Source organism: Muscardinus avellanarius (assembly GCF_963383645.1).
Source record: "Muscardinus avellanarius genome assembly, chromosome: 16".
Classification (NCBI taxonomy): domain Eukaryota; kingdom Metazoa; phylum Chordata; class Mammalia; order Rodentia; family Gliridae; genus Muscardinus; species Muscardinus avellanarius.
Genome location: NC_137802.1, coordinates 47,616,683 through 47,685,862, shown reverse-complemented (window position 1 = coordinate 47,685,862; position 69,180 = coordinate 47,616,683). Strand labels below are relative to the sequence as shown.

Here is a 69,180-nt window from a genome sequence, read left to right as displayed (position 1 = left end):
CACGGCTTGTGCACCTGGAGTGGGAGCTCAGTCTGGGGCTTGACGGGGTCGGACATTACCTAACAGTTATGCTCCATTTGGTACCTACAGCGTCCCAGGCGTTTTACATGGCTTTCTCCCCTATTCTTTTTAATCCTCTCTCAGATAAATATTACTCCCAGCTCACAGAAAACCAGTGTGAAGGTTAAGGAAATTCAGTCACTTGACCAAGAATAAATTCAGCTAGCAAGCTGGGAACAGTGGCCCACACCCATAATCCCAGGACTCGGGAGGCTGAGACAGGAGGATTGCAGGTTCACGGTCAACCTCAGCTACTCAGTGAGGCCCTCCACAACTTAGTGAGACCCTATTTCGAAATAAAATATAGGCGCCGGGTGTGGTGGCACACGCTTGTAATCCCCACGCTTGGGAGGCGGAGACAGGAGGATCATGCAGATTCGAAGCCAGCCACGCTGGCATAAGAGACCCTGTTTCCAAAAAAAAAAGGTCTGGGAGTATATCCCGGAGGTAGAAGGGCTTCCAGGAAAACCCAGTACCACCAAAAAAAAAAAAAAAAAAAAAAAAAAAATCTATCTATCTATCTAGGATTAGGGGTATAGCTCAAAAGTAGAATGTCCCTGGGTTCCATCCCCAATATTAAAAAAAAATCAGCAGAACTCCGGGTGTGGTGGTGCACGCTTGTAATCCCAGCGCTCGAGAGGCTGAGACAAGAGAATTGAGCAGGTTCGAAGCCAGCCTCAGCTTCTTAGGGAGGCTCTCAGCAACTTAGTGAGACCCTGTTTCCAAATAAAGTATAAAATAGGTCTGGGAGTATAGCCCGGAGGTAGAAAAGCCCCTGGGTTCCACCCCCAGTACCACAAAAAGAAAAAAAAAATTCAGCAGCAGATTTGGAGGCTCACTTTTTAAATTTCTCTACTTAAAAAAAATTACTTGTGGTTAGGCCTAGTGGCACATCTACAATCCCAATACCTGGGAGGCTGAGACAGGATGATTGCAGGTTTGAGTCCAGCCTCAGCAACTTAGAAAGACCTTCAGCAATTTAGCAAGACTGAAAACAAAAATGGCTGGAGGTTTTAGAGATAAAATGCCTCTGGGTTCAATCCCTAGTGCCCAGACAACAAACAAACAAACAAACAACTACCAAACAAGAAAACTTCTGCAAAGGTTATGTAATACTTTATTGATTTAAATAAAATTGCGATGAAGATGATAACTTTTCCATAATAGGAAAACAAAGGCAAATTGCTTGGGGGCCCTGGGAAAATTAGAGATTGAGAGCCCCACGGCTTGTCACCCCCGAGGTGTCAACCCCATTCCCGAGAGGAACTCTTAGTGATATTCTAATCAAAAGCCACTCCCTGGAATCTTCTGAGATGAAATGAACAAGACAACAAAAAAGAAAGAAACTCAAGAAAGTTCGTTTTGTTTGTAAAAATCCAATATATGCTTACCACAGTCTCCAGCGATCTTACTCTTGGACATTTATACCAGAGAAATGAAAACTTACGCTGTCACAAGGGCCCAGACGCAAATGTTCATAGTAGCTTTATTTATAACAGCTCCAAACTGGGAAAGCCCTAAATGTCTTCCAGTGGGTGAATGAAGAAACACTCCATACACAGCAGTAAAAAGGAACGGGCTATTGTTAGCCACAGCAAGCTGGATAGATCTCTAAGACGTTGTGCTCAGTGGAGAAAGCCAGTCCTGATCCCACCACAGTATGAGGTCCAGGGAAGGGTCCCCAAGGTGTCACACATGAGGTGGTGTCAGGACAGAGGATTATTTTGGAGGGGGGGAGTCCTGAAGGATTTTTCTCTCTCACCAAATGGCCAGCTTTGTTCTCTACCTCTGGAGAGGGGCCGACTTCTCCCAGGAAGGGGACTCCTCATGGCGCCCTCTTGTAAGACCACACAGGTGGAGCAGAAAGCTGTCTGTATTAGTCTTGCCTTCATTTTGAATCTTTCCTCAGGATGCTGTGGCCCCGTGCCTATTATTGTTTTAATGAGATATAAAGTTAGAGAAAGGTCGCCCATGCAAGAGAGACACCTTCCTTCTGTCTACATCCATCTTCATGGCACCAATTTGCATCTGTCACTGAAAATGATGACGGATGCCATTAGAAAGGGTTGCAGAGCCGGGCGTGGTGGTGCGCGAGGAGGGACTTGGGAGGCCGAGGCAGGAGGATCGCAGGTTCAAGGGTAGCCGAGGCAAGTAGTGAGACTCTCTCAGCCTAGTGAGGCCCCGTTTCAAACTAAAGTAGGGCGTGGGGCGTAGCTCAGAGGTAGAATGCCCCTGGGCTCAATCCCAAGTACCACACATGCACACGAGAACCTTTGACTAGAGTATCACTAAGATGGGGCCCTCAGGAGTGACAAGCCACGAGGCTCTCGGTTTCTATTTTCCCAGAGCTTCCGAGCAATTTGCCTTTGTTTTCCTATTAGGCATAGTTGCAGGTGGCATGGTCTCACTCTCCCATCTCACCGGCCTCAGCCTCTTTCAGAAAGTAGCTGATAGTAAATTAACCATAAGTTTCTCTCTCTTTCTTTTCTTTTTTATTGGCGCATTGTTTCTCTTTCTTTCTCTGTAGTCCAGGTGCTGGGGATCAAACTCAGAGCCTTACACAGGTGTTCTGCCTCTGCCTCCAGGCCCATAATTTCCTTTTGTTTTGTTACTGGGGATTAAATCCAGGGCATTCTACCTCAGAGCTATACACCTAGCCCAATTTTTTATTCTTTATTTTGAAACAGGGTCTCTCTGACTTGCAAAGGGCCTCACTAAGTAGCTGAGGCTGTCCTTGAACCACAATTCTCCTGTCTCAGCCTCCCAAGTACTGGGATTACAAACGTGTGTGACTTTCCTTAAGTTCCTATACCATTACGGTATGTTCTTGCTAAAGATGTATGTATGGGCCGGGCGTGGTGGCGCATGCTTGTAATCCCCGTGCTTGGGAGGCAGAGACAGGAGGATCGCGCAGGTTCGAAGCCAGCCGCGTGCGCTGGCTTAGGAGACCCTGTTTCCAAATAAAAATGTAAAAATAGGTCTGGGAGTGTAGCCCGGAGGTAGAAGGGCTTCCAGGAACCCCAGTACCACCAGAAAAAAAAAAAAAAAAAGATGTATGTATGTACCGGGCGTGGTTGTACATGTAGTAATCTCAGTACTTGGGAGGCTGAAACAGAAGGATTGCAGTCAGTGACTTAAGGAGGCCTTCAGCAATTTAGCGAAAACCTGTTTCAAAATAAAAAAGGCCGGGCGTGATGGCAGACACTTGTAATCCCAGCATTTGAGAGGCTGAGACTGGAGGATCGCGGTTCGCGGTCAGCCTCAGCTACTTAATGAGGCCCTCCGCAACTCAGTGAGACCCTGTTTCAAAATAAAGAATACAAAAGAGGGCAGGGGGTGTAGCTCAAAGGTCAAATGCCCCTGGGTTCCATCCCCAGGCCTGCAAAATAAATAAATAAATAATTAAAAACTAAAAAATAAAAAGGCTGGGAATTATAGCTCAGAGGAAGAATGCCCCTGGGTTCAATCTCAAGAACTACACAAAAAATAAATAAATAAAGAAAGAAAGAACAAAAGAAAGAAAGAAAGAAAGAAAGAAAGAAAGAAAGAAGAAAGAAGAAAGAATACTCCTGGGTCTATCTCCAGTATCACAAAATAAATAAATAAAAATGGTGTGTGTAAAGCCAGGCTTGTTGGCGCACACTTGTAATCCCAGCTGAGACGGGAGGATTGTGGTTCATGGACAGCCTCGGCTACTTAGCAAGGCCCTTCATAACTAAGTGAGACCCTGTTTCAAAGATAAAATGACTAAAAAGTAGGGTTTGGTGTATAGCTCAGAGGTACAATGCCCCTGGGTTCCATCCCCAGTACTGAAAAAAGATGTGCATATGTGTGTGCGCCTGTGTGTCTGAAGGAGGGAGATTGCTTTTCCTAGTCACTACGGCCTCCTGTGGACACTCTTCATCAGGAATTCCTCTCATGTATGGTTTGCGGGTGTCTCTCCCTCATTTCAGTACTGAGACATGTTTTCATTTGTTTAGACACCCATTCTATGCCAGAAGCTCTCCTAGAATTTCCACCTTTCAGCCATAGATGATTAGTCAAAGCAGGCTAGAAGTATGTCGTAAGTGGGGCTAAGTCTACACGGCCCTTATAAGGCAGAGTCCACATCCCATGAGGTGAGTCGTGACGGGTGCAGAGACCATGTGACCTGACCATCTGTCACATGGAGGAGTGGGTAGAGGAAAGATAGAGGCTTCCGTCATCTCTGCCAGAAGACCAGGCCCAGCACAGAGAAGTAGGACATAAACACCTGTCCTAAACATTGTGTGTGTGTGTGTGTGTGTGTGTGTGTGTGTGTGTGTGTGAAAGAAACCCATAGGCATTTTACCTCCAAGCTACATCCCCAGCCCTATTTTATTCTCTGTTTTGAAATAGCATCTGACTAAGCTGGGAGGGTCTCACTAAATTGCCGAGGCTGGCATTGAACCTGCAATCTTCCTGTCTCAGCTTCCCAAGTACTGAGATTACAAGCGTGCGCCACCATGCCCGGCTTGTCCCAAACATTTAACAATATTGAATCCTTTCCACAGGTCATGGAGGGTCCGTGGGACTGAGAAGAACCTTTTCTGGAGAAGAAACACTGTCAGGACCTCTTGGAAGACAGCACCAGGATGGTCCTGATCATCACTGATACTTTTACTTAAGCCTTTCTCTGGAAGCCCCAAGTCACCAGCAAAGATTATGGGACAGGGCCGGGTTCAATGGTGCCCGCCTGTAATCCCAGTTACTTGAGAGGCTGAGACAGGAGGATTCAAAGTTGGAGGTCATCTTGGGTAAATTAGCAAGACCTATCTCAAAACAAAATTAAGAACCAAGTGTGGTGGCACACGCTTATAATCCCAGTATTTGGGAGGTTGAGACAGGAGGATCACAGGTTCAAAGACAGCCTTGGGAATGCAGGGAGGCTCTCAGAAACCTAATGAAACCTCGTTTCCAAATAAAGAAAGAAAATCAGGCTGGGGACATAACTCGAAGGTAGAATGCCTCTAGGTTCATTTCCCAGTATCAGAAATAAATAAATAAAAATAAATAGAAAAGGGTTGGAGGTTTAGCTCAGAGGTAGAACACTTGCCTAGCATGTGTAAAGCCCTGGGTTCCATTGCCAGCACAGGGAAAAGAAATTAAAAAAAAAGAATCTTAGAAAAATAAAGGTATTAGCAAATATTTCCTGCTTTTGTTTTGTTAAGGTTTTTTTTGTTTTTTGGAACTGGGAATTAAAGTCAGGGGCATTCTACCTCCGAGCTACACCCTCAACCTTTTTAAAATTCCCTTTTTTCTTAGCCTCCCAAATGCTGAGATTACAAGCATGCCCCACCACGCCCCGATAGCAAGACACTTTCTTTTTTTCTTTTTCTTTTTCTTTCTTTTTTCAGGTCTGGGGATGGAAGCCAGGGGCATTTGACCTTCAAACTACACCCCCTGCCCTATTTTTTATTCTTTATTTTGAAACAGGGTCTCACTAAGTTGCGGAGGGCCTCACTAAGTAGCTGAGGTTGTCCGTGAACTGTGATCCTCCGGTCTCAGCCTCCCAAATGCTGAGATTACAAGCGTGCATCACCATGCCCAAATAGCGAGACACTTTCTAAATAAAAAATTAAATAGAGCCAGGTGTGGTGGCGCACGCTTGTAATCCCCACGCTTGGGAGGCTGAGACAGGAGGATTGCATGGGTTCGAAGCCAGCCTCAGCTACTTAGTGAGGCTCTCAGCAACTTAGTGAGACCCTGTTTCCAAGCAAAATATAAAATAGGTCTGGGAGTGTAGCCGGGAGGTTAGAAAGCCTCTGGGTTCCACTCCCAGTACCAAATAAATAAATAAATAAATAAATAGTTAAATAGGGCTGTGGATGTAGAAGACCTCTGGGTTCTATCCCCAGTATCACCAAAAATAAATAAATAAGTTAATAGTAAAAAGGAGCCGGGCGTGGTGGCATACACTTGTAATTCTAGTACTTAGGAGGCTGAGACAGGAGTACTGCAGGTTTATGGACAGCCTCAGAAACTTAGTGAGGCCCTCTGGAACTTAATTTCAAAGTAAAATGAATAAAATAGGGCTGCAGGAATAGTTCAGAGGTAGAATGGCCCGGGGTTCTATCCCCAGTACCCCCCCCACACACACGGCTGGAAGTGTAGTTCAGAGGTAGAATGCCCCTGGGTTGAATCCTCAGTACCAAAAACAAACAAACAAAAAACTACAAAATATGTCTGAGGAAAACTAAAAAACAAACAAACAAACAAACAAAAACTAAATAAGTAAGATATGAGCCGGGCATGGTGGGGCACATGTGTAACCCCAGCATTTGGGAGGCTGAGACAGGAGGATGCAGGTTTGCAGACAGCCTGCCTCAGCTACTTAGTGAGGCTCTTTGCAACTCAGTGAGATCCTGCTTCAAAAATAAAGATAAAGCTGGGCGTGGTGGCGCACGCTTGTAATCCCAGCATTTGGGAGGCCGAGACTGGAGGATCGCGGTTTGTGGACAGCCTCAGCTACTTAGAAAGGCCCTCCACAACTCAGTGAGACCCAGTTTAAAAATAAAGAAAAAATAGGGCAGGGTGTGTAGCTCAGAGGCCAAATGCCCCTAGGTTCCATCCCCAAACCCACAAAAATAAATAAATAAATAAATAAATAAATAAATAAATAAATAATAAAGATTAAAAAGTAGGGCTAGGGGTGTAGCTTGGAGGTTAGAAGGCCCTAGGTTCCATCCCCAATATGGCAAAAAAAAAAAAATTGTGTGATAGGTCATGTTCATGGATCAGACGAGTCAATACTGTTAGTTGATATTGATATCCTAATTATCTTTGAACTATAAATTAAATGTAACCCCAGTCAAAATCCTAGCGGGCTTTATTTTTTTCTTGTAAACCACAAACCATTTCTAAAATTCTTATGTAAGCCAGGAGTGGTAGTGCACACTTATAATCCCAGGACTTGGGAGGCTGAGACAGGAAGATTGTAGGTTCAAGGCCAGTCTCAGCAACTTAGTGAGGCCACCTGCACCTTAGCGAGACCCGTTTTTCGAAATAAAAGAATAAAATAGGGCTCAGAAGTAAAATGACCCAGGGTTCCATCCCCAGTACCACACACAAATAAATAAATGAACAAACAAACAAACAAAATTCTTATGTAAATTAAAAGTACTCTAACATGGCCAAAACAATTTTGAAAAAAAAATTTTGAAAAAAAAATTTTGAAAAAAAAAAAACCCCACAAAGTTTAAGGATTTAGTTTCTGATCAAATGGTATACATAAAGTTACAATTATAAAAATTGTGTGATATTGGCATAATACAGATAAATAGATCAATAGAACAGAACGGAGAATTAGAAATAGGTCTACTCCTCAGAGATGTAAAGGCAGTTGGGGGAGGGGAGGAATAGTTTTGTCAACAAATGGTAGAAAATTTGGGTATCCACGCTGTGTGTGGTGGCACCGCTGGGAGACTGTCAGCAAAACAGGGAGACTCTTATTAACCTAGTGCGACCCGGTTTCAAAATAAAAATAAAAAGTAGGGCTGAGAGTGTAGCTCAGAGGTAGAATGCTCCTGGTTCAGTCCCCAGTACCACCAAAATAAATAAATAAATAAATAAAAATAAACGAAAAGAAAAAATGGGGCATATATGCTGCCCCCCCCCCCGAGCTACACCCCCTGCCGTATTTCTTATTTTTTATTTTGCAGGTCTGGGGATGGAACCCAGAGGCATTTCTTTTCTTTTTTTATTTTTTTTTGCGGGTCTGGGGGTGGAACCCAGGGGCATTCGACCTCAGAGCTACACCCCCCTGCCCTATTTTTTATTCTTTATTTTGAAACCGGGTCTCACTGAGTTGCCAAGGGCCTCACTAGGTAGCCGAGGCTGTCCGCGATCCTCCGGTCTCAGCCTCCCGAATGCTGGGATTACAAGCGCGCGCCACTACGCCCGGCTAAGATCGTATTTTAAAATATATTCAGAAAAGAAAGAAATGTGAGGAGAAATCTCCCTCCTGTGTGCTAGCCTCTCTCGCGCATCAGCCCGGAGGGAGCGGCTGCCGCTGCGCCTCCGCGAGCTGTCTGTCTGTCCAGCCACCCTCCCGGCGCCAAAGTGCGAGCAGGCGTCTCGCTCCCCTCTCCTCGTCCGTCCTCGGTCTAGGCATCTTCATACAAAGCCACGGAGACAGTACAGGCTGGCTGGGTGGGACTGGGGTCCCCGGGCTCGCCGCCTCTCCGGAGGTCAGGTGCAGGCTGAGGTCACCATCTCGGGTCCTGCAGAGCGCAGCGCGGTGTCGGGGAGCCGCAGAGGCTGCACCTGCCTGCGGACCCGGCTCGCGTGCCCTGCCTCCCCTGGTGACCAGGTGTCCCCGCCGAGCAAGGGACGGAGGATGCCCAGCGCGGCCGCGGGCTCCGCGCCTGCCCCGCGCGCCTCCATCCCCTCGGCCCGGAGGAGCCAGGTCCCTCGGCTCCGGCGTCACTGGTCCTCGGGCTCCGCCCCGCGGCCGCCGGGCCCTCTGCACCCCAGCGCGCTGGATGCTCCCAAAAGTCAGCGTCTGCCCCTGGCCGCCCGCAGGCATCTCGAGCGCCACCCCACCCCGCAGCCAGCCCGTGTCGGCCTCAGAGCTGTGCTGAGGGTGATGTCTGGGGACAGGTGCCCAGTTCTGCTCCCTGACCCCCGCCTTTGCCAGCCTGGGCCTTCCTGCCACGAGGAGCTACCCACCGATGGCCGCAGCCCACAGCCGAGCTTGGAGGGAAGAGGCTGCCTGGGCCTGCAGTGCATTGTTAAGAGGAGACAAGGGAGGAAGGCGAATATGACCTGCCCTCCCCTCCTCCTGCTTCTCTAGCCCTCTCAGAGCTACCAGGCGAGATCACATCAGCCAAGACTTCTGCTAACCCAGCAGCGGAAACCATCCTTCCCATCCCTCCCAGGAGGGAACAGTGGGTGTCCCCTCCCCTAAACCACCTGCATGCAGAGCGTACAGACATGCTTCACCCTGCAGAGGCACACAGGAATCCTCTCCCACCCCAGATGAGTTCAGATGCAAGCCCATATATTATCCAATATGCTAGAGATTTAAAAGGAATCAAACTAGCAGGGCGTGGTGGCGCACGCTTGTAATCTCTGCGCTTGGGAGGCTGAGACAGGTGGATCGCACAGGTTCGAAGCCAGCCTCAGCTACTTAGTGAGGCCATCTGCAACTTAGTGAAACCCTGTTTCCAAATAAAAGTATAAAATAGGTCTGGGAGTATAGCCTGGAGGTAGAAAGCGTCTGGGTTCCACCCCCAGTACCACCAAAAACAAACAAAAGTAATCAAACTAACAACTTAAAATATGTTGTATGTCCAACTTTGACAAATAGAACTTCGTGATGACCTGAAACAAGGTTTAGGGTTTTGTTTTTTTTTTTTAGTTTTGGGGATGGAACCCAGGGTTTTGTGTGTGCTAGTCAAGTACTCTACCACGCTCTGTCACCAACTCAAAGAGTATTCTGTTGTTGTTTACAGTTTTTATTGGTGCATAATGATTACAAATAATAGTGGGATTTGTTGTTACATGTTTGTACATGCAGGCACATAATTTGGTCAATTTCATTCTAAGGTTTCCGTGTGTGTGTGTGTGTGTGTGTGTGTGTGCGTGTTACTGGGGATTGAATCCAGGGACATTCTACCTCTGAGCTACACCCCCAGCCTTAATTTTTATTCTTTTTTTATTTTTTATTTTTGGTACTGGGGATTGAGCTCATGGGTATTCTTTCTCTGAACTACACCTTCAGCCCTATTTTTTATTCTTTATTTTGAAACAGGATCTCACTAAGTTGCAGAGGGCCTCACCAAGTAGCGGAGGCTGGCCGCAAACCTGCGATCCTCTTGTCTCAGTCTCCCAAGTACTGGGATTACAAGTGTGCACCACCAAACCTGGCTCAAGATTTGCTGTGTGTGTGTGTGTGTGTGTGTGTGTGTGTGTGTGTGTGTTACTAGGGATGGAACCCAGGGCATTCTACCTCCTAGCTACACCCCTAGCCCTATTTTTTTATTCTTTATTTTGAAACAGAGTCTCACTGAGTTGCAAAGGGCCTCCTTAAGTAGCTGAGGCTGTCTGTGAATGGCGATCCTCCTGTCTCAGCCTCCCACATACTGGGATTACAAGCGTGCGCCACCACGCCTGGCTAAGATTTGCATTTTGAATGCTTAGACTTCCCAGAGTTTCTTGCCAATGCAGATCTGTCCCACCCACCACCAATTTCTTAGCCCCTTTCACCCATGTGATCATTGTGAAGGGGCTGCTCACATTAGGCCCCAAGGTGTGGCCGGGGGTGGGCTCCTCAGCACTAAAATAAAAGGTGGAGGTAGGAAGAAGGTGTGCCTGGGAAAGACACCTGCATAGTGGACCAGAAGCCAATTGGTCAGGAATTTCTGGGTCTTAGGGACCTAGAGTGTCATCTATGAGGACCCAGGTAAACATATTTACAGGAGACAGGTTACTCATCCCACAGGGAGACAAGGTAGAGGAAAGCCAGACAGAACCCTAAAGCAGAGGGCCGCGTTCGCAGGTTCCTCTTGTCTGGATCTGAGGGTAGCGCTCTCTACTCCTCCCGCTGCCTGCCTTTCTCTTTGGAAGCCCACAGTTAGGGCATAAGACTAGATTGAGGAGTCCCCACCCCAGCGTGTGATGGGCCTGCCTGCCCACCATCTAGGCAGTTTCAGAAGTTTCCTGACTCCTGAGTGCTGAGCCATGAAGGGGCACAGTCCTGGAGCGACCGGCAGGAATATGGGCTGCTTTGGGCTGCAGGTACTGTCTGTCCCTGCTGTGTACCGCTGCTGAGCTCAGCCCTGCCGCAGCCACGTGCTTGGGAGCCTGAAGCTCTGAGCAGATGGTGGATGCAGCCACCTGCCAGGTGGGGCTCAGGATGCGACTGAATTGGTTCTTGCTAGGGCCTCTGGCGCCCTCTTGGGGAATCTTGGAGAACTGCACCTTCTCTTTCTGGCTTCTGCTCTGACCCTTCCAATCCCTCTTTCTAACTCACACCCTTCCCACAGCCCAGCCTACCCACCTCCCATCCTTGGGACAGATCCTTCACTTTAAAGGGCCTCTCGTTTTAAAAATCCAGAAGTCCCAGCATGCCCAGGGTTCTGGCACTATGGGGCAGAGTCTGGACCTGCTCCTGTCAACCCACCCTTTCACTAGGGTCTGAGAGTATCTTAGCAACACTAGACTTTGCACTATGTGATGAGCTATGTTAATGACATGAAGCACCCTGGAGCCCCCACCCAGGGCCCCCCACCTCAGAGCCCCGCGCTGAGCTGACTCTGGTCTGTTGGGGATCTTGAGAGCTCTCAGAATCCCCCTCTGATGGTACTGGCTCTTACGGAGCAGATGAGATGAGGGTGTGGTGTGGCCATCAGGGGAGATGAGTCCTGAGGCCACCTGGTTAAACATCTGTCCCAGGAGCTGGGCATGGTGGCGCATGCTTGTAATCCCAGCATTCGGGAGGCTGAGACCGGAGGATCGTGGTTCAAGGACAGCCTCAGCTACTTAGTGAGGCCCTCAGCAACTCAGTGAGACCCGGTTTCAAAATAAAGAATAAAAAATAGGACAGGAGGTATAGCTTGGAGGTAGAATGCCCCTGGGTTCCATCCCCAGACCCACACACACACAAAAATCTGTCCCAGGAATAGATTGTTTTGTGAACAAAACTCATTCCAGGCCAGACTGGGGGAGGGAGGGTGTCTCCTTGAAGTCTGTGCTGCCCTTTCTGACCATCCTAAGGGACAGAGATAGGTCCAGGGGTGGGGGAGTACTAAAGCCCCACCTCCTTTTCTGTCTACAGGGTCTCTGAAAGGGAACGTCACTTATAAAATGGGTCCTTTCCAGTACTGAGGCGTCATTATGCCTATAGCACAGCCACCTTGGGTATTGTCTAAAGAGGATGGGCAGGGCCGGACAGTGTCATCCGGGTGTTGCAGGTGCAAGAACTGGGCCTCGAACAGCACGGCCCAGAGCAGGGGAGCCACGTGCCCTTCCAGGGAGAGACTAGTGGAATTGAGGTCAGATGTGCAGAACTTTCAGACCTTAGCAGGTAGCTTTCCTTTTCCCCAAAACAGAGAGGGCGGGAGCGCCCTGTACACTTCCACCTTGGCCCTGTGCCATGTGGTGAGACAGGCACCAAGTGCCAGCCTGGTGGCCTCCTTCCATCCAGATCACGTCCTCCCATCACCCAGCCTCGGCGGTGGCTCCTCCCCAGCCTCTCAGAGCAAAAGCGAATGGCTGCCTCTACAGCTCAGTGCCCTTCTTCACAATGCGGAGAATTTGAAAGTAAAAAGCATTTTTGAGCCAGGTGTGCTGATGTATGTCTGTAGAGCCAGTACATGGGAGGCTGAGACAGGAGGATTGCAGGTTGCTGGCTGGAGGCCAACCTCAGCAATTTAGTGAGACTCTGTTTCAAATTTAAAAAATAAGCTGGGGATGGTGGCATACACTTGTAATCCCAGTACTTGGGAGGCTGAGACAGGAGGACTTCAGATTTAGAGGCAGCCACAGCAACTTAGAAAGGGTCTCAGCAACCTAGTGAGACCTGTTTTCAAATAAGAAATAAAATAGAGCTGGGGTGTAGCTTGGAGGCAGAATGCCTGTGGGTTCAATCCTTAATACCAAAAAAAAAAAAAAAAAACCAAAAACCAAAATGAAACAAACAAACAAAAAAAAACTAAACTAAAATAGAGCTGGGGGTATAACTCAGAGGTATAATTCCCCTGGCTCAATCTGGACGTGGTGGCGCACGCTTGTAATCCCAGTACTTGGGAGGCTGACACAGGAGGATTGTGGTTCAAGGACAGCCTCGGCTACTTAGTGAGGCCCTTTGCAACTCAGTGAGAGCCTGTTTCTTTTTTTCTTTTTCTTTCCTTTCTTTCTTTCTTTCTTTCTTTCTTTCTTTCTTTCTTTCTTTCTTTCTTTGGTGGTACTGGGGTTCCTGGAAGTCCTTCTACCTCCGGGCTACACTCCCACGGGCTACACTCCCAGACCTATTTTTTAACTTTATGTGGAAACAGGGTCTCTTAACCAGCGCGATCCTCCTGTCTCCACCTCCCAAGCGTGGGAATTACAAGCGTGTGCCACCACACCCGGCTGGGCCTTTTTCAAAATAAAGAATTTATTTATTTATTTAGGTGGTACTGGGGTTCCTGGAAGCCCTTCTACCTCCGGGCTACACTCCCAGACCTATTTTATTTGGAAACAGCGTCTCTTAAGCCAGCGCGGCTGGCTTCGAACCTGTGCTATCCTCCTGCTTCCACCTCCCAAGCGCGGGGATTACAAGCCTGAGTCACCAAGCCCGGCTGAAAATAAAGAATTTAAAAATAGGGCTGGAGGTGTAGCTTGGAGGTAGAATGCCCCTGGGTTTGATCCCCAGTACGGGGCGGGGGGGAGAGAGAGCGAGAGAGAGCGAGAGAGAGAGAGAGGAGGAGGAGGAGGAGGAGGAGGAGGAGGAGGAGGAGGAGGAGGAGGAGGAGGAGGAGGAGGAGGGAGAGGAGAGGGTCAAATGAGCGCAGACAGACAGACAGACAAGGCTGTATTGAGACTTCCGCTCGAGCCAAAAGGGAGCCGCAGCTCTGACTGAGCGTGTCAGGCTGGCTCTCACAAGGACCAAAAGTGCACAGCTTTAGGATATCCGAAGGTTAGGCAGGACTGAGTCTCCTGACATTATTATGTGTAGGGCTGGGATTGGGTCACACCTGGCTCTTCCTTCACGCCTCTTCACGTGAAGGGAATCTCATCATCTCCAGTCTCCACCTCGGGGCGTGCACGCAAAGTAAAGGCAGGCGTAGTGACTACTGTGCGCATGCGTTTGCCCCTGCTATGCGGAGTTTGCCTCCTATCTTCTGGGAGAATCCCTCATATACCTTTTTATGGGGAGAGGGTACGGGAGATTGAAGCCAGGGCCGTTCAACCTCCAAGCTATACCCCCACCCCTTTCCCTTTTAATTTTTTTTTAAACTGGGGATGGAACCCAGGGGCATTCTACCTCCGAGCTATACCCCCAGCCCGATTTTTTATTCTTTAGTTTGAAACAGGGTCTCACTGAGTTGCAGAGGGCCTCACTAAGCAGCTGAGGCTGTCTGTGAACCACGATCCTTCTGTCTTAGCCTCCCAAATGCTGGAATTACAAGTGTGCGCCACCACGCCCAGCTCCTTTTAATTTTTTGAAAGTAGGTTACTGAGAGTCTCACTAAATTGCTGAGGCTGGTTTCAAACCTGGGATCCTCCCATCTCAGCCTCTTAAGTACTGAGATTACAGGCGAAAGCCACCATCTCCTCTTCTAATATACTTTTTTTTTTTTTTCATGTACTAGGGATGGAACCCAGGGGCATTCTACCCCTGAGCTACACCCCCCCTGCCCTATTTTTTATTCTTTAGTTTGAAACAGGGTCTCCCTGAGTAGCAGAGGGCCTCACTAAGTAGCTGAGGCTGTACGCGAACTGCGATCCTCCTGTCTCAGCCTCCCAAATGCTGAGATTACAAGTGTGTACCACCACGCCCAGCTAACCCTAGGTTTTAAAATGTGTGGAAGTTGACTGCAGGCCACTCAGTCAGATGCTGCGTTGCTGGGCAGGGGTTGGGGGGATGCTCACTTTTTAAAAGAATTTCTGAATACACACAGGTGTTGCCTGGTCTAGAGATGCACTGAGGTTATTTCTGGTACATGGTGTCAGAACAAGTTTTAATGTTAACACTCTCCATAAATAATGTGAAAATGTGGACTCCCCACCCTCACCCCTGCGCTCCTCCCTGGGACTGGGGAGGAGGAGGGGGAGAAGAAAAGAAAGATTGATGGGGCTTCCTGAGTTCAGGGGTCTCCTGTAGTTACTACCCCAAAGAAAGCATAGCTTCCTCTTGGGAGACCCTCAAACCAGAGCAGGAACCGGGGGCTCATTTTGCAGTGGGGTATGGTGAGAACTAATGAGATACAGAGCCCGGGTTACCTTGTGATCTCCTTTAAGACATAAAAGAAGCTGGGCTCAGGAGGACACCTGCAATCCTGTGACTCAGGAGGCAAGTTTGAGACTAGACTGGGCAACTTAGCAAGACTTACCTCAATATAAAAAAAATTAAGCTGAACATGGTGCCACACGCTTGTAATCCCAGCATTTGGAAGGCTGAGGCAGGAGGATCTCAGTTTGAGAACAGCTTCAGCTACTTAGTGAGGCCCTTTGCAACTCAGTGAGACCCTGTTTCAAAATAAAGAATTAAAAAAATAGGGCTAGGGGTGTAGCTCGGAGGAGGTCTACCTCTGCCCCTGGGGTCTATCTCCAGTACTGAAAAAAAAAAAAATTAAAAGGTCTGGGGATGTAGTTCAGTAGCAGAGCATCTTTGAATTCAACCCCCCACCCCCACAAAAAAGCCAGATGAGAAATCAAAGTGTGTAAATAGAAAAGCAAAGCAATTTGGGGGGGAGTACTGGGGACTGAACTCAGTTATTCTACCTCTGAGCTACACCTTCAGCTCTTTTTGTATTTTGAAAAAACAGGGTCTAAGTTGCTGAGGGCCTTACTAAGTTATTGAGGTTGGCCTTGAACCTGCAATTCTCTTGTCTCAATCTCCCAAGTACTGGGATTACATGCAGGCACCATGGTGCCGGGTAGGTAAAGCAATTTGACACTGCTTCAGATTAACAGCTAAACACGGATTGATTTATCTTTGAGGTGAGAATGAACCAGACCCAACACAAAGATGTCCCATCCAGGGGGTCAGGGACCATCCAGTTTTCCACCTGGGTAAAAATTTGGATTCCACCCTCCCCCATAGAGAAGTTTTGAGCAAGGATGAGGAGGAGACTGGTTTTCTCCTTGAAATACCACCAGGAAAGCAAAAGCCAGCTTTAGGCTGAAAGTGACCGTAATCGTTCAGACAAGGGTTGGTAGGGGCTGGCCTAAGCCAGACGCAGTGAGACAAGGCCAGAGGGAGGGATACTGGAGGCAGGAGGGAGTGGGCAGGGCCTTCTGGGCTTTTAGCTGGGGAAGCAGGTGACTACATTAGCTCCCAAGAGCCATGGGAACAATTTGCATGTGGTGGGCGGCTTAAAACCCTGAAACTTGTTCTCACAGCTGAGCCAGAGGTCTGATAGCCAGGTGCCAGCAGCGGTATGGGTTGACTTTTTTTTTTTCCCTTAGAGTGGGTCTCTCCCCAAGCTTCTGTCCACACCGCCTCCTGCGCCTGTCAGCTGCGGCATCTTGGCTTTCTGGCTCAGTCCAGGCTCTGCCTACCTGTCTACCTGGCCCACTCCGTGTCCTGAATGTTCCACATCATCGTGTGTGTGTGTGTGTGTGTGTGTGTGTGTGTGTGTGTGTGTATGTGTGTGTGTTAGTGGGAGTTGAACCCAGAGGCATCCTACCTCTAAGTTATACCCTCAACCCAATTTTCTTATTTAGAAACAAGCTTCACCTGCGATCCTCCTGTCCAGCCTCTTAAGTACTGGAATGACACGTGTATGCTACTATGCCTGGCTTCTTTTCTCCCTCCTTCTCCTTCTTTATGTGTGTGTGGTACTAGGGATTGAACCCAGGGGCATTCTACCTCCAAAATACACCCCCAGTCCTATTTTATTCTTATTTTGACACAGGGTCTTGGTAGATTAATGAGGATCTCACTACTTGCTGAGGCTGTCCTCAAACCTGCAGTCCTCCTATCTCAGCCTCCCAAGTACTGAGATTACAAGCACGTGCTACCATGCCTGGCTTTTATTTTTTACTTTAAAACAGGGTCTCTTGCTGGGCGTGGTGGCGCACACTTGTAATCCCTGCTCTTGGGAGGCTGAGACAGGAGGATCGCACAGGTTCAAAGCCAGCCTCAGCTACTTAGTGAGGCTCTCAGCAACTTAGTGAGACCCTGTTTCAAAATAAAATATAAAATAGGTCTGGGAGTACAGCCCGGAGGTAGAAAGCCTCTGAGTTCCACCCCCAGTACCACCAAAATAAATAAATAAATAAATAAATTAATTTTAAAAAAAGGGTCTCACTAAGTTGCTGAGGCTGCTCTTGAACCTGTTATCCTCCTATCTTAGCCTCCCAAGTACTATGAGACTACAGGCACATGCCACCATGACTAGCCTTTTTATTTACTTTGAGACAGGGTCTTGCTAAATTGCTTGAGGCTGGCCTCCAACCTGCAATACTTCTGTCTCAGCCTCCCAACTACTGAAATTACAAATGTGTGCCACCATGCTCAGCTCTCCCCCTTCTTATAAAGATAACAGTCATTGTATGAGGGACTACCCCAATCCCATATGACCTCCTTTTTATTTTTTTGGTACCGTGGATTGAACCTCTTGACATTCTACCGCCGAGCTATACCCCATAGCCCTATTTTTTATTCTTTATTTTGAAACAGGGTCTCGCTAACTTGCAAAGGGCCTTGCTAAGTAGCTGAGGCTGGGATCCTCCTGTCTCTGCCTCCCAAGTACTGGGTCATATGACTTCATTTTAACTTTGTATCTGCAAAGGCCATTATTGTTCCCAAAAAAGGCTGTATTCCCAGAGCCTCCGGGGTAGGAACATCTCTGGAAAGAACACATTCTGGCTCATGGTGGTGGCATGAACTTCCCACCTAGTGAGCCCGAGCAAACCTGCTTCTCAATGAATGGCCAAAGTCTGGAGCCGTCTTTATTGGAGCTTGGAATGTCATAGCAATTCACCTGACTCAGAGGCAAACCGAGAAAATGAGCAGCAACGGTGGCGGACACCCAGCACGGGGGCGTCCGGGCTACATTAAGGAATCCTGCTTGCCTGCAAGCAGGGCACAGGCACGCACGCACACACACGCACGCACTCACACGCTCTCCTACGAGACTGTGCATTCCTCCCTCCCGGTGGGTCTGAGGCCAGGCGCCTCGGGCTGCCCCTCGCCCCTTGGAGAGGCCTCGTCCACGTTGGGGCATCTGCTGAGCTGAGAGGATCAGGGACGAAGGAGCTGGAAGCCGCAGGCATTTTGCAGTTCAGAAGAAGGGGATGCAGGAGGACGGGGGATGACCAGGGACCAGCCAAAGAAAGCTGGAGAAATCCCTGCAGGGCTAGGGCAAGGAGAGGAGATGCTAGAGTGGGGGCAGGTAGGAGAAAAAGCCATCTCCCCTCCCTCCCTTACTGGAACTTTGCAGCCGGGGCTGGCGCCCCGGGCACGGAAAGCCTGGGGAGCATCAAGGAGTCCCCTGTGTCCTCAGAAGGCACTGAGATGGGGAGCAGATCCTGGGGGCCTGGAGTCTCCCCTAAGCACCCCCAGGGGGACAAGAGGAATGACAGAGCAAGAGGGGCCATACATGCCAGGTGTTGGGGCAACGAGACCGGGGAAGCAGATCCTGCTTCTCGCCCCAACCGCGGGCGGGGTGTGCTAAGCAAAGCCCCTCTGGCTGGCAGAGGGGAGAGGGCCAGAGCCGGGCCGCCCCTTTGGTCTCGAGGCAGTGCGGGGAGCCTGGCCTCACCCGTGTGTCCGCGGCAGAGGGTGGGGGCAGGAGTGAGGGCCCAGAGCCTCCTGCCCCGGGGCCTGGGCTACCACAGCACCGCGCCGTCCAGGTTCCCATAGCCGGGCTCTGCCCGCAGCCTCCAGTACGTGTTGTTGGTCACCCACCACTCCTTGCCGCTGCTGTCCGTTTGCCTCCTGCGGGGGAAGAGGAAGAGGAAGAGGGCCAGGGCGTGAGCCCTGAGGCACTGCCTCCCAGGGTCACCCCTCTCAGCAGGGAGTGGGCTGGGACTCTGGGTGGAGGGCTGGGCCGGCCGAGGCACCTGAAGAAGCGGGCCTGGTGGACGATGTTGTTCTCCTCCATCACCCTCCGCCGGTCTCGCTGGAGCTGCTCGATCCTCCTCTTCTGCGCCTCTGCGGCCTGGATGTTCCCCTCCTCCAGGTACCTGGGATCCAGATCGGTCTGTACAGCTGCTTCCCTGAGGGGACCCCAAACCCCAGGCCTCTGCCTCCCGCCTGGCCCTGTCCCCCAAACAGGCCCCATTTTCCGGTGGCAACTCGGTGACATGCCGGTCTGAGCCCCGCGGGGCCCTCGTGGAGGGAGCGGGCCCACGTGGCACTGACCTCTGGTCCGGCCGCAGCCGCGTGTCCGTGGAAGGCAGCGTCCGTTTCAGCTCCGCCGTCAGCTCGTTCAGCTCCAGAGCAAACTGAGTGAAGCCGAAGTTTCGCTCATGGTCTGGGGGCATTGAGTCTGGGGGAGGCAAGGGGCTGGGCAGGTGGACTGTGCCACAGCCGCCCTCTGCCCTGCCCAGCCCTCCCTGCCGCTGCACTTACTGGGTTTCCAGATGCACTGGCCGCCGGGCGGGGGGCCCCGGTACAACCCCTCGTGCCACTTCCCAAACAGTCGGTGGAGGACGCGGCCGCTCCGGCTGAGCACGGCGCCCTGCACCTCGTGGATGTTGGAGCTCCAGTACTTGGCCTGCGGGGAAGGTGGGGGCTTGCCACGTGACCTCCAGGAGTGGAGGCTGCAGGGGGGGGGGCTGGCGGGTCGGGCAGCGTGCCCACCTTGCAGAAGGTGATCTTGCAGTGGCAGGAGCTGTCCTGTGTGTTTCGGATAAGCACCTCCCCGTAGTGCTCGATCCAGCGCTGGCCACTCAAGATGTTGTGAATGCAGGACGTTACCTTGTTCCACTCGAAGTGGTCCCCAAACCTGAAAGGGGTATGGGAAGGGAGTAGCCAGGCTGGTGGCAAAAGTGGCTGGGGAGGGGACATGCCTGTCTTACTGCAGTGGGTCACCTGGGTCTGGGGAGGAAACCCCAGGGTCCCAGTGCCAGCTCTGCAGTGAGAGAGAATGTGTATTTATAAAGCAGAGCTGCTGCTGGGCGTGGTGGCGCACGCTTGTAATCCCCGCACTTGGGAGGCGGAGATAGGAGGATTGCGCAGGTTCGAAGCCAGCGGTGCTGGCTTAAGAGACCCTGTTTCAAAAACATAAAAATAGGTCTAGGAGTGTAGCCCAGAGGTAGAAGGGCTTCCAGGAACCCCAGTACCACCAAAAATTAAAAAGAAAGAAAGAAAGAAAGAAAGAAAGAAAGAGAGAAAGAAAGAAAGAGAGAAAGAAAGAAAGAAGAGCTGCCTTCAGAGAATGCATTCAATAAACACATCTTTTTTTTTCTTCTTTTCTTTTGTGGTCCTGGGGGTTGAACCTAAGGACATTCTACCTCCAAGCTATCCCCCCAGCCCTACTTTTATTCTTTATTTTGAAACAGGGCCACACTAAGTAGCTGAGGCTGGCTGTGAACCCACAATCCTCCTGTCTCAGCCTCCCAAATGCTGGGATTATAAGCGTGTGCCACCATGCCCGGCTTTATTTTTATTTTGAAACAGGGTCTCCCTACTTGCTGAGGCCGTCCTCAAACCTGTGATCTTCCTGTCTCATCCTCCCGAGGACTGAGATTAAAGGCCTGTGCCATCACACCCGGGAGTGAACACATCTTTCCAAAGTTCCTGAGTGTCTAGGTAATCCAAAATACGAACAGAGTCCCTGCCACCCTGAATAAGCTCCCTTTCTTCTTTGGCTTCAGCCTTCCTCCTGGACAATGAGCTAGCTGAGGGTTTTTCAAATATGGCTTGTGGGCCATCAGGCCTGCCATCAATTTAGGCGTGCGCGCGCATTTGTGTGTGTGTGTGTGTGTGTGTGTGTGTGTGCGCGTGCACGCACATATGCGCGCATGTGCTTACTGGTTTGAAGTTTCAGTGTATTTACTGTGAGTCATGTACAAAACATTGTGAAAAAGCACTGAGTTAGTGACCCCTGAGCCCTTCCAGCCCAACTCCTCCAAGGCTTCTCTCCTTTCTTTACTGCAGCTGCTGCAAATCAGGTGTAAAATGTGCAAACACTGGCGCCACCAGCAGCGGCTTTGGGCCAGTGCACAGTCCAGCCACAGCCACGCCCTGGCCTGGCAGGCTGGGCCTGGCTGCGGAGCTACACACACACACCTGGGCAGGCTGACGTTGACTGTCCCCACCGGCACGATCTCCAGAGATTTGCCCCAGAACTTGTTCTTCCATTTCATATCTGAGTCGGGTCAGGGGAGGGAAAGATAAAGAGCAGAAACAAGACCAGAAAGTCTCCAGCCCTCCCCGCCTGCCCTTCATTCCCGGAGCCATGGCCCTGCCCCTCACCTTGCCAGAAGACGAAGTTCTCCGACTCCGCATGGCACGCCGAGATGGGGGGGTGGTGTGAGACCTTGACGAGCAAACAGGTCCCCTTGAGCCTCCCCTGGGAAGCCTGGGGTCTGCTCCCGACATCAGGGCCCCCCAAAGACCCTCCCTCCCTCCCTCTCCAGTTCTCTGCAAATCAGAAGAGCAGTTGAGGACTCTTGTCCTGACACTTTCGGCCAGCACCCAAGCCCAAGTCCTCTCTTCCCCCCATGAGGCCCGTCTGTCCCCCTCTCGCTCCTCTTGTGTGTGCCCCTGCCAGCCCTCTTCATGGCGCCCTTGAGAAGCCCTAGGAGACTCCAGCCAGAGCATTACCCACAACCCTGCCAGGCGGGGCCTCCACCTGTGCCCTGTGGGCCCTCCCCCCATGGTCCCCTCCCCTGAATGCATTGTGCCCTGCCCCCTCCACCCCACACCCTTGCAAACCAGGGCCTCACCCCACACCCTTGGAAAACAGGGCCTTGTCCTCACTTGGACTGGCTCCACCTCTGGGACCTTAAACAACTGGCCCTCCTCACTTCTCTCCCCATTCCCTGTCACCCATGACCCCAGCGGAGACTTCCAGGGCCCCAAGCACTCTGCTTTCTCCTGGCATCCCTTGCTCCTGCTCATCGCGCCCACCCTCTCACCCAGGACCTTCAACTAACCTGCTCCCACCAGGAATGCCAGCCCGGCCTCCTCCGTGCACCCCTGCTCCAGCCCCGCGCCGACGGCCGACCCTCAGTGAGAAGCCTGAATCCCTGTGGTTCTGCACCTGACCCTTGGCACCAGCAGTCCCGCCAGGGCCTGCCCTATGCCAGCGCCAACCTCCCCCACCCAGTCAGGGAGGGGGCAGGGCAAGGAGAAGGTAACCCCATCCCGAGTCACTGCCGCCCACCTGACCTTCATCTGGCCCTCACAGGTGACTCTTTTGGCCCCACACCATGCACCCCCTTCCTCTACAGGCCCCTCACCCTCCCTCATCTGCACCTTGCTTTCTACCCTCTATGTTTCTTCTCTCTGAATAGAAAGAATTTCCTGTTTCTCCCTTCTAAAAAAACAGGAAGCCTCCCCTTTCTATACCTGCATCTCTGCCCTACACACCTGGTGGAACATTCCAGGCACACCTGGTGGAGGGGACCTCTCCTTGGGTCAGCAAGGGAGGCTTATTTTCTATTGTTCAGACTATTTTATTATGTCAAACTTCACCATCTTTTCAAAACCAGTGAAGTCTAAACAGGCAAATTGCCTCAGCCCTTTATCTCGAATGGCCACCCTTTCTCTCCTTTTGCCTCTTGGCAAGAAGTTTTGGGGATGGTCCGCATTTTACTCTGCTTTTTTTTTTTTTTTTTTTTTGGTGGTACTGGGGTTCCTGGAAGCCCTTCTTCCTCTGGGCTACACTCCCAGACCTATTTTATATTTTTGAAACAGGGTCTCTTACGCCAGCACGGCTGGCTTCGAACCTGCGCGATCCTCCTGTCTCCGCCTCCCAAGCGCGGGGATTACAAGCGTGCGCCACCACGCCCGGCTACTCTGCTTTTTTTTTTTTAACCTCTGTACATCGTCTATTATTCAGTCTGCCCCTGTCCTTTCTCAAAAACCCCCTTCACTCAGAAAGCCGCTGAAAACCCCCAGGCCCCACCCTCCTGCCGACACGCCCCGCGGGAAGTCTGTGACGTCTCCCATCTGCTAGGTCCACACAGTGCTCTGAGGCCAGGCCCACGGAGCCCAGAGCCCACGGGATCTCCCTGAGGGAGCCCAGGTCGCTGTAACTCAGTTTCCACACACATACACTCTCCATCTCGCTCCCTGAACCTCCAGGAGCTCGCTGAATCCCCTAAGCGACTGCAGACTCCTCCCTCTCGTCGACCACCTCCCCATCCCCTACATGAAAAAACAGCTTGCTTTAGGAGACTGAGACAGGAGGATCGCACAGGTTCAAAGCCAGCCTCAGCCACTTAGGCTCTCAGCAACTTAGTGAGACCCTGTTTCCAAATAAAGTATAAAATAGATCTGGGAGTATAGAAAAGCCCCTGAGTTCCACCCCTAGTACCACACACACACACACAAAAATAATAATAATCTTGCTGGCCACCGAATCCTGTCAAGGGCAGAACATAAGTAGCTGTGTGTGTGTGTGTGTGTGTGTGTGTGTGTGTGTGTGTTTCTGGGAATTGACACCTTGGGGCATTCTACTTCTAAGCTACACCCCCAACCCTATTTTATTATTATTATTTTTTTGAAGCAGGGTCTCACCAAGGGTGAGGGTCTCACTAGGTTGCTGAGTCTGGCCTTGAACCTGTGATCCTTCTGTCTCAGCCTCCCAGTACTGGGATCACAGGTGTGTACCACCACACTCAGCTCATAAATAGCTCTTGAATGTATTATGCCACTATCAGGTCATCTATGAAGTCATCTGCTCTTAGGGGGAGACTTTAATGGCTCCCTAATGGCCTCTGCCGATCAGCACACACCACACCACGGCCCAGCAGCTCTGAGCACGCAGCTTTACTGCTTCAAATCCTGAGTCCCACTGCCTTCAGAATTTAAAAACAATGAAAAGCCTGCTCTGCTCATCTTCACCTCCAGGGCTCCTCAGAGTCTAGCCCGCCCATCTCTAACCTGGAAGATGCTGCACCTGTTCCTCAGGAGGTCCGCAGGATCCCAATCTGTGGCCCTACACCGCTGGCCCAGCCCAAGATCGCCCCCTAGAGCACGCCTTTGCAAGTGCCGCTTCCCAGATCCGCTAGGCCTGTTTCAGATCTGCCTCCCAGGGTTGCTGGGAGCGCCTCAGGGCAGGGCCCTGCGCCCAAGGTGTGTCTTGGAGCCTGGCCCAGGGCCACTGTCGCACGCTTCTCTCTGGCTTTAGCTCCAGGACTCAAGCCCAGGTCCTCCCCTGCCCCAGCTCCGGGGCCAGCCCTGCACCTGCTCACTGATGAAGCGGAAGCCGCGGTCAGGTCGCTCACACTCGTAGGTCTCCCCCAGGACGGGGTTGAAGGGCTTGCAGCCGGCTCGATGATACGTAGAGGAGTAGGCAGAGACCGCGAAAGCTGCGATGTACACCTGCAGGAAGGGCAGGGCGGGGCTGAGAGCGAGGGCCCAGGCAGGGGGCCCTCAGCAGCCAGGGCTGGGGGAGAGGGGCCGCGGGGCGGGTACCATGCGCTCGCAGGGGTCGGCCACGCGGCTGGCCTGGTCCAGGAGGCTGCTGTACTCCAGCTCCTCGCAGAGCCGCTGCAGCGTGTTGAGCGGCTCGTTCAGCTGCACCGGCATCGACACCTTGGACAGATCTTTGCCGATGTTGTTGCGCAGGATGTTCCACAGGCTCACGTCGGCCCCGGGCCCGCTGGCGGCAGGGAGGCAGCGGCGACGGGGAGGCCCTGCCGCTCTCCCCGGAACGTGTGCCCCTGGACCCCGCCCCAGCACGTCAGCCTCCCTCTGGACGCCCGCAGACCCCTCCTCCCGCTCCCAGGTGCTCCAGTGTGGTCCGCCTGCCTCTCCACCACTAGGGGCAGGTGACTGGACATCTGACCAACCCCGGTAGGCAGCAGGGCTGCAGACCTCCCAGAGGGGAAAGTTCCACCACGGGACACTCCAAACCAGAAGCCCTGCCACAGCCCCTGACTCGCCAGTCTTCTCATACCACAGAAGCAGATGCCAGGATGTCAGTTATTCCAGCCCCCTCCCCGTTTTGTTCTGCAGTACTGCGGACTGAAACCAGAGGCATTCTACCTCTGAGCTACACCCACCCCCAGCCCTTTAAAAATGTTTGTTTTGGAATACAGCCTGGCTAGGTTGCTGAGCAGCTTGATAAGAGGCTGAGGCTGACTTTGAACCTGTGATCCAGAAGGATTAGGGTGTGCGCCCCCTCGCCGGGCTTGCAAGCCCTTTTATAATAGAACAAATAGGCTTCAAAGAGTTAAATGACAGGCCCAAAGCCACTCTGTTAGAAAACGACCAAGTGGGACCTCTGCCTCTCTCCCGGCCTTATGCAAGCCTTCCTAGCCTACTGGAGCAGGCCAGCACCAGGCCTGGGCCTGGCCTGCTGCCCAGGGCTGCTCCTGGAACATTCCACAGCTCAGGGTTTAGCTTTCCTCAGCTCCAGGGTCACCTAGGGGTCAGCACCCAAAACCATTAGCCACCAGTAACCTCAAGGGACTGGCTCTGCGTGGGGCTTGGGCCATGCGCAGACAGTTTCTCTATCCTGTCCCAGCTCACCCCGCTGCCCCACCACCCACACTCTCAGCTGGCACCTTTCTGACAACGCTCAGCTCCCCTGAGGTCCAACACCTCCTCGGACAGGCTGGTAGTGATTTCGCTGGTGCACGACTCCTCCTCCTCCTCCTCTTCGGAGCCCTGGGCCAGGACAGATACAGGCTGGGCAGACTGAGCCTCCCCCAGATAGTCGGGCAGTGCCCAGGGTCTGGAAAGAATCTGCCCAGCCTGCCCTTTGGTGGGAAGGGAAGGGGATGAGAGGTGGTGGTGGTGGTGGGGGTCAGCTCTGAGCCCTAAGACACGGCCCTGGGAGCCTGGCGTCATGCACTGTGCCAGAGCCTTGGGGAGGCCCTGGCCCTCTCACTGGTGGGAGAGAGAGCTCAGGGACTTGGTGCTCAAAGGCAAGGGAAGCTGGGACTTCTGAGCTTCAGAGTTTAGGGAGAGGAGATCAAGGGGCATCCTTGAAATGGGGTCACAGCAAGATGACTAAGGTTGGAACTGAAGCAGCAGTTTCAGAAAACCCAATGGGGATAAAACATGTCCAAGTGGGAGACAGTCCCCAGCTGAGATTTCTTGTCTTGTCTTTTGTTTTTGGAACTAGAGATTGAACTCAGGGGCATTCAATCTTTTAGCTACACCCCAACCCTATTTATTATTATATTAATATATTTTTTGCAGTACTGGGAATGGAACCCAGGAGCATTCTACCTCTGAGTGACACCCCCAGCCCTAATTTTTTATTCTTTATCTTTGAATCAGGGTCTCACTGAGTTGCAAGGGGCCTCACTAAGTAGCTGAGGCTGTCCATGAACCGCAATCCTCTGGTCTCCACCTCTCAAATGCTGGGATTAAAAAGCACGTGCTAACACCGGGCGTGGTGGCGCACGCTTGTAATCCCTGTGCTTGGGAGGCGGAGACAAGAGGATCGCACAGGTTCGAAGCCAGTCATGCTGGCTTAAGAGACCCTGTTTCCAAATAAAAAAATATAAAATAGGTCTGGGAGTGTAACCCGGAGGTAGAAGGGCTTCCAGAAACCCCAGTACCACAAAAAAAAAAAAAAAAAAAAAAAAAAAAAAAAGCGCATGCCACCACGCCTGGCTATTATTATTTTTTATACTGGAGATTGAGCCTAGAGGCATTCTACTTCCAAGCTATGTCCCCAGCCCAATTTTATTTCTTTATTTGGGAACAGGGTCTCACTAGTTTGCTGAGAGCCTCACTATGTTGTCGAGGCTGGCTTTGAACCTGTGATCCTCTTGTCTCAGCCTCCCAAATTCTGGGATTACAAGCATGCACCACCACACCTGGCTCCCAGTGGATTTCTGAGCAGAGCCACACAAACCCAACAGATGTGGATGTGTTCCTAGAGACAGCAGCCAAGGTGCTGAGCAAGTACTCAGGAATCTTACAGATTCTCGTCTCTGGACCCACCCATATCTTCCCAAGGTCCCTCCCATCTCGCTGCCGGCTCCCCTCTTCCCTTACCTCATTCTCTGAAGAGCTGGCGGAAAGGAGAACCTCACAGGCATCGAAGAACTCTGTGTGGGAGTCAGCAAGGGACAGGACGCTGCTCTGGGACAGCTGGGGGGTCAGCTCTCGGCCCTTCATGTACAGAGCTTCCTGCTGTGGGAACCAGGTGGGCGTCAGGCCCTCGGGGCCACGCTGGAGAGCCAGGCATAGCTCCCCCTGGCCTGACAGCTCCCTTGGGAGGGAGCACTACCACCGGGTCTACGCCTGTCTCACGAGCAGGCGGAGGAAGCAAGAAGGGTACCAAGGTGTAGGTGTCAAGGAGCGACCCTGGCCCAGAAGGAGGAGACACAGGTTCCAGAACTACCTGCATCTCTCAGGCACTGACTCTGAGCCCTGCTCCAAGCTCTTTTTCTGTATTAACCCATTCAGCGTTGACACCCACCTATGGAGAAGTACAATTATCAACCCCACTTTGCAGATTAGGACACTGAGTGTCAGGTCACAAGGCTGTTATGCACTGTAGCTGGAGCCAGACCCACAGAGTCCAGTTTGTCCTGGACACAATCACGGGAGCCTGGGCACACAAATTAGACTCTTTGGGTCTTAGTTTTGTCATTTGGAAGGTAAGAATCAATCTTATGGGCTCTGAATTAAAAGTAAAGCACAAGAGCCGGGCGTGGGGGCGCAAGCTTGTAATCCCCGCTCTTGGGAGGCTGAGACAGGAGGATCGCACAGGTTCAAAGCCAGCCTCAGCTACTTAGTGAGGCTCTCAGCAACTTAGTGATACCCTGTTTCCAAATAAAGTATAAAATACATCTGGGAGTATAGCCAGGAGGTAAGAAAGCCCCTGGGTTCCACCCTCAGTACCACAAAAAAATAAAAATAAAAAAATAAAAATGAAGCACAAAAGCTGGGTGTGATGGTACATGCTTGTAATCCCAGTAATTGAAAACCCCAGCACCACCACTCCCCAAAAAAGTAAAGCACAGCACAGCTGTTAAGGATTAGTCAAAAGGTGGCTGCAGCCAGGCCTGGGGGAGCACACCTGGAATCCTGGCACTTGGGAGGCTGAGATAGGAGGAGACAGGTTCAAGGCCAGCCTCAGCAACTTAGCAAGGTCCTCTGAAACTTACTGAGACCCTGTTTCAAAAAAAAAAAAAAAAAAAAAAAACAAAACCAAAATAAACTGGACGTGGTGGCGCACGCTTGTAATCCTAGTACTTGGGAGGCTGAGACAGAAGGATCACGCAGGTTCGCCAGCCTCAGCTACTTAGTGAGGCTCTCAGCAGCTTAGTGAGACCCTGTTTCCAAATAAAATATAAAAATAGGTCTGGGAGTATAGTTTGGAGGTAGAAGGCCCCTGGGTTCCATCCCCAGTACCACAAAAATAAATAAATAAATAAATAAATAAATAAATAAATAAATAGCCAGGCATGGTGGCACAGGCCTGTAGTCCTAGCACTTGAAAGGTTAAGGCAGCAGAACACAGGTTTGAAGACAGCCTCAGCAAGTAGTGAGACTCTCATCAACCTAGTAAGACGCTGTTTCCAAATAAGAAATAAAATCAGGCTGGGGGTGTAGCTTGAAGGTAGAATGCCTCTGGTTTGGTTTCAATCCCCAGTACCACAAAAAAAAAAAAAAGAGGTGCCATGCCCATGATATGTGAGAGATGCTGGAGCCAGGATTCAGGGGCTGTTTCCAGATTAAACACCAACCTTGTCCCAACCCTGGGCCTTTGTGCCCACTAGGAAAGGGGTCTGGGGAGATGCCCCCACAGCCCGCCTGGTCCTCACCTCCTCGGGGTTGAGGGAACTGAAGGAATCCGCAGTGGTGTCAGAGGAGATGGACAGTGAGTGGAGGCGCCTCTGCCCAGGTGGGATCTCGGAGACCTGAGGGAGAGGAGGGGGACCGGCCACCATCCTCAGCAGGGATGGCCTCTGCTAACCCCTCCCCCTGGCCAGCGCCCAGTCCCCACGGCTCACCCCCATCCTCGGCACCTCGGAGCCCTGGTGCAGCTCCCGCAGTCGGTCCCGTTCAACAGTGAGAGCGGCCAGGACGCTGCTGAGGGAGCTGTGGACTGTGGGGAGCAGGGCGTCATCAGACTCCTTGTCCTTCCCCTCCTGCTCCCCACCCCCCCTTAGAAGCACTTACCCTTCTGTGCCAGGGCCCAGAAACTGCGCTGCAGGTGGGCGTAGTCTGGGGGTGGCAGCCCACGGGAACCCGAGGAGTCCCGAGACTCCAGGTAGCGGGACAGGTTGGGAACAGAGCCATGGAGACGACCAACCTGGGAGGGGCCAAGGGAGGGTGAGCTGCGGCTGTGCTCTGGGGCACCCCACCCCTGCCATGCCCCCGCCGCCTCACCCCTCACCCGTCCAATGGTGTCGTCCTTGGCAAAGCTTTGTGTGCACCACATGCGGCTGGTCCGTTTCCCCTTCTTGGGTCTCTCTGTTGTCACTGAGGCCTGCCAAGTCATGGCGGAAGCAATTTTGTTCACAGAGTGGGGAAAGAGGGCAACAGCCATCCACACCAGAGAGAGAATGGCAGGGATGCCCTGCGTGCAGTGGAGCAGCACCTGGGCTACTGATATCCCAGAGGAAGAAGCGCGGGCAGGGAAAGGGCAGAGCCGGCCAGCTTGGAGCAGGCTGGACGTGGGGGAGGAAAGCGCAGCACTGAGGCGCTGGGCTGCAACAGGGAGGTGATGGAGATGAAGGATCCAGAGCAGGCCCTGCCTCCTCCCCTGGCCCTTACCTGGTGTGTGGGGATCACAGGGGCCGATGGGATTCGATGCAAGGACTCCAGGCTCTGGAGGAGTCTGTGTAGCTCCTGCAGCTTCCCCTGACACTCAGAGAGTGCTGGGGGAGAATGAAAGAGGAGGATGCTCTCCAGGGCCAGCCAGGCTCCCGGCTGTCCCTCCAAAGACGTTACCAGCAGCCATTGAGACCCTGATGCTCATGAGCCACTGGCCTCCTGGTGTGGCCTCCCCTAGTCTCCACCTGTTGTAGACCACCACTCCACTTCCCTGGCTGTACAGGACAGTGCTCCCCACACTTGGTGTATGCCTCCTTCTCCAGGCGGGCATCACCGCCCCCACCGCAGGCACCCATTATAACACAATCCCGGGGACCCTTCCCTATGTGACATTCTGTGTGGAGAGGAGCCTAGCGTCGGTCTAGGAGCCGATGGCACAAGCCTCTCTTTAAGATTGGGGTTCCCCTGGGCAGGGTCCAAGGAGACTTGATCCTCCTGCAGGCAGGGGCTTGCTGTGCTCCTCAGGGCAGGTTGGAGGTAACATTTCCCGCCATGCCAGGGTCCCCTCACCATGAGAGCAGCGGTCTAGCCCATCACTGTCCCTCAGCCAAGAAGACACCTTCTCCCGAGGTCCAACTCCAGGTAGGGCTGAGGTGCTGCCTGCTGTTAGAAGCTGGGTACCAGGAACCTGTGAGGAAAGCCAGGGGTCAGGAGGGATGGTGCCCACCTCTGTGGGTCTCACCGTTCCCCACAGCCACCATCCCTGAATCATCGCATCACCTGCCCCCATTCTGGGGCCCACTTTACCTTCCGATGAGCGCTGCTGGGCATGTCCAGGCGCTGGGCCAGGCGGTGGGCCCGCAGCTGAGCCACCCAGCTTTGGAACAGGTCCTGGGATTTGATCTGCAGAAATAATGGAGAGAGTGAGGGTATCTGAAGGGAGAGGCTGATATCCAGGAGCCAGAAGTCAGAGTTCCCGTCCCAGGCAAGCCTATAGCGCCCCATTGGTGCAAAATTCCCCTGCTAGCAGCCTAGCACAACATCCATGTGAGCGCTTAGCTCTGTGCCTGCTCACACAACAGCCAGCAGGGGCAGGTCTGCCCCCGGCCACCTTTGCAATGACAACTTTCTTCTTGTCAGACTCTGGGAAAGACCCTGAGCCCCACAGACCCTCAGACCCTGAGCCTTTGTGGCCAGCGCCTCTTCCAGGCAGAGGGCTGGAAGACTCCCTGCCTCCCAGGGATATCACCTTGAGGTGGTAGATGTTGTCTTCCGTGTCAAGGTCAATGCGCTGGGCCTTTTTGTTGATGGACATGACTGACAGCCGGACATCAATGGAGCCATGGAGCTTCCCCTTGGTGATCTGGGGTGGGCAGTTGGTGGGGGACAGAGGACTGGTTTTAGGCTCTCAGGTTACAGGGCCGCTATCTCCCTGTTGCTACTCCAGGCTCCAGGGCCAGGCAGCAATTCACCCGCAAGTCTAAGCTGGACTGTCAGAGGGGACTTGTCAGTCACCTCCTGTGTTCAGCCTTGTTCTGAGTTCTGGAAAACCACAGAGCAAGGAAAGAAACTCCTGCCCCCAGGAACCTGCCTGGCTGAAGAAGGAATACTCCCCCCCCCCCCCGAGAACCTGGGGTCCAGCCTTCAGCTCCTTGTTCCCGGCCTGAGAGGGGAACAAGGATGAGGGCGATAAAGCTCCCATTTCTTGGGCACTCAGTTTGTGCCAAGCATCACCCCAAGTAGTCTCGCGTGCACTGCCCCCCCCAGGACCGCAGCTCAATGCATGGGCAAGTATGCTCCCCATCTTAGTGAGGGGAGGCCTGGGGACCAGGGAGGCACAGTCGTCCCTTGGTATCTTCAGGAGAATATTCCAGGACCCCCAGGGATACTGAAATCCATGGATGCTCAATCCCTGTATATAAAATGGCCTAATTGTAAATGGCCTAATATGTAAATGGTGCGTAATTGTAATCCCAATACTTGGGAGGCCGAGACAGGAAGTTTGCAAGTTCGCGGCCAGCCTCAGCTACTTAGTGAGGCCCTCTGCAACTCAGTGAGACCCTGTTTCAAAATAAAGAATAAAAAATAGGGCTGGGGGTGTAGCTTAGAGGTAGAATACCCCTGGGTTCCATCCCCAGTCCTGAAGAAAAAAAAGAAAAGAAAGAAAATACTAGGGAAGTACACTACCACTGAGCTACACCAGCACTTTTACTTACTTATTTATTTATTTTGCAGTACTGGGGATGGAACCCAGGGGCATTCTACCCCCAAGCTACACCCCAAGCCCTATTTTTCTTTCTTTCTTTCTTTCTTTCTTCCTTCCCTTTCTTTCTTTCTTTCTTTCTTTCTTTCTTTCTTTCTTTCTTTCTTTCTTCTGTGGTACTGGGGATGAAAGCCAGAGGCATTCTACCTCTGAGCTATACCCCCAGCCCTATTTTTATTTATGCCTTCCTTCCTTCCTTCCTTCCTTCCTTCCTTCCTTCCTTCCTTCCTTCCTTCTCTCTCTCTCTCTCTCTCTCTCTCTCTCTCTCTCTCTCTCTCTCTTCTTTCTTTCTTTTTTTCTTTCTTCTTTTTGTGGTACTGGGGATGGAAGCCAGGGGCATTCTACTTCTGAGCTACACCCCCAGCCCTATTTTTTACTCTTCACTTTGAAACAGGTTCTCACTGAGTTGCAAAGGGACTCAGTAAGTATCTGAGGCTGTCCTTGTACTGTGATCCTCCTATCTCAGTCTCCCAAATGCTGGGATTACAAGCGTGTACCACCACACCAAATTGTGAGACCCTGTTTCAAAACAAAAATTAAAAAGGGGGGAGATAGCTTGGAGATAGAATGCCTCGAGTTCCATCCCCAATATTAAAAGATAAATAAATAAATAATAAAATTAAATGACTTACTATTTGCATACATCCTATGCACATCTTCCTATATATTATTATTATTATTATTATTATTATTATTATTATTATTAATGTGTTTGGGTGTGGTGCTGGGGATCAAACCCAGGACCTTTCACATTCTGGGAAGTTCTCTACCACTGAGCTACACCCCTAACCCTGCTCTCACATACTTTGAACCATCTCTAGATTACTTATAATAACCAATATAGAGTCGGGCGTGTGGTGCACATTCATAATCCCAGCATTCGGGAGGCTGAGACAGGAGGATTGTGGTTCGTGGACAGCCTTAGCTACTTAGTGAAGCAACTCAGTGAGACCCTGTTTCAAAATAAAGAATAAAAAATAGGGCTAGGGGTGTAGCTTGGAGATAGAATGCCCCTGAGTTCTATCCCCAGTACAGCAAAAACAAAAAACAAAACCAATATATTATCAGTGCTATGTAAATAGTTGTATTGTAGTATTGAGGGAATGCTGACAAGAAAATAATCCTGTATAGTAGCTGGGCGTGGTGGCACATGCTTGTAATCCCAGTACTTGGGAGGCTGAGACTGGAGGATCACAGGTTTGTGGCCAGGCTCAGCTACTTAATGAGGCCCTTAACAACTTAGTGAGACCCTGTTTCAAAGTAAAAAAATAAAATAGAGCTGGGGGTGTAGCTTGGAGGTAGAATGTCCCTGGGTTCAAACCCCAGTACCACAAAAAAATAATAATAATAATAATAAAATACAGCTGGAGGTATAGCTTGGAGGTAGAATGCCCCTGGGTTCAATCCCTAGTCACACACACACACACACACACACACACACACACACACACACACACACTTAATTACTTTAACTTAATTAAAAGAAATTTGTATACTTTCAGTACAAATGCTTTGTGTGTGTGTGTGTGTGTGTGTGTGTGTGTGGTACTTGGGGTGGAACCCAGGGGCTTTTCTACCTCTGGGCTATACTCCCAGACCTACTTTATATTTTATTTGGAAACAGGGTCTCACTAAGTTTCTGAGAGCCTCACTAAGTAGCTGAGGCTGGCTTCGAACCTGTGCAAACCTCCTGTCTCAGCCTCCCAAGCGCTGGAATTACAAGTGTGCACCTCCGAGCCCGGCCAGATGCAGTTTTTTAAATGCACATATTTTGATCCACAGTCAGGTTGAATTTGAGAATGAGGAAGGGGAGGACATGGAGGGCCAGAGGATACAGCTGACTGTAGCTTGCCTGAAGCAACACACCCAGCAAATGTACCTGGATTCAGGCCCTTCCTGATACCCCAGCCTGCTCAGGGCATGCGGGGCCAGACTGTTCCCACCACCCGAGCCAGGGCCCTGACTCACATCTTGCCGGGTCGTTGCGTAGTGGAGAATTCCATCCTCAAGAACAAAGTACCTCTGTGGTGTGGCCCAGAGGAACAAGACGCGTGGTGGTCCAGAGGGCAGGAGTGGGAGAGAGCAAACACACAAACACACACTTTTCCCCCTTTCCAAGCACCAGCTCCCGGGCCAGCCCCAGCCCCCCTGCCCCCCCAGGCCTCCCTGCACTGCCCACCCTACCTTGTGCCAGCCCTTCAGAGGCCACTTCCTCTTCTTGAGCAGGTGGCCTTCCTGCCTCTCAGGCATGACACCCTCTGCTCCCAGCCTGCCCCGGGGCTCCTCCACCACTTCCCACAGCTCCAAGGCCTGCAGCCCAGGACAGAGGGAGGGAGCACTCTGAGTCCACCGCGGCCCCCCTTGGGATGGATTCGGGCCCAGCCAGTGCTGTCCCCCTCAGACCTGCTGGGTGCTGCTGGGCTTCGAGGACTGAGTGCTCTCAGCCAGGGAGGGGGTGTCCCTCTCTTGAAAGTCCATGGAGGAGGAAGAGGACACTCCCCACTGAGGATGTAGAACAGGGTAGAAGGGGAAGATGTCACCCGGTCCTCAGGGGGCCCTTGAAACCAGAGAAGACCCCATTAGCACAGGCTCTCACTTTCCCCACCTTTGATCACTCCAATGCCTCCCCCCTCCCCCCGTTCACCTGACATGCCTCCTCTGTCCCAATACCACCCTGGGGGGTTCCCTGCCTACACCCTCCTGCTATGACCACTGCTCAGAGGTGGACTAATGCCTGCCCCAGGCTCCAGGGAACACTCCTGTATTCTTGGGAGGACTTCCTGTGGATGGGGGTCAGAGGTGAAGTGAGGGGTGCAGGAAGAGGCTCCAGGAATAGACAGAAACTGGAAGGCAAGAGCTCCTCTGTCCACTGCCGCTTCCTACAGGACCCCCCCCAAAGGCCGGGAGGCTCCTCTGCCTCTCTGCGGTGCGCCCCTCAGGCCCCACCGATTGGAACCCCTGTCCTCTAGTCCAGTTGGTCCGCCTATCCTCTAGTTTGGGGCTCCCATTTTCTGCATAGGGAGACTGAGGCCTGAAACAGCTCCTATTCTTCCTTGTACCTCCTCCCACAAAACATGCCCATAGGATTCCCACTCTGGACCCTGAGTGCCCCCTCCAAGGCCTTCCTGTCCCTTTCGGCCACTCCAGTCCTCTCCACTCCGGAGAAGTACCACCCACCCGGACAGAGTGGGGTCCTGGGGGTATGGAGACACTGTGGTGGAGAGAAGCGGCGTCCAAGAGCAGGCCGAGAGCCGCCCAGGTCCCGCAGCAGTGCCCATGGGCGCCCTTGGCATGGGCCCTGGCCATCCTGGCTCTGCCGGGAGCTCAATAATACATGAGGCTCTGTGTGTGTAAGATGGGGGAGGGGACAGGAGGGGCGAGGCTGGCCCGCCGCTGGGGAAGCTGCTCAGATCTTATGCAGCTTGCAAGCACCTGAGGAGCTGAGGCCGGGAAGGGACAGGGACGTGGCTGGGTAATGGTGGCCAAGAGTTCAGGCAGAGGGGCCCAGGCTGCAAGAGGCTGACCGGAGGGGAAACTCCTGCATGCAGCCATTGAAAGTTCCCAAACTCTCCAGTGCTTGGGTCTCTGTGTCCTTGTCCTGGCCCCTGACCACTAGAGGACAGAGGAGGGGCTCTGTCCTTAAGAAGGAAGGGGTCGAGGTGAGCCCGGCGGGCTCCCTTCGCCACCTGCATTCCCAGCCGCGTCTCCCGAGGAGCAGACCCACCAGCTCCAGGTGGGAGGAAGCCGCCCCAGGAGTGTCAGCTGGTGCGAGCGCGGCCCCCTTACCCCAGGGTCCATGGACGACAGTGCTCCTTGGCCCGCGCACGCACGGCTCAGCCTGAGTCACCAGCTCCGAATCACCGGTTCCCTCCTCACGGAGCTGAGCGGTGGCAGCAGCTGCCGCAGGAACCAGGAAGGAAAGCAACGTCGGAGCCTCCCCTCTAGCCGGATCTCCCCACTTTCCCCTCCCCCGTCGCCTCCTCCCGCCAAGCTCTGGGCGGCCGCTCAGCGCTGCCCCCCTGCTCCCGGGAGGACTCAGGGCGGAGTGGACAAATGTGGCTTGGGGACCGGGGTGCAGTCCCCGCCAGGTACAGTTCCAGATAGGTCAGAAGACTGGGGACCTGCTGGCCTCAAGCCAGTGGTGGTAAAGATTTATTCTGACTAGCACGTCCTTGACCCCAGTGAATGCCCAAGGCCGTTTCCTTATTAACCCTGGCTCTCATTTTACATCTGAAAATAGATTGCAAAATTTGGAGCTAGCAAAGGTATCAGGTTGACAGGGAAGAGACAGATACCCCCCACCACCAACAACACCCACACCAGAGTGCCAGGAGCAGTCAGCAGGGCAACAGAGGCCAGGGAGGAAGAGAGGCTGCCCGTGGCCCACACTGGGCTGCTGGGGAGCCATGGCCCACCAGGCCAGTCCCACAGGGATCCGGAGGCGCCATGTGGCAAGAATAAACCTCAGAGCGGAGTCTCTGGGGTCAAGAGCAGGTCTGGGGTAATCGCCTGCTTCTCTGAGTACCCTTTTGCTGAAGTACTGTGTTCAGTTGCTCAAATCTAATTGGAAATTGACTCTTGAGAAAGATCCAAAATTCATTCAAACAGATGTGGCACAGATTGACAGCTTTAAATGCATGAAGCAGTTTTCTAGGAAGAGGTGGGTTGTTAAGTGTGTATGTGTTACTAGGGGTGGGACCCAGCAGCCTTCTACCTCTGAACCTCTCAGCTATACCCCCAGCCCTATTTTTTTTCTTCTCTTTAATTTGGAAACAGGGTCTCCCTAAATTGCTGAGAGCCTAAATTACCATGGCTGACTTTGAACCTGTGATTCTCCTGTCTCAGCCTCCCAAATACTGGGATTACACCTGGCTCAGAGTAGGTTTTTTTTGTTTGTTTGTTTTTTGTTTTTGTGTGTGTGTGTGGTACTGGGGTTCCTGGAAGCCCTTCTACCTCTGGGCTACACTCCCAGCCCTATTTTATACTTTTTTTTTTTTGAAACAGGGTCTCTGAAGCCAGTATGGCTGGCTTTGAAGCTGCGCAATCCTCCTGTCTCTGCCTCCCAAGTGCAGGGATTACAAGCGTGCGCCACCACGCCCGGCAAAGAGTAGGTTTTTAATGGTGGGCTTTCTGCTGGCAGGCAGATTATGATGTGAGATTCTTCTAAAACCACAGAATTTATGTGGGCCACTTGTCTGCTCCACCTGATCCTCACATGAATTTGATCACACTTAAGAATTATATGTATCTCTTAGCTGGGTGTGGTGGCACATGCTTGTAATCCCAGCATTTGGGAGGCTGAGACAGGAGGATTTCAGTTCCCAGCCAGCCTCAGCCACTTAGGCCCTTTGCAACTCAGTGAGACCCTGTTTCAAAATAAAGAATAAAAAATAGAGCTAAGGTGGTATGTAGCTTGGAGGTAGAATGCCCCTGGATTCTATCCCCAGTACCTAAAAACAAAACAGAAATATGTATCTCTTAAGGATGCCTGCTGCCCCACTCAGGGTCTTGGGTATTTCCTAGGAATGTGTGCTATCCTGGCTCCATACAGAATCTCAGCACTGCCCTGGCAGGGCTCTAGAGGGAGGGAGAGGCACTAAGCAGTGCTGGCCAGACCAGCTCTGGCATCCGGGAGCCTCAAGGGCCTTTTAATTCATTTCAGTCATTGAGTATCCCTGGGCATCCGGAAGACTTGGGCACTGTGGGAAGTTGGTCCTGACCCAGGCCACAGAGAAACTGCTGCAGATTGTCACTGCCAGACAGTGCCTGTCCAGGACCAAGTATGCTGTGGCACTGCTCCAAGTCTGGGGGGGAATGCTGAAGAGCCGTCCTCCTGATGCACCCAGGATGTGCTCCAACCAAGGTCAATGGCAGGTCCTTAAACACCTTAGCGCCTTTGCTAGGAACTGCTGGTTCAAGGTGTGGAGAAGTCTTCTGCCAGAGCCCCAGAACCCCTCATTAACAGAGAGCCTAGTGGCCTCAGCCTGATTGTGCAGAACCACCTGAGACACACATGCTACTGGGCCCAGATCAGCTGCATTCAAATGAACAGGCACGTAAGAAACGCCATTTGTTTTTTGTTTGTTGGTATTGAGGATGAAAGTCAGAGGCATTCCACCTCCAAACTACATCCCCAGCCTACTCTCCTTTATTTTTGGAAACAAGATCTTAACCTGCTGCAATCCTCCTGTTTCAGCCTCCCAATACTAGGTTACAGGCATGTGCCACTTACCTGGCTCAAAGATGCCATTGATAAGGACTGGCACAAAAGAAAGAATCTTTTTTTTTTTTTTTTTTTTTGCGGTCCTGGGGATGGAACCCAGGGGCATTCTACCTCCAAGCTACAATCCCAGCCCTATTTCTTTCTTTCTTTCTTTTTTTTTTTTTTTTTTTTTTTGGTGGTACTGGGGATGGAACCCTTCTCTGGGCTACACACCCAGAACTATTTTATATTTTTATTTGGGAACAGGGTCTCTTAAGCCAGCGAAGCGAGGCTGGCTTCGAACCTGCACGATTTTCCTGTCTCCACCTCACAAGCGCAGGGATTGCAAGTGAGCACCATCACGCCCGGCTTAAAACGATTTTCTAGGAAGGAAAATGAGGAATCAGAGACGACACAGACCACCCTGAAAATAACTTTATAAATAGCAAAACAGAGTCCATAAAATAAGTTTCACTTTATAAACAGTGTTTCCAACCTCTCTACAAGACACACCCCAGGGAGGAACACGAACACCAGAGCCCACGGGACCTACCTCTGGGCCACCTAATGAGGAAGTACTTGTGTAGAAACAGGGTGAGGTCTTGAGTCAGACAGCCTGGTCGGGTCCCTGTTCTGCCACTTACTAACCGCTCGCCCTTGTGTCTCTGACACTTCATCTTTTCTGCAAAATTGGCCCATGGGCTAAATGAACTAGTGCTTACAGAGTTGAGCACAAAGTCTGGCAGAGAAGGCCTCAACTCAACTGAGCCATCATGGCAGTTGTAGCCCTACGGGGGTGGTCCATGGAGAGCCATGCAGCAAAGGACAGTGGACAAGGAGCCGGGTGATATCCTCATCCTTCCAGGCTCTCTGCCTTATGCCTGGAGAACTGAGGGAGACCTTGCGGCTCTCAGGTCCCAACTGGGGAAAACCAGGACAAAGACAGTTGTTAGCAGCCTCCATTCTGAAATGAAATTCCTCTGGTCTCCGGAAGGCCCTGTGCCTGAGGCGGTCGCACATGTCACTCCCCCACCCCAGCTTCTTCCACATCTCTGACAGAGGACAGCAGAGCCAACGGGCAGAGTGTATTTATGGGCTGGGCTGGGCAAAACAGGCTGGCTAGGAGTCCGAAACAGGGTCAGAATCTGGCTTTCCACTGGCTGCCACAACAGAGTCTCCCTCGCGTTGCTGTCTGACGTACTGATCCAACAGGGCAGTCAGCTGGATGGGCTGGTGCTGAAGCAGGGAGTGGGTCTGGGCCATGAGGAGGGTGAGCCCTCCTACCAGCTCCCCCTGCAGCAGGGCCAGGCTGGGCAGCTTGGCATAGTTGATGAAGCCCTGCCTGCTGAGGATGGTGTCGTCGATGCAGCCACCTGGAAGAACACACAGTCAGCTGGGCTCCGCCCGTAAATGTTGTTCTCCGGAAACAATGTCCCAACCCTAGAAATCTGCTCTCCAGGTTCCCTCTCCCCACATACCTGCCCCAGAATCCAGGTTTCATGTGTACACCACCTACTCCCACTGCCAGAGGCCGAGCCCCCTTTTTATTTTTTTCTCCCTTTTCCCTCAGAAAACTCACACAATACATCTACTGGCCCCCAACCCCTAAGCCAGCTTTCCTGAAAAAAAAATTTTTTTTTTTTTTTTTTTTTTGCAGGTCTGGGGATGGAACCCAGGGGCATTTGACCTCCGCGCTACACCCCCTGCCCTACTTTTTATTCTTTATTTTGAAACCAGGTCTCACTGAGTTGCAGAGGGCCTCACTAAGTAGCTGAGGCTGTCCGCGAACCGCGATCCTCCAGGTCTCAGCCTCCCGAATGCTGGGATTACAAGCGTGCGCCACCACGCCCGGCCTGAAATTTCTTGAAGACACGATCATGGAGTGAAGGGAAGAAACTGGCAACTATTGTTTGTTTGTTTGTTTGTTTTTGTGGTACTGGGGGTGGAACCCAGAGACTTTCTACCTCTGAGCTATACTCCCAGACATATTTTTTAAGTATTTTTATTTGGAAACAGGGTCTCACTAAGTTGCCCAGAGCCTCACTAAGTAGCTGAGGCTGGCTTCGAACCTGTGCGATCCTCCTGTCTCAGTCTCCCAAGCGCGGGGATTACAAGCGTGCGCCACCACGCCCGGTTGGGAACTATTGTTTAATGGGTACAGAGTTGTAGTTTTATAAGACAAAGAGTTATGGAGATGGATGGAAGCTGGGTATGGTGGCGCACGCTTGTAATCCCAGTACCTGGGAGGCTGAGACAGGACGATGTGGATTTGAGGACAGCCTTGGCTACTTAGTGAGGCCCTCCACAAGTTAGTGAGACCCTGTTTCAAAATAAAGAATAAAAAAATTAGGGCTGGAAGTATAACTTGGAAGAACACCCTTAGGTTCAATCCCCAGGATCACCAAAAAAAAAAAAAAAAAAAAAAAAGAGAGAGAGAGATAGAGGTGGTAGTTGCACAACATTATGGATGTATTTAATATCACTGTATGTTTAAAAATGAAGCAGCGGATGTGGTAGCGCATGCTTGTAATCCCAGCATTTGGGAGGCTGAGACAGGAGGATAGCAACTCACAGACAGCCTCAGCTACTTAGTGAGGTCCTTTGCAACTCAGTGAAACTATTTCAAAATAAAGAATAAAAAATAGGACTGGGAGCTGGCCATAGTGGCGCACGCTTGTAATCCCAGCATTGGGAAGGCTGAGACAGGAGGATCGCGGTTCGCAGACAGCCTCAGCTACTTAGTGAGGCCCTCCGCAACTTAGTGAGACCCTGTTTCAAAATAAAGAATAAAAACCAGGGCAGGGGGTGTAGCTCAGAGGTCAGATAACCCTGGGTTTCATCCCCAGACCCTCCAAAAAAAAAAAAAAAGACTGGGGGTGTAGCTTGGAGGTAGAATACCCCTGGGTTCCATCCCCAGTACTGAGGGAGGAAACAAAAACAAAAACTGGAGGGGAAAAAAGCAATCATGGAGGGTATCATGGATTCCTATGAAACCTGAATCTCCTGGGGACATGAGCAATACTCTATGGAATACACTCGCCCTGCCCCAGTGAGTCTCGGTATCAGAGGTGTCTAGAAAACACTGGTTATTGGACCAGCACCCTTTACTTGAGAAACTTATTTTTTATTATTATTATTACTTATTTATTTTTTATTTTTTTGGTGTACTGGGGTTCCTGGAAACCCATCTACCTCCGGGTTACACTCCCAGACCTATTTTTTAATTTTTGGAAACAGGGTCTCTTAAACCAGTATGGCTGACTTCGAACCTGCGCGATCCTCCTGTCTCCGCCTCCCAAGCGCGGGGATTACAAGTGTGCATGCGCCAACACACCCGGCGAGAAACTTATTTTATTTTCCTATGTTTTGTGGCAGTAATGGAGATCACACCAGGGTCTTACACATTCTAAGCAAACACTCCACCACTAAACCACATCCCTGGCCCCACTGGATACTTGACTGGCTGATTTTGCGGTCCTGGGTATTGAATCCCAGAGCATTCTACCTCCAAGCTATGCTCCCAGGCCTATTTTATTTTTATTTTGAAAGAGGGTCTCCCTAGGTTGATGAGCATTTCAATAATTGCCGAGGCTGTCCTTGAACCTGCAATCCTCCTGTCTCAGCCTCTTAAGTACTGAATTATAGGCATGTGCTACTACACCCAGCTTGAATGCTTGTTTTATTTTTGTGCAATTTATTTATTTGTATGTCACTGGTAATTGAACCCAGAGGCCTTCTACCTCTGAGCTATATATCCCAGCCCTATTTTTATTTTTATTTTGAAAGAGGGTTTCACTAAGTTGCAGAGGGCCTCACTGAGTAGCTGAGGCTGCCAACCTGCGATCCTCCTGTCTCAGCCTCACAAGTACCACCAAGTCCGGCTTGGATATGTGTTTTAAGCACCGGTGTCTGAGTTTCTCCTTCCCTTTCCCAAAACCCGCTTCTGCATTCCCTCATTCTTCCCTCCAGAACAGAAGTGGCCTGGGGCAGTGAGGCAATACAAATGTCAGAAGACAGACGCCTCAATAGATGAGCTGCTGACTCAGCCCCAGGAGCGTGTTTCCTGCACATGGCACCAGGCTCCACTTGACCCTCAGCCCCAGCTGGCAGGAGTGCTCACTCACCCAGCAGCGGCAGGAAAGGCACAGTCTTTAGGATCCGCACCATCTCCTTGACCTTGGGCTCCTCACTCACCAACAGCATGTTGTGGCCCACGAAAAGGGGCAGCAGGTTTTGGTACTTGGAATCCTCCAGAAAGGGCTTCAGGACCTGGGATGGCAGGAAAGTGTGGCTGATGGGGTCGAAGGGGGATGAACAGCACTCACCTTGGCCCCGGGCTGCATCAGGCTGAGGGTGTGACCTCCCAGCCCATAACCATAAAGTGGGCACCAGACTAGAGCGCAGCTTGTCTAGCCAGCCGGGGAGGAGTCAGAGCAGCCCATGGAGGGAGCAGAGCCGAGGTCTGTCTGGAGGGCGTGGGGGCAGACGGGTCATGTCGGGGCTGCCCTACCTGGTTAGGGAAGACCTTCATCAAGATCTTGTGCTTCCGCAGCTGGTGCCGCATGACAAGCTTGTCCTCTGCACTCAGCGCCACATTCTGGCAGACAGCTATCATTCGGTTGTCTCGGAAAACTGCTGCTATCTCCTGACGGAGGAGCCGGATGAGTCCTGTCTCCTAAATGGAGGAAGGGATGGCCGAGGGAACATCACCTATCTCTCCTAGACGCCCCAGCTCCCTCCTGGACAGGCACAGGGGCTTCCGGTGGTGCCCAAATATGTGACAGATTGAGGACCCGGTAGGGCATCTGGGCACCTGGCTCTCAGATGCGTACCGCCTTCCCCTGTTACCTTTCCATCTCTGTTAGCTAATCACTGTCTTCAGAGCAGCGTTTCCTCCCTCTTTCCTTTCTTTCTAAAACTGGAGAATGAACCCAGGGTTATTCTACCTCTGAGAAATACCCTCAGCCCTTTTTTTTACTTTTTAATTTTGAAATAGGGGCTCTCTGAGTAGCTGAGGGTGACCTTGAACCTGCGATCCTCCTATCTCAGCCTCCAAAGTACTGGGATTTACAGTGCACACCACCATGCCTAGCTAAAAACTATAATTTATGAGGTGTTACAATAACGTGAACCACTATAAAGTTATAGAATCTTCACTAGTCTTCCTTTCTTACGGCTGGAACAGTTCTACCATTCCTCCAGGAAAATATGGCAGCCACAGCTCCTTTTAAGACAGAAGAGGACTGTGGTGTGACCTCACATGTGCGAGGCCCCGGGTTTGATCCTCAGAACTCCCAAAACATTATGCTCTCCCCTCTCTTCCCACCTGCTTGGGTAGCTTTCACACATACTTCTGGAGACAAGTACAGAAGGAAGGAAATCCAGGAGGCCCATGTAATTCACAGAGCCCAGAGGCCAATGCAGGAGCAAGTGTAGATTTAGCTTTGAAGTACCTAAACCTCAGAATCAAGTGGGGCCATTAAATAACAGCGAGAGTGCTGTGGCCCAGAATCCATCTTCACTAGAGCTCACTTTAACCCCACCTCACTACCACCAAGGGATGTGCCCGCCGTCTCCGCCTTACCTCGGTGGGAGGGCTGGGAGGACGTGGCAGGCACCTGGGGTTGATGGCAGGTTTGGGGGGAATGTACTCAGTCAAAGCCATCAGCTTCTGCCGCTCAAAGTGCATGACACGACGGTGGCGGGTCACGGCCTTGGAGCCATAGCGCACAGTCTGGAGGGTGGGCAGCCGACCTGGAAGGGGAGACGGCAACACAAAAGAGACGCAGCCGATTGGAGGACCCAGAGAAAAAACGGAGACAACCATGCTCACAGACCGAGGCTGGGCCCAAGAATGAGAGAAGGACATGCCCGCCAGGAATCCTGAGTTCCCAAATCTTCTCTTTTCAGTGGGCTACCTTAGGTCGGCTGCTCAATCCCTGGAGGCTCCCATTTCTCCAGCTAATCTTAATATGCAGGGATGAGATAAAAAGTGAGAACAAGGGCCTGGCATGGTGGTGCATGCCTGTGATCCTACGACTTGGGAAGCTGAGACAGGAGGATCGCAGGTTTGAGAGCAGCCTCAGCAAGTTGTGAGACTCTCCTCAACCTAGTGAGACCCTGTTTCAAAATAAAAAGCAAAGCCAGGAGTGGTGGTGCACACTGCAATCCCAGCATTCGGGAGGCTAAGACCGGAGGATCTACTTAGTGAGGCCCTTTGGAACTCAGTGAGATCCGGTTTCAAAATAAAGAATAAAAAATAGGGCTGGGAGTGTAGCTCAGAGGTAGAATGCCCCTGGGTTCCATTCCCAGTACCACAAAAAATAGATAGATAAATAAATAAATATTAAAAATAAATAAAAATTTAAAAAAATATGAGAACATAAGGAGAAAGTATTTTGAACACATTAATCAAAGGAGGATAGGGTTGAGCAAGTCTTTTCTTAAATGGCCAAGTAGTAAATATTTTAATTTGGGGGGTTATACTGTCTGTCATATACATTCATTTCTGTTAAAAGCAGCTGTGGACATTATGTAAATACGTAGATGAGTTCATGTTATAATAAAACTTATAAAACACAGTGAGCAGCCAGGCATGGTGGGCACACTTGTAATCTCAGTACTTGGGAGGCTAAAACAGGAGACTCACAGGGTCAAAGCCAGCCTTGGCAACTTAGTGAGCTTTCAGCAACCTAGTAAGACTCTGTTTCCAAATAAATAAAATGGGGCCAGGGGTGTAGCATAGAGATAGGATACCTCTGGGTTCAATCCTCAGTACCAAAAAAACAAGCTGGGCATGGTGGCGCATTCTTTTAATCCCACCATTTGGGAGGCTGAGACTGGAGGATTGCGGTTGGCAGAGGCCTCAGCTACTTAGGCCCTCCACAACTCAGTGAGACCCTGTTTCAAAATAAAGAATAAGCCGGGCGTGGTGGTGCACACTTGTAATCCCCACGCTTGGGAGGCGGAGACAGGAGGATCGCGCTGGTTCGGAGCCAGCCGCACTGGCTTAAGAGACCCTGTTTCCACATAAAAAAGTTAAAAAGTAGGTCTGGGAGTATAGCCTGTGGGAGTGTATCCCAGAGTTAGAAGGGTTTCCAGGAACCCTAGTACCACCAAAAAAATAATAAATAAAAATAAATAAAGAATAAAAAATTGGGCAGGAGGTGTAGCTCAGAGGTCAAATACCTCTGGGTTCCATCCCCAGATCTGCAAAACATAAAACAAAAAACAATCCAGGTGTTACGGCACACACTTGTAATCCCAGCATTTGGGAGGCTGAGGCAAGAGGATCACGGTTTGAGAACAGCCTCAGCTACTTAGTGAGGCCCTTTGCAACTCAGACCCTGTTTCAAAATAAAAGAATAAAATTAGGGATGGGGGTGTAGCTCAGAGGTAGAATGCCCCTGCGTTCCATGCCTAGTACTGGAAAAAAAAAAAAAAGAAGAGAAAAAGAAAAGAAAAAACAAACAGTGACCAGGGGCTGGAGGTACAGCTTGACGGTAGAGCATTTGCCTAACATGCATGAAGTCTCGGTTTAGATACCTAACACCACAAAGCAAAATGAAAACAAAATCCACAAATAGTAATCTGCTCTGCCATATATACCAACCTCCGGTCTAAACCAGTGGTTCCTGAAGTATACTCAACCCTACCCAGCCGTTAATACCAGCATCATTCGGGTACTTGTTAGAAATACAAATTCTCACCGGGCGTGGTGGCGCACGCTTGTAATCCCCGCGCTTGGGAGGCGGAGACAGGAGGATCGCGCAGGTTCGAAGCCAGCCTCAGCTACTTAGTGAGGCTCTCGGCAACTTAGTGAGACCCTGTTTCAAAATAAAAATAAGACCAGGCATAGTGGTGTACGCTTGTAATCCCAGCATTCGAGAGGCTGGTACTGGAGGATCCCGGATCCCGGTTTGCGGACAGCCTCAGATACTTAGGCCCTCTGCAACTTAGTGAGACCGTTTCAAAATCAGGAATAAAAATTAGGGTTGGGAGGCTGAGACAGGAAGATTGAACAGGTTTGAAGCCAGCCTCAGCTAATTAGTGAGGCACTCAGCAACTTAGTGAGACCCTGTTTCCAAATAAAAGTATAAAATAGGTCTGGGAGTATAACCTGGAGGTAGAAAAGCCCCTGGGTTCCACCCCCAGTACCACACACACAAAAAAAGGGCAGGGTGTGTAGCTCAGAGGTCGAATGCCCTTGGCTTCCATTCCCAGACCTGCAAAAATGAATTAATCAATTAAAAATAAAAAATAGGGCTAGAAATCCAGGTGTGGTGGCATACACTTGTAATTCTAGTACTTAAGAGGCTGAGACAGGAGGACCACAGGTTTGCAGCCAGCTTCATCTACTTAGACCCTCCACAACTTAGTGAGACCCTGTTTCAAAATAAAGAATTAAAAAATAGAGCTGGGGGCCGGAAGTGCTGGCGCACGCTTTGTAATCCCAGCATTCGGGAGACAGACCAGAGGATGGCGGTTCGCCGACAGCCTCAGCTACTTGGTGAGGCTCTCAGCAACTTAGTGAGACCCTGTTTCCAAATAAAATATAAAGTAGGTCTGGGAGTATAGCCCGGAGGTAGAAAGCCTCTGGGTTCCACCCCCAGTACCACCAAAAAAAAAAAAAAAAAAAAAATCCAATGGAGAGCCGAGCATGATGGTGCACGATTTTAATCCTAATAATTAGGAGGCTCTAACAGGAAGATCGCAGTTGCAGCCTACCTCAGCAACTCACTGAGGCCCTGTTCCAAAATAAAAGAATAAAATAGGGCTGGGGGGGGGTGTGGTTCAGAGGCACAATGTCCTTGGGTTTTATCCTCCGTGCAATAAATAAAATCCAATGGAGAAAAGCAAATACACGAATGAAAAATGATAGGATGGGGTCAACAAAAAGGGCACAAGATACAGATGTGACTGAGGACATCTGCTTCCCAAAGAGGGAAGAAGATCATTTAGGCTAAGACCTTAAGAAGAAGGTAAAACGCAAAAGCCCGAACAAAACTGGTCCAAGCAAATGAGAGTCGAAATAGGAGCGAGAACTTGAGTGGTGGGTTAGAGAAACTCAAGGCAGGGGGACTGGGACGTAAGAAGTAAATACTGTCGCTGGTGACGCCGTTGCTGTGAGTATCGCAGTCTGGAGTTAAAGGGAATTGGATGGGGTAAGGCCAACGACCTAGCGGTGTCAGGGATCACCGGGAGCGCTCTAGGACCAGAGATTACGGAAAGGGTCAGAAGTAGGGGAGAAGAGACGAGAACGAACGAGGGAGCGCTGGCCAGATGCTCAGTGAAGTCTTGGGCCGCTCCTTACCCGATTGGGGCAGGAGACCCCCTCGCAGCACCCCAGCCGCAGCCGCAGCCATCGCCGCCGGAAGAACAGACATGAGCGGAACGGAAACGGAATAAGCTAAGGATTGTGGGACAGCGAATGCCGGGGCCGGAAGCCGTGGGCGGACCCGCCGGAAAGAGCCGTAATCCGCATGCGCAGAGCCAGACTTGACGATCCCGCCCCCACTCTTCCAACCCTCCCAACCTGGCGTCTGGTCTCCTAGCAACGACGCCGGACCGCTTCTTCTTCATCCCTCCTGCCAACAAAGCCGCTCCACATCCCTCCAGTTTCGGAACCCTCCACCCCGAGTTACTTTTGTCGTCGATTACACCCCAACAGCTTGCTCGAAATCAACCCCTTTTTCCTGTCTCCCAAGTCTGAGCTTCCTTCTCCGCCCTCCAGGGTTTGGCATCAATTAGGGGCGGTCCCGAGTCTTTTGGCTCCTTTACTTTGCTCTCTTGCCTCAGGCCAACAGCTGTTTATTTTAGATCATGCCTGGAGGTAAGTAGGGAGGTGAGTTGGTGGGCAGAAGAGTTGGTCAACAAGAGCCAGCCTCAAAGAATGAAAAAAAGTGACAGTTGGACCCATCTTTTCACAGCTAAGCTTGCCCAGAGTCCAGATGAAGTGGGTATCTACATTACGGAAGACCTTATCACCAGGCGGAACTTGACCTTCCCAGAGGATGAGGATCTGTCAGAGAAGATGTGAGTGCGGGGGAAGCAAGGGGTGCTAGAAGACTGAGGCACGCGGGCTGACCAGAACTCATCTTTGCCTCTCTTATTGTACAAAACAAGCAGTGGTCACATCCAATTGATTTTTCCCTCCTTAAAAACTTGTTCAGCCGGGCGTGGTGGCGCACGCTTGTAATCCCCGCGCTTGGGAGGCTGAAACAGGAGGATTGCACGGGTTCGAAGCCAGCTTCAGCTACTTAGTGAGGCTTTCAGCAACTTAGTGAGATCCTGTTTCCAAATAAAATATTAAAAAGGTCTGGGAGTATAGCCCGGAGGTAGAAAGCCTCTGGGTTCCACCCCAGTACCACCAAAAAAAAAAAAACAAAAAAAAAAAACTTGTTCTTTCTTCATCATCCTCAAATTGTCTTAGATAAGACTGTCATCACCTCCTCAGTATTCTCCTAATTAGTCTTCCTTTACCCAGTTTGGCTTCCCCAAAGTCAGTGGCCATGAAACCTATATATTAAGAACGGTCTTGGAGCCTGGCATGGTGGCCCAAGCTTACAATCCCAGTATTTGGGAGGCTGAGACAAGAGGATTGCAGGTTTCCAGGCAGCCTCAGCAACTTAGTGAGGCTCTTGGTAACTTAGTGAGACTCTGTTTCAAACTAAAAAATAACATAGGGCTGAGGATGTAGGTTGGAGGTAGAATGTCCCTGAGTTCAATTCACAGTACCACAAAAAAATGGCTTTGGAATCAGATGAAACTGGATGTGTGTGTGTGTGTGTGTGTGTGTGTGTGTGTGGTGTGGCACCGGGTATTGAACCCAGGAAAATTCTACCTCCGAGCTATACTCCCAGATTAATTAATTAATTAATTATTTCGCGGTGCTGTGGTTGGAACCTTGAGTCATTCTTCCTCTGAGCTACACCTATTTTTATTCTTTATTTTGAAACAGGGTCTCACTGAGTTGCAAGGGGCCTCAGTAAGTAGCTGAGGCTGGCTGCGAACCTGGATCCTCCTATCCCAGCCTCCCAAAAGTTGGGATTACAAGCGTGCGCCACCACACCCAGCTTATTTTATTTTTTAGTTTCCCTCTTGCTCCCATTTTCCTGAAATGGAACCAGGGGCATTCTATCTTTGAGCTATACCTCAGCCCTATTTTTCCCCCTGGTACTGGGGATGGAACCCAGTACCTGAAAAACTGTCACACCACTTTTCCAACTCTTCTCCCAGGTTCCACACCCTTGCTGAACTGCAGACTGTCCGCCTGGACCGGGAGGGGATTACCACCATCAGCAACTTAGAAGGCCTCCAGAATCTTCACAGCCTCTACTTGCAAAGGGTAACTGCACCCCAGTCCCCACCCTTCCTTTCCCCTGGTCCCCTGTCTGATCTAAACAGCCAGTCAGGTCATCTTGTGCATTCTCTGGTGTTCAGGCAGATAGACCTTTGTTTAAACCATTCCCAGAGCCGGGCGTGGTGGCGCACGCTTGTAATGCCAGCATTCGGGAGGCTGAGACCGGAGGATCGCGGTTCGTGGACAGCCTCAGCCACTACTTAGTGAGGCCCTCTGCAACTTAGTGAGACCCTGTTTCAAGATAAATAATAAAAAATAGGGCAGGGGGTGTAGCTCGGAGGTCGAATGCCCCTGGGTACCAGAAAAAAAAAATGACTGAGAGGGTGTATCCCCATTGTACCTTAGAGGTACAATGCCCCTGGGTTCCATCTTAACCCAGTACCACGCAAAAGAAAGAAAGAGAAGAAAAGAAAGACTGATCCCTTCAAAAGAGGACCTGAACATGCTCTTGAATTGCAGTTCTTTAGTCAGAACAGATAATTCTCCTGGTTTAGTTCTTCTTTGTGTCTGCCCTAAACTTTTCATGTTATACAGCGCAAGCCCATCTCCTGTTTGGAAGAGGGGGCGGGAACTATGGAGATTCCTCTACACTTTTCAGATCCTTGGAGGCTGTTTGGTACTGATGGTCGGGTGCTCCTCAGACTTCCCCAAGCTAAATCCAGCCAGTCCCTTAAACTGTCCCTTAAACAGCATCTTCACCAATCAATAGGTGCGCATTGTTCCCTCTGGGTATTCCAGCCACTCTCAAGGCTTCCTCCCCTTCCATAGTGGCCCCTTAGTTCCCTTGGTTTCCTTCTCTGATTCCCATGTCCCTCTTTGGTTGTGAGGTCAGGGAAATGCCCTTTAGTCCATTTTAGTCAGCCTCAAGTCTACGCCTTTTTTTTTTTTTTTTTCAGTATTGGGGATGGAATCCAGGGGCATTCTACCTCTGAGCGACACCCCCAGCCTGAATTTTTATTCTTCATTTTGAAACAGGGTTTCATTGAGTTGCAAAGGGCCTCACTAAGTAGCTGAGGCTGTCCACGAATCTCAATCCTCTTGTCTCAGCCTCTCAAATGCTAGGATTACAAGCCTGCGCCACCACACCCGGCTCAAGTTTATGCCTTTTGTGTGTGTGTGTGTGTGTGTGTGTGTGTGTGTGTGTGTAGTAGGGATTGAACCCAAGGACATTCTTCCTCTGAGCCATACACTCCCCCACAGCATCCCTTTTTTTATTTTGAAACAGGGTCATGCCAGGTTGTTTGTCTCGCTAAATTGCTGAGGCTGGTCTTGAACATGTGATTCTCCTATTTCAACCTCCAAAGTACTGAACTTTTAGGTGTGTACCATCATACCTGGCTCCTTTATATTTTTTACCTTGAACCAGGGTCTCACTAAGTGGCTGAGGCTGACCTCAAACCTGCGACCTCCTCTCAGCCTTCCAAGTACTAGGATTATACTGTGCCAAACCCAAGTTTACACCTTTAACCATCTACCAGAGACAGTGAACCATCTTACCCAGGGTAGAGACAACCAGTTACTTTAGATGGGAGGGACGATTGCTCCCAAAGTACTTCAACTCCAACTTCAAAAGCAGCCATGGACTTAAGCTGACCTCAGCTTGCCCCCCTCGGTTTCTTTCCACAGAATAAGATCCAGCAAATTGAGAACCTGGCTTGTGTCCCCTCCTTGCGGTGCGTGTGCCGGGGCTCAGGCGGGGCGAGGGGTGGGTGGGCGCCCATCAACAACCCAGGGACTGGCTCAGGGCTCCCCTGGCCTGTCTGTCTTCCTTCCTCACCCCAAAAGGCCATGTGTCCCCACCAGTCATCCAGGCATCCACCTGGTGCCCTCCTCCCAGCCTCAGCTGTCCTGAGCCTTCGCTCTCTGCCCCTCTTCCTTCTTCACAGCTTCCTGTCTCTGGCAGGAAACCAAATCCGGCAGGTGGAAAACCTCCTCGAGCTCCCACACCTTCAGTTCCTGGACCTTTCTGAGAACCTGATAGAAACACTGAAGCTGGGTAGGAACCCCTTGCCCTGGCTCACAGAACACGCCGGGGTGGTATTCTCCTCTCCACCTCCATCTGCCGGGGTGGTATTCACCAGCCCCTGCACACCCACACTTCAATCTCAGGGCCCAGGGATGGCGGGCGACCCTCATTCCCTCTCTCCCTGCTGTGTGCAGACGAGCTCCCCCAGACCCTTCTCATCCTCAACCTGACTGGGAATAGCTGCACCAAGCAGAAGGGCTACAGGTGAGGAGGGGCGGGGGCTGGGAGGAGGAAGGGGCGGGGTCCACCCCACCCCCACCCCCGGCTCAGCCAGGCTCCCTCTCAGCCTGGAAACCTGACACAGTCCATGACCCCTTCTCCTCTGTCCCCTGAAGTTCAAGCCTGCCCTTCCCCATTCTCTTCCCAGCACTCCACAGGAGCCAGCCCTTAGCCTTTGGGGCCCCTCAGCCCTGGGGTGTGGGTGCTGGGGAACGTGCTGTTGCTCCCTCCCAGGTCCACAGCAGGGTGCCCTCATCCAAAACCTCTGCTCTTTCTGCCCTTCAGGGAGATGCTGACAGGAGCCCTGCCACTGCTCCTGGACCTGGACGGGCAGCCTGTGATGGAGCGCTGGATCTCTGACGAGGAGGATAAAGCCTCGGGCGATGAGGACGAGTTCCCAGAGCTGAGTGGCCCATTTTGTTCAGAGCGAGGTGAGCCTACTTATCAAGGCTCGCAGTCTGCCCGGAAACCAAGATGGCTGTGGTGTCTGGGGGTGGCCTCAAGCCCAGCGGGCAGTTGGGCCAGAGGTGGTACAGAGTGGAGCCAGGGCCAGCCCCAATCCCTGCCTAGACCAGACTCGGGCTCCTCCCCATGAGGGTAGGGCCAGGGGCCAGGGGGCAGCTAGAGACCTCCTGAGCCCATGGGCCCTCCTCTGAGCCCCAGCCACCACCCGGCCCTCCCAGGCTTCTTCAAGGAGCTGGAGCAGGAGATGAGCAGGCACCAGGAGCGCAGGCAGCGCGCGGCCCTGACGGAGCACGTCCTGCGGATGGAGACCCAGCCCGCCCTCACGGAGCTGCCCCTGCAGCCGGGACTGCCCATGGCTGGGGACAGCAGCCCCTCCGCTGTCTCTCCAGAGAAAGGAAAGCAGTCACCCCCTGAGGCCTCCTCATCCCAGGCCTCCTCTCCCACCAAGAAACCATGCACTCTGGTTCCCAGAGGCCAGCAGATCTCCGTGCAGGCAAGGAAAGGGGTCCCGGCAGCTGCAGCTCCCAAGACCTCTTTGGCTGGGGCCCCCAGCACAACCAAAATGACAACCAAAAGAATGAAGAAGTGAATAGTGGCCAAGCTCTGTGGGCTTCCCCTCCTTCTCAGGCCCCTGGCAAGAGCCCCTCCCCAATAAAGAGTCTGTTGGCCTGAGATGCCTTCCATGTCACGTGGGGCCTCTCAGGAAAGGAACCAGGGATAGTGCTGGGAAGCCGGGCATGGTGGCACATGCTTTACCCAGTACTTGGGAGGCTGAGGCAGGAGGATCTCAGGTCCACAGCTGGCCTCAGCTACTTAGTGAGGCCCTCTGCAACTTAGTGGGACCCTGTTTCAAAATAAAGAATAAAAAATAGGGCAGGGGGTATAGCTTGGAGGTAGAATGCCCCTGGGTTCAATCCCCAGTACTGAAAAAAAAAAAAAAGTGCTGGGAAGCAGAGAATACAGACCCCAAACAAGATGCTGATTCTAAAGAGAAAGTCTCTAACTTTCCAAAAGGCTGGCTGACATCCCTCGGGGGGCCTGGCTGGCTTCCTGGCTCCTGAGTGGGCAGGAAGCGGGCACCTCACAGAGGAGGCATCTCACTGCCACTCTAAGGGAGGGTCCTTCTAGGTCTAAGCCCAGGACCAAATCCCTATAATCCTAATGTCCCAACCATCAGCCGCTCCTGCTGGGGCCTTTGTGCATACCACACACCCCACTTGGGACCTCCCTCCAGACCCAGTCTCCATCACCTCTGTCGTTAGAATTTGCTGGCCAGGGGCCTGGCATGGCGACACACACTTGTAATCCCAGCGCTTGGGAGGCTGAGACAGGAGGATCCCACAGGTTTGAAGCCAGCCTCAGCTACTTAGTGAGACCCTGTTTCCAAATAAAGTATAAAATAGGTCTGGGAGTATAGCCCGGAGGTAGAAAAGCCCCTGGGTTCCACCCCCAGTACCACAAAAAAAAAAAAAAAAAAAAGAATTTGCTTGTCAGCATCACAGGCCGCAGCCAGACTGGGGCTGTTCTTTGCCCTCCCTGGGTTCTCCCACCTGCATCATATCCAGGATCCAGTTCACTGAACAAGAAAACAGAGAACATTTATTAGGGCAAAAGCCACACTAGCCAATCAGAACAGGCCGAGGGGAGCATGAAGGGATTGCTCCAAACACACCACCCAGCTCAGGGGAGCTGGTGCCAGGCACCCTGCACCCACGCCAGGCCGGGAGGAACCACGCGCTCAGGTGTAGACCTGGCTCTCCCTCTCCACGAAGGTCTGGAAGAGGCCACCCAGCGGTTGGGGCTGTGCGCCCGGCCCACCGGCAAGCAGCCCCCGTGTGGCCTCCAGGCCCTCTCGCTCCAGGTCCTGCTGCTTCTGCCGGAGCTGCTGCCCCTGCTCCTGCAGGGAAAGGAGGGAGAGTGTGAGCCCTCACACAGGCAGGAGAAAGCTGAGACCATGGACACTGGACAGCTGGCTCAGAAGAGGGAGCCCCCGCTGAGCCAGGCGTGGTGGCGCACGCTTATAATCCCAGCTTTCGGGATGCTGAGATCGGAGGATCGCGGTTCGCAGACAGCCTCAGCTACTTAGTGAGGCCCTTTGCAACTCAGTGAGACCTGGTTTCAAAAATAAAGAATAGCCAGGCGTGGTAGCGCACCCTTGTAATCCCAGCATTCGGGAGGCTGAGACCAGAGGATTACGGTTCGCGGCCAGCCTCAGCTACTTAGGCCCTCTGCAACTTAGTGAAACCCTGTTTCAAAATAAAGAATAAAAAATAGGGCAGGGGGTGTAGTTAGGAGGACAAATGCTCCTGGGTTCCATCCCAAAACTTGCAAAATAAATAAATAAATAAATAGAATAAAAAATAGGGCTCAGGGGCCGGGCGTGGTGGTGCACGCTTGTAATCCTAGCATTTGGAAAGTGGAGACTGAAGGGTCACAGTTGGTGGACAGCCTCAGCTACTTAGTGAGGCCCTCCACAACTTAGTGAGACTCTGTTTCAAAATAAAAAGAATAAAAAAAAAAAATACTCCAGGGGGCCCTCTCCCCAGCTCTGCAGTCTCCTCTACCCGCAGGCCCCTTACGTTTCCAGAGTGCCAGCCCAGATGGGGCTGGTGTATGGAATGGCAGCCCCACTCCCTGGGGGTTACCTGCTCGCTCTCCATCAGCCCCAAGGCCACCTGGTGTCCACGGTAGAGCGTGTGTCTTCGATCCACCTGAGTCTGGAATCGGGGCAGGGTCCGGACAGGGTCCTGTGCTCCAAAAGTGGGGGACAGCACCTGGGGTGCCTGAGCCGTTCCCACCCCAAAGATGAAAGGCTTGAACACCGACCTAGTGGGGCACAGGCGGCAGGATGGAGGTAGAGCGCATCCTGGCGTGCCCGCAGCGGGGGCGCCCTGCCCGGCTGCCCTGCCCTGTCATCCTCACCGGGACGGGTCAGGTGTGGCGGTGAGGAAGTGGACACAGGGCTGAGTGGGGTCCTGGGGCAGGATGGACACCATGCTGGCTGTGGTGCGGAAGCCTCCAGAGTCCATACAAATACCGCTCTCCTTGTTCCTGAGAATGTCCATCATCACCTCTGCTGTGATGCCCCCTGCAAAAGAGGAGGGTCAGCTCCCAGCAGAGGGGACAGCGGCCCTCCGGGCCCCACCCCGGCCACACCCACGGACCTTGCCTCTGCTGCAGCAGCTCGCGCCCGGCCCGGAAGCGGGCCTTGGCAGCCTCCATGCGCACAGGCTGCTGGGTCAGGGAGAAGACCTGAGCAAAGTCAAAGGCACCCTGCCCGCCCCACCAGCCCCGGGCCTGGGCATGGCTGCGGAGCTCCGGGTGTTCGGCTGAGATGTCTGTGCCAATGCTCAGCTGGTTGGAGAGGTTTCGGGTGCCCCCTGCGAAGGAGATGGGGTATCGTTCATTTGTCACTGGCGCCCATTTGTGCCAGGCCCGGGGCTGGGTGCTGAGAACCCGATGGTGATAACACACTACCCTCACAGGACCTGCAGTGCGGGGGGGGGTGGACAGATAACCAGAGATAAATGTGAGGACCCAGAGGGGCGTACTTGTATATAAGGGGAGCCTGAGCGCTCAGGGGCGTCCAGCAGGCCTCCCAGAGGAAGGAGGATTGAACCAGGTAGAAGGGGAGCACGGCCCTAGTGGGCCCCTTTCCCATCTCTCTGGATGTCCTGAGAGGTCAGCACCTGCACGAGACCCCTCCCTGCCAGCTCTCCCTTCTCCCTGGGCTGGCAAAGGGGAGGCAGACGCCAGCACTGGGCCCCTCACCCTGGATCCTCTGAGCGGCCCACAGCTTCCCTGCTGTCTCCAGCACCCACGCCTCTGTCCGGTCAGCCAGCATGAAGGTGTTGTGGTAGCAGAACGGCGCAGGGTCCTCCCGGCAGCTGCCCCCTTGCCCATAGCGTTCCAGCAAGCCTGTGATCACGTGCAGGGCCTCTTGGGCAGTGCTGCCCCGTTCTAAAGCCAGCCTGACAGAGAGGTCAGGGGACAGAAGTGACCCAGAGAGTTTTGGTAACAAGCCTAAGTCACACAGCAAAAACACAATTATGAGGCCGGGCGTGGTGGTGGTGCACACTTGTAATCCCCGCGCTTGGGAGGTGGAGACAGGAGGATCGCTCAGGTTCAAAGCCAGCCGCACCGGCTTAAGAAACCCTGTTTCCAAATTTAAAAAAATATAAAAATAGGTCTAGGAGTATAGCCCGGGGTAGAAGGGCTTTCAGGACCCCAGTACCACCAAACACACACACACACACACACACACACACACACACACACACACACACACTTATGCCAGTAGTTTCCAAACTGTGCACTGAGGTTCTCTGGAACAGCCCGAAACAGCCTCAGAAAGGTGTTCTGAGCCCCCAACTTCTCAGTCAGAGCTGCCCTGCCTTTATCAGTCCAATAAGCAAGGGCTCTACATGAGATTTCAATTGAAAAAATTTATATCTTTGTTGTTTTTCTTGTTGTTGTTATTTTTAGAGCAACTGCTGTTTTATTATTTATGTATTTATGTATTTATTTATTTTGTGGTACTGGGGATGGAACCCAGGGACATTCTACCTTTGAGCTACACCCCAAGCCCTACATTTTTATTCTTTATTTTGAAACAGGGTCTCACTGAGTTGCAAAGGGCCTTACTAAGTAGCTGAGGCCTTCCTCAAACTGTGATCCTCCTGTCTCAGCCTCCCAAATGCTAGTATTACAAGCGTGTGCCAACACACCAGGCTTATTGATGTTATTTTGCAGTACTGGGGATGGAACCCAGAGGCATCTGACCTCCGAGCTACACCCCCAAACCTATTTTTCACTAATTACTTTGAAACATGGTCTCAGCCGGGTGTGGTGGTGCACGCTTTTAATCTCTGCGCTTAGGAGGCTGAGACAGGAGGATCAAAGCCAGCCTCAGCTACTTAGTGAGGCTCTCAGCAACGTAGTGAGACCCTGTCTCCAAATAAAATATAAAATAGGTCTGGGAGTATAGCCCGGAGGTAGAAAGCCTCTGGGTTCAACCCCAAGTACCACCAAAAAAAAAAAAAAAAAAGAAAGAAAGAAACATGGTCTCACTGAGTTGCGGAGGGTCTCCCTAAGTAGCTGAGACTGTCCAGTAACTGTGATCTTCCTATCTTAGCCTGAGGACAAGGTCTGCAGAGGGGAGGCCCTGCGCCCCAGGCTGGGGGGGCTCCGCACCTGAGTAGGTCCATGCCCAGCAGGGCTTCTCCCTCCCCGACTGGCTCCTTGGTCCACACTGCTTCGTTGCCAATGCAGACGCCAAGCTCATTGGCGCCCATCTCAGCCCCCCACAGCCAAGAGGGGCGGCTCAGAACCACAGCGTGTGTCTTGGGCACCTGTTCCACCTCGATGTAGGTGCACTGGAGGCAGGGGAGAGAAAGGAAGGCGCCACTCAGGAGGGTGGAACTTGCCCTGTGCTGGTGCTCGGCCAACTGCCTTGGGCACAGTCTTGAGGGAGGTCTATTTCCATTTTACAGGTGAGGAAGCCGACATCGACAGAATCTAGATAACTTAGTGAAACAGGGTCTCACTAAGTTGCGGAGGGCCTCACTAAGTAGCTGAGACTGTGAGGGAACCACCATCCTCAGGTCTCAGGATTAGGCGCCACCATGCCCGCCGGGCTTACATTCTTTTTACTGCATCTGACAACCTCCCAGGTGTGGGGAGCACAGGAAGAAGGTCTTAGAAGATTGCCTAGATCTGCCATACCTCTCCGCACCCCAGAAGGCCTAACCCACCTGGAGCCGGCTCCCAGGGGCATGGGTGCCTGCTGGTACAAACACCACCTCCTGCACCTCGTCCCGGGGTCGATCCGAGTTCTTTGCAAAAATTACAGCTGGGATGGCTGAGGCTGGGGGCACGGAGACGAAACAGTCGCAGGAACAAGGAGTGTCAGGGCTTAACGTTGCCATCTGCGGAGAAGTGGGGTGATTGTGTCACGTCTCCACAATCCTGGGCCGGGCTCGGCCTGCGTGGGGGCTCCCTCCCCTAGCAAACACGTGCAGGGAGGGCGATGGGCTCCCGGAAGCTCGGCACCGCAGGCACTCTCAAGGCACCGAGTGCCCTAAAGGCGCACTTGGCTCGAAGGCAGCAGGAAGCGAAGGTTCTGCAACCTTCGAGGGCTCGGCCCCTCCCGGGAGTCCTGACCCCACAGTGCTCTCCCACTCCCCTACACGAGTCCCACGCCCCTGCGCTGCCCAGGGTCCCGCACTCCTTCCTCCAACCTTTTTCGCGTTTCTAATAGGGTATGCCCCTTACCCTCTCAGGCTACAAGGCCCCTAGCTGGGTCCCAGGCTTCACCTCCTCGGCTTGGAGAGAGGTCGGTCCTATTGGTCTGAGGCTCCCAGGTGACCTGAAGGCCTTTGGCCCCGGGGGCGGGCCCGGAACAAAACACCTGCTGTTCCACAGTCTTCCACCTGGGGGCGCGCTAGCACCATGTATCGAAGCAAAAAGCGGTTTCTAAATTCAGCCGGGCTCCCAAGCGCCTTTTGCAGGCCTGATAAAGGCTTGCGCATGGAGTCGCTGCGAGAAGCTGGATCTGGGAGTGGAAATGAGCCTGCATTAGAAGTGAAGATTCCTAGGAGAAGGGGAACTGCTGGGGCATCTGTAGATTACGGAGGAACCTCAGTTACTTGAGTCCTGGCTTGCATTCCAAAGACACAATCTCAGTAAAACATATGAAGGGTCACAGCCAAGAGAGGGATTAAACAGGGCGAGGTGGGGCACATTTAATCCCAGCATTTAGGAGGCTGAGACAGGAGGACGCAGTTCACAGACAGCCTCATCTAACTGGTGAAGCTCTGCAACTCAGTGAGACCCTGTGTCAAAATAAAGAATAAAAAATAGGGCTGGGGGTGTAGCTTGGAGGTAGAATGGCCTGGGTTCCATTCCCAGTACCGAAAAAAAAAAAAAAAAATAGGGATAATGTGGTGGTGCAAGCTTGTAATCCCAGCTTTTGGGAGGCTGAGACAGAAGGATCACTGTTCGAGGACAGCCTTAACTACTTAGTGAGGATCTTCATAACTCAGTGAGACCCTTTTTCAAAATAAAGAATAAAAAGAAAAATAGGGCTAGGGGATGTAGCTCTGAGGTAGAATGTCCCTGGGTTTTATTCCCAATACTGCAAAAAGAAAGAAAGAAAGAAAGAAAGAAAGAAAGAAAGAAAGAGAAAAAGGAAGAAAGAAAGAAAAAGAAGCTGGGCGTGGTGGTGCACGCTTGTAATCCCAGTGCTTGGGAAGCAGAGACAGGAGTATCACACAGGTTCCAAGCCAGCCTCAGCTACTTAGTGAGACCCTGTTTTCAAATAAAATATAAAAAAATAGGTCTGGGAGTGTAACCTGGAGGTAGAAAGCCCCTGGGTTCCATCCTCAGTACTACAAAAAGAAAAGAAAAGAAAAGAAAAGAAAAGAAAAGAAAAGAAAAGAAAAGAAAGGAAAAGAAAAGAAAAGAAAAAGAAAGACCAGGTATGGTGGTGCACACCTGTAATTTCAGTACTTGGAAGGCTAAAATAGGAGGCTTGCAGGTTCAAAGCCAACCTTAGCAACTTAGTGAAACTCTCAGAAACTTAGTGAGATGCTGTTTCCAAATAAAAAATAAAAAGAAGCCGGGCAAGGTGGCACATGCTTGTATTCCAGTACTTGGAAGGCTGAGACAGGAGGATCCCACAAATTCAAAGCCAGCCTCAGCTACTTAATTAGGCTTTCAGCAGCTTAATGAGACCCTGTACCCAAATAAAACATAAAATAGGTCTGGAAGTATAGCCCGGAGATAGAGAGCCCCTAAATTCCATCCCCAGTATGAAAAAAAAAATAGGGCTGGGGGTGTAGCCCAGAAATAAAATTCCCTTGGATTCCACCCCCACTACCACAATGGACTGGTCAGTCAATCAATCAAAATAAAAGGCCTAGGGCTGGAGCTCAGTGGTAGAGTGCTTGCCTAGCATGCATGGGGCTCTGGGTTCAGCCTACTATACCAAAACAAAAACCAAAAATCAAACTTATCTCTATAGCCAGCATCTAGACAAAATGTACCTGCACACTTTTGTTGGGGAGGGGGGAACCCTCTGGGAATGGAGTTGGGAGGTACGGTGCTGCAGATGATCAGAATATCCACTTCTAGGGGCTGCAATGAATCTGTAGATTGCCTTGGGTAGTATAGTCACTAACCATATTAATTCTTCTAATCGGTAAACATGGAATATTACTCCATTATTTTTATTTCTTTAAGTTCTTTCTCTCTTTTTTTTCTTTTTCCTTTCTTCTTTCTTTTTCTTTTTTTCTTTTTCTTTCTTTCTTTCTTTCTTTCTTTTTTTTTTTTTTTGCAGTACTGGGGATGGAACCCAGGGCATTCTACCTCCGAGGTACACCCCCGGCCCTATTTTTTTATTCTTTATTTTGAAACAGGGTCTCAATGAGTTGCAGAGGGCCTCACTAAATAGCTGAGGCTGTCCGCAAACCTCAATCCTCCTGTCTCAGCCTCCCAAATGCTGGACTACAAGCGTGTGCCACCACACCTGACTTGATTTCTTCCATTTCTTTCATCAAGTGTATTTCCCTTCCTTTGTTGTGTCCCCAAGGTGGGATGTGTGTGTGTGTGTGTGTGTGTGTGTGTGTGTGTGTGTGTGTGTGTGTTGGGGAGGCTTTGGTAAACTATTAGTAAATGAGAATATTTTGATTTTTTTTCTTGAGATTATTTTCTTTTTTTTTTCCAGATAGTTTGTTGTTAGTGTATAGAAATGCTACTGATTTTTGTGTGTTGACTTTGTATCCTGTGACTTTATTCATTGACTAACAGTTTTTGGAGGGACTTTGTTTCCCAAGATTCTTTTCAGGTCTACACTGCTGGCATGCTGAGCATCCAGGCACGCTAGGGTTAATGGGAAGGAGAAGATGGCTTCTGGTGCACCACTGGGGAGGGGTTGTGGGGTTGCAATTGGATGTCATTTCCCAGCAAAAGTCGAGGCTAAGTGTCCTTAAAGGAGAGGGCTTCGGCTTGAGGCGGCCTGCAGAAATGCCGGTTCCCTTCTGCACTTCCCCAGATGTCCGCTGGGGGGCGGGAGCAGGTAGGAGAAGAAAGGAACAGGCGTTGCGCTGCCCGGTGCTGCACGGAGTCTGTAGGCTGCCTTCTCCGTCACGCTTCCTTCGACTTCATTCACCCCACCCCAGAGGGATTCTACTCCACTCTCCAGGGGAGGAAAGGGCTGAGAGGTCGTTCAGAGCTTCGACCCAAATGTGCTGTTTTCCCCAACGCCATGCGGTCCTCCCCAACCTCGTCCCGCCGGGGCGCCACATCTGCGGGGTCAGAGGTGGCGTTGGGGTCTAGTCAGAGGGGCCAGGCCAGCCAGGCAGCATTGCAAACGAGCAAGGACCGGAGCCCCACCAAAGGCCCCCGCTAAGAATGCAGGTCAGCGGGAGGAGCTGCCACGGGAGGAGGGGCGGCTCCAACCCTGCCCAGACAGGCCCAGCCAGCCCCGCAGCCCGCTGCCCTCCCATCCCTGGGGAAACACGGGGAAAGAGGAGGGGATTCTCGGGTTCCTGGGGTCTCACTCCCCAGAATCAGGACAAGAGAGCTACCCAGCAAGATGGCTGAGGTCACCGGAATACACAGTGTCCCTCTTCCCAGGCTGCTAAATCCAGAAGCACATGGAAGCAGTTGGCTCCCAAACCGGTCTGGCTTCCTCTATAACCCTTAAATCATCCTGATGCCCCCATCCCCAGGTTGCCTTAAACTTTGTGGCCCCAGAATCTCCCAAACAAGTGATAGGGTGAGCCGGCCGGAGACCCAGATTTGACTAGAGAAATCGGGATAGGAGTGGAGTGTGGGACCTAGGGGATAATAATATTGACAATAACAACAACAAAAGAATAGAGCCGGACCTGGTGGCACACGCTTGTAATCCCAGCATTCGGGAAGCTGAGACAGGAGAATCAATTCACTGCCAGCCTCAGCTAGTGATGCCCTTGCAACTCAGTGAGACTCTGTCTCAAAATAAAGAATAAAAAATAGGGCTGGGAGTGTTATTCAGAGGTAGAATGTCCCCGGTTCTGTCCCCAGTACCAGAAAAAAAATAGATGGGAAAGTAAACTGTTACTCCATCGATCTTCCTAGGTTTGGGGCTCTGGAATCATGAGACTTTTACTCACTCAACCTGAATTCGGCACCAGCTGCATGCCAGTCACTAGACAGCCTGGGAAACCATGCACTTCTCGGGTATTTCTGCAAGTCTCCGAGGGCAGCGCGCAGTGGGTCCAGTGAGGGTAGGTCAGCGCGAACCGCAGTTTCGTAACCCTGGCAGGTCTCTGGCTGTGAGTTGCAGTAGCAACCTTCCTCTCATACTTTCCAGCTGGGCAGGAGCCCATCAGATATCTTGGCTGCCTTTCATCGCCTTGTCCCTGATAGGGATCATCCTGGGTGAAGAAATCGCTGTCGGTCACCCCCACCTTGCTCAGGGCCAGAGGGACCGGCTGACATGCACGCTCCCATGGGGGCGGGGTGAGGGGCCAGGAAGCTACTTCTGTCAAGGGAGGGGATGTCCTTAGGGGAGGAGAAAGAAGGGGCTTGTTGGTGGAGGAGGAAGGAAATATCTGGAAATTCACAAAGCTACAGATAAAGACTGGGGAAGGGACAGCCAAGTTATCCACCCAGAGGGAATCTCTCCCTCCCCACTCTCCCTCCAGGCAGCATGGGAGCCCAGCTCTGACCCAAGCAAAAGCAGAGATGAGGATGCCCAGGGGCTGCAGGATCAAAGGGAAGGGACCACCCTGCCCTGCGGCTGCGGGGTAACCGGAGACAAATGAAGCAGTGCTGTAGTTGATGACTTTATTGTTGCATAAAAAACACAGGCTGTTTTCTCCTTCTCCTCCCCCCTCCCAGATGGGTTCACAGCAGTTAAAGAAAAAAAATCCTACATTTTCCTCTTGGGGGGCTACCTAGAAGTGCGGGGCAGCCAAAGAACCTAGATCTATAAAAGAGGGGTGCAAAAGAAAACCAAGTCAAAGCCCCCACCTGTATACCTTAGTGCTCAGGGCCTCTATAAGGGGGAACAATTGTGTTCCCCCACCACCAACACCCATTTGGGAGTTCCCTTAGAATGGTCACTGGAAAAGGCTGCCTTGGTAGCACAAGGAGGGGGCGGCTGGTTTCGATGGGTGGAGGAGAAAGGTGCCCCACACCCACGGTGCCCTCCTTTCTCCCCCCATCTACCTGGTCAGGCAACCACCTCCCCTCCTGCCCTCAACCCTCACTGCAAGGAAGCGGCCTCTGTATGGGTTAGCAGGAGGTGGGGAAAGAGGGATTACAGTAAAGAAAGAACCTTACTTCTTAAACTACCCCAGGCTCACGAGTCCTGCGGGGAAAGTCACCCTATTGCTTTCAAGGAGGAACCCTTTCTAAGCAAAGGCATATTCCTCCCGGATCGGATCCCAGCCCCCACCTCCCATAGAGCCCCTGCTCCTAGGACTGGGTGCTGGCGGCCCCAAAGGATGTTGTAGGCGGAGGCCCCAGACCTTGGACAGGGTGAACAGGACGGAGTCTCAGGAGACCCCAGGCTCAGTAGAGAAACACACATATACACACAGATATTCACAACACACACACAGGCACTCACACTTCCTAATATTAAATAAAATACCCTTTGCACATAACTTAAAATCAATACACAGCTAATCCCTGCAGAGGGCTCTGGGTGGAGAGAGGGGAGCAAGGGGAAGGGATGGGGTGTCAGAGGGACTCAAGGCCTCTACCTCCAGTGGAGAACTTCCCCAGCTCCAGGGTCCTGTGGCCGCCACACTCCCCAGGTCTCTTTCCCCTCTGCCTGGCTCTGCCTGGCTTCTGCTGGGCTTTTCTCCTCCAGGTCTCTTTCCCCTCTGCCTGGCTCTGCCTGGCTTCTGCTGGGCTTTTCTCCTCCTCACCCCTATGGTCACAATCCATAAGTATTCCTAGTATCTAAAGGGGAAGGGAGGGGAAGCTTCCTGGAATCCCCTTCCAGTGGGAGAACAACTCCTTCATACAGAAGGGGAGTTTCCCCCTCGAGATAAGGCAGGGGATAGAAAGGAAGGGTCTAGCTAAAAAGTGCCACTTAGAGGGGCCAGGTAGGGGCAGAGGCCCCCACTCTGAGTAGAAACCACTGTGTCCCTCTGCTGGGACACCCCCACTTGTCTCCAACCAGCACAAGTAACCCTCTCCCTTCCATCCCCAGGGAGAAGGCAAACGAAGGGGACCTCGGGTAAGGGACTAAGTCAATCTAGAGCCGCCGGTGCTACTGGCTGTCTTCAAAACCTAGCTAGGGTAAGAGATGGGAATGTGTACTACTGCACCTGATTCTTTAAAAGACCAAGAGTTAAGGACTGAATCAGAGTCCAAGAGGGATAGAGTTAGCTCCTTCCATCCCGGGGCCCCAATCCCTTTCCACGCTTTAGAAGGGGACCTCCCCCACCTACCACCACCCTCCCTCTAGCTCTGTCCTCCACCCCCAACTCTGGCTGGGAAGCTGGCCCCTCTTCCTTCAGGACGCCATCAGGCTGGGTCAGGAAGGGTTAATAGGGAGGCTCATCAAAGCAACAACCTCCAAGCTAGAGAGCTGCTCCCCTAAGGGGGACCCGGGCCTACCCCACCTCATCTCGGCGCTCCCTCCGGAAACCCCAGGGGCAGCAGCACTGGAAGCGGGATGAAAGGCCTCGGGCCGCAGGACGGCTCCGGAGGCGCTTTAATGTCGGGGTTCCCAGGCACTAAGACGTGTCCAGACAGCTACCCCCAGCGCCCGGCCGGCCCCACTCCTCTCAGCTCCGGGGACGCGCCGGTCTTCCAGCCGGTCCCCTCCATCTCTAGAGGAGGTGGGAGTGCCCCACCCCGACCCCTCCCCGGGCCCGGGGGCGAGAAGGTGAGAAGGGGAGGACGCGCGGGGCCGGCGCAGCCCTGGTCCAGCCCGAGACTAAACCCCCCTAGCGCCCTCTCCCGGTCCCCGCACCAGCTTTCCTCCCCCTCCATAAATAACCACCTTCCCCTCCGATTCCAGCCGCCCCCTCCCAGGACGTCAGACCTAGGGGCTCTCTTCCGACGCCGCCGGAACACCGGCAGGGGGCGGCGCCGCGGGCTCAGTTGGACGGCGCCGCGCCGCCCTCCGCCTCGCGCTTGCCCTTGGCCCCCGGGGGCTCCGCGGCGCCCGCCGCCTTGGCCTCGCCGGGCGCCGCCTCCTCCTTGGCGCCCTCGTGGGTCTTCATGTGCTTGGCCAGGTGGTCGCTGCGCATGAAGACGCGGCTGCAGACGGCGCAGGGGAACTTCTTGGTGCCCGTGTGGGTCTGGAGGTGGCGCTGCAGCTCGTCGGAGCGCGTGAAGCGCTTGCCGCAGAACAGCCAGTTGCACACGAAGGGGCGGTCGCCGCTGTGCCAGCGCAGGTGCGCCTTCAGGTGCGACGTCTTGGCGTAGGCCTTCCCGCAGCCCGGGATGTGGCAATTGTGCAGGTGCTTCTTCTTGCTGCCGTCGGGCCCGCACGGAGCCCCCAGCCGCTCCGCCTCCAGGCAGTTGGGGCAGCGGCACACGGTCTGGCCCGAGCTGCGGGGCACCGACCGCCGGGAGCCCTTGGGTCGGGCCGCCGCGTCCAGACTGGAGTCCATCCCTTGGGACTCCGGCGCGGCCGCTTCCAAGGCCTTAGCCCCATCGGGCAGCCCCAGGAGGTGCTGCCCTCCGGCCGCTGGGAGGAGGTGGTGCGGGTGCGGGTGCGGCGGTGGGGCGCAAAGCTGGTGGTCTCCGACGTAGCCCCCCAAGCCGGCCTGAAGCGCCCCCGGGTGGCCAGGTGAGGTCAGCGCGCCCTGAGTGTGGGGGAGGTCCATCCAGCTGGTGCCGGGATGAAGGTCCCACCACGAGCCATCCTCGGTGCCGGGATGTGTCGGCCGGAACCAAGATTCGTAATGGTGGGACATGTCCGGCTGCAGGAGCTTGGAAAAGGGTCCCGGGGCCAAGGGACTGTCGCTTTCCAGGTCCTCGCAGGTTACCCGCGAGGAGGCCCCCGGCAGCTCATAGCCCTGTGAGAAGTCCGCCTCCGGGCCGAGCGGGAGGCTCTGCAGCTCTCCAGGCTGCAGCGGGGAGGGGTAGTCCCCGGCCTCCGGGCTCGTGTGGCCCTGGTATGTTTGGAGAGGCTGCAGGTCCAGGCGCGGCGGGGAGGCGTGAGGCGCGTCAGTGTGCTGGCTGCCCAGAGAGCCGCAGACAGCGGTTAGCATTGCCGGGATCCGGGGTGGGGTGGGGCAGGGACGGTCAGGGGCACCTCAGATGGGACCTGCAGGCGGCAAAGAAGAGAGGTGGGGAAAGGGAAGCGACCGCGCACTTTCTGTTCTAACCCAGATCCCCTCCCAGAAAAGTGCTCCAATCTGGCTCCCAAGTTAAAAAAAAAAAAAATAGGTGTGTGTGTGTGGGGGGGTGATCTGGGGTGGGACTACGGATCAGTTAGGGTGTGGGAGTGCAGGAAGAGTTCAGAATGGGAGTCTCCGTGTGGTCTGCTTGTAATCCCAATATTTGGGAGAGTGAGACTGGAGGATGGCAGATTAGAGAACAGTCTCCCCAACATAGGGAGACTCTCAACAACCTAGCAAGACCCTGTTTCAAAAACTAAAATAAAATAAAGGGTTGGCGTGTAGCTCAGAGGTAAAATGCCCCTAGGTTCATATCCCAGTAAGGAAGGGAGAGAGAGAGAGAGAGAGAGAGAGAGAGAGAGAGAGAGAGAGAGAGAGATGCTCCACTAAAGACCCTTCTTCCAGCCAGGCGTGGTGGCACAAGCTAGTAATCCCAGCATTCAGAGGATCGCAGTCGGTGAACAGCCTCAGCTACTTAGTGAGGCCCTCTGCAACTCAGTGAGATGTGGTTTCAAAATAAAGAATAAAAAAATAGGGCTGGGGGTGTAGCTTGGAGGTAGAATGCCCCTGGGTTCTATCTCCAGTACTGCAAAATAAATAAATAAATAAAAATGAAGACCCTGCTAGGTTACCTATTCATAGGACCCAGCTCATCCCTGGAGTTGGGCTGGTCCCAGAGCACTACAACCATCTGCACCCCAGATGTCCAGGCCAGAGCAAGAAGCAGACCTGCTGCCTGCCCAAATCCCATCTCAGGACACAGATGGGGAGAGGGGTGCGGTCTGTTTCTGAGATCCAAAACTTGAGGTGACCTGGCCCTCAGAAAGCACGTCCTGAATCTTGAAGGAAGCGCCTTTATGCCATCACAGGGATGTTCAGTGGGGAAGATCACCCATCTCTCTACTTTGCTCCCTGCCTGGCTTGGCTCCTTCTGCCCTTCCAAACCCACTCCCAACACCTGGTCCCTGCTCCGTTCCCTCCCGGGCAGGGACTTCACCCCCCCCCCCTTGGGTACAACTGCAATGCCAATTTCCAGGGAAGTCCCCCATCCCCACTAGACAAATCCAGTTCTCTCTTCCCTGTCCTCTGGCACTACCCACACCCTTCCCCAAGCTAGGGGAGACCCAGCATGAAGCTGGGTTTCACCAGAGAAGGGGATCAACCAGAGAGGAGCTTGTCAGCAAGCACAGAAAAACACATTCCCTTCAGGGTGCAGGGTCAGAATTCAGAAAGAGGAGGGCAGCAAGACAAGTGAGAATTGACCAGAGATGATATATAAGGGGTACATCCTAGAGATAAATACTTTTGAGAAGAGCCCCCCAGATAACTCTACTATGTGGCCAAGTATTAAGACCCATTGCTCTGGGCCAACCCTCTTGTTTTAAAGAAAAGGAGACAGGAGGATCACAGGTTTGAGGCTAGCCTCCGCAATTCAGCAAGGCCCTGTTTCAAAATAAAAAGACCTGGGGCTGTTGGTTGGAGGTAGAATGCCCCTGGGTTCAATCTCTAGTACCCCCCCACACACACACACACAAAGGAAACTGGCTGAATTTGGAGTTGTGACTTAGACAAGTCTAAGGCTGCCCCTAAGATGGGGCAAATCTTTCTGTCGGGAGACTCCAAGGAATTGTTCTCCACAGTCAAAAGATGTCCGTTCACCAAATACTTTACAGTACCTCTGTGAACGAGGTCTCCCGAGGGCTGCTGGTCTGTAACTCCCCAAACCGAAAGACTCCTTCTCCTTTTTGTCTTTTTTTTTTTATTTTATTTTAAGTACCGGGGATGGAACCCAGGGGCATTCTATCTCCGAGCTACACCCCCAGCCCTATTTCTTATTCTTTATTTTGAAGCAGAGTCTCACTAAATTGCAGAGGACCTCACTAAGTAGCCGAGACTGTCCCTTAACCTCGAACCTCCTGTCTCAGCCTCCCAAATATTGGGATTATAAGCGTGGGCCACCACGCCCGGCCCCCTTCCCCTTTCTGAAGCACATATTTATCATCTCCCTTAGGATTGGGAGCCTTGATGCCGGTAGACCTTTTCTGATGGGGAAGCGGCCAGTGACTTAGGGTACCATCTCCTTCCCGCAGCAAGGCTGAGCTGGCCCTGCCACCTTCAGCCTCACACCAGGGAGGTGGCACCGATAATCTGGGAGAGGCAGGGAGAGGAGGGCTGGGGCGCCTACTCAGGCTCTCGCAGCCTCACCACAAGAAAGGAACTGGGTGAAGCGGCAGGAACAGAGCCTCGGGCCGGGGCGGGGCGGCCCAGAAGGGGCCGGGCAGGAGCGGCGAGGCCTGGGACCCTAATAGCTTTTGGCGCCTGGGAACTGCCCCAGGGGCTGGGGGATGGGGAGGCCCGGACGACCCAGACTCTGGAGCGGCCTCTCGCTACCTAAAGACAGAGAGCACAGGCCTGGGGTGCAGTGGCTGGCTACCAAGATCTCAGGACCGGAGAGAGGATAGGGCGCGCACCAGCGCTCCCCGCTCCCCAATTGGGGAAGGCGGCCTTATTCAACACTTCATCTGGGCGACCGCGGCCGGGACTTTCGGTACTCTCGGTTCCCCAAGTTCCAGCCCGCCGGTTGCCCCAGTCTCTCCAGTTCCCCTAGTTTCCAGCCTTCGCTGTCCCCTGTCCCTCCAGCCTCTCCCGTCCGCCCGGTTCTCCCCGGGTCCCGCAGGACCGCCCCG

At 52.4% G+C, this 69,180-nt stretch overlaps 5 protein-coding genes across 5 annotated transcripts; 1 reads left to right on the top strand and 4 right to left on the bottom strand.

The window, feature by feature from the left end:
* Positions 1-18,561: 18,561 nt before the first annotated feature.
* Positions 18,562-34,340, bottom strand: OSBPL7 (oxysterol binding protein like 7; the record flags this gene model as incomplete). The annotated part of the gene is made up of 22 exons (XM_080713723.1): positions 18,562-18,670; positions 18,796-18,918; positions 19,097-19,223; positions 19,307-19,451; positions 19,538-19,682; positions 20,969-21,047; positions 21,155-21,218; positions 24,095-24,232; positions 24,326-24,573; positions 25,420-25,522; positions 26,867-27,004; positions 28,645-28,740; positions 28,834-28,928; positions 29,003-29,135; positions 29,220-29,312; positions 29,600-29,703; positions 30,170-30,287; positions 30,407-30,502; positions 30,849-30,962; positions 33,831-33,884; positions 34,047-34,172; positions 34,266-34,340. 22 exons carry the CDS (start codon positions 34,338-34,340, stop codon positions 18,562-18,564), a joined length of 2,523 nt encoding a protein of 840 aa, XP_080569849.1.
* A 4,843-nt stretch (positions 34,341-39,183) lies between these two features.
* On the bottom strand, positions 39,184-47,429 carry MRPL10 (mitochondrial ribosomal protein L10; the record flags this gene model as incomplete). The annotated part of the gene is made up of 5 exons (XM_080713303.1): positions 39,184-39,437; positions 42,189-42,333; positions 42,575-42,739; positions 43,649-43,818; positions 47,378-47,429. 5 exons carry the CDS (start codon positions 47,427-47,429, stop codon positions 39,184-39,186), a joined length of 786 nt encoding a protein of 261 aa, XP_080569429.1.
* Positions 47,430-47,886: 457 nt separating this feature from the next.
* Positions 47,887-52,725, top strand: LRRC46 (leucine rich repeat containing 46; the record flags this gene model as incomplete). The annotated part of the gene is made up of 8 exons (XM_080714046.1): positions 47,887-47,896; positions 47,994-48,099; positions 49,303-49,411; positions 51,053-51,099; positions 51,313-51,422; positions 51,587-51,656; positions 51,957-52,102; positions 52,355-52,725. The coding sequence occupies 8 exons, from the start codon at positions 47,887-47,889 to the stop codon at positions 52,723-52,725; spliced, it is 969 nt and encodes a 322-aa protein (XP_080570172.1).
* A 1,149-nt stretch (positions 52,726-53,874) lies between these two features.
* On the bottom strand, positions 53,875-58,069 carry SCRN2 (secernin 2; the record flags this gene model as incomplete). Its single annotated transcript, XM_080712521.1, has 7 exons — positions 57,890-58,069; positions 57,330-57,511; positions 55,908-56,107; positions 55,301-55,516; positions 55,059-55,224; positions 54,782-54,962; positions 53,875-54,033 (listed from the first exon to the last, which is right to left on the bottom strand). The coding sequence occupies exons 1-7, from the start codon at positions 58,061-58,063 to the stop codon at positions 53,875-53,877; spliced, it is 1,278 nt and encodes a 425-aa protein (XP_080568647.1). The 5' UTR covers positions 58,064-58,069.
* A 7,173-nt stretch (positions 58,070-65,242) lies between these two features.
* Positions 65,243-66,364, bottom strand: SP6 (Sp6 transcription factor; the record flags this gene model as incomplete). Its single annotated transcript, XM_080712220.1, has 1 exon — positions 65,243-66,364. The coding sequence occupies one exon, from the start codon at positions 66,362-66,364 to the stop codon at positions 65,243-65,245; it is 1,122 nt and encodes a 373-aa protein (XP_080568346.1).
* Between the last annotated feature and the right edge of the window lie 2,816 nt (positions 66,365-69,180).